Source organism: Heteronotia binoei, chromosome 1, assembly GCF_032191835.1.
Source record: "Heteronotia binoei isolate CCM8104 ecotype False Entrance Well chromosome 1, APGP_CSIRO_Hbin_v1, whole genome shotgun sequence".
NCBI classification, from domain to species: Eukaryota; Metazoa; Chordata; class Lepidosauria; order Squamata; family Gekkonidae; genus Heteronotia; species Heteronotia binoei.
In genome coordinates this window covers 277,429,754-277,497,664 of record NC_083223.1, presented here as the reverse complement: position 1 = coordinate 277,497,664, position 67,911 = coordinate 277,429,754, and the positions used below count along the sequence as shown (strand labels likewise).

Below are 67,911 nucleotides of genomic sequence, written 5' to 3'. Positions count from 1 at the left end.
GAGGGCGGGATATAAATCCATTATCTTCATCTACCTCACAGGGTGTCTGTTGTGGGAGAGGAAGGGAAAGGAGATTGTGAGCCGCTCTGAGACTCTTCGAAGTGGAGGGCGGGATATAAATCCAATATCTTCTTCTTCTATCATATATATCAGGGGTGGCCAACAGTAGCTCTCCAGATGTTTTTTTGCCTACAACTCCCATCAGCTCCAGCCATTGGCCATGCTGGCTGGGGCTGATGGGATTTGTAGGCAAAACACATCTGGAGAGCTACCGTTGCCCACCCCTGATATCTATTATAAGGTGCTACTATAGTCCACTGTCACAAGACTCCTCAATTTTGAGAGACGTAGATAGTACCGCAATGAAAGTCACTAACCCAGAGACAGTGGACTATAGTACCACCTTATAATATACATGAAAAATGATTGCATTTTGATTGGGAAAGCATTTTGGTTTGAATGAAAATACGTATGTGTCACCGAATCCAAAGGAAATTTGTTCAGCAAATGTTTCCCGCCTGGGGATTGGCAACCCTCATGGAAGCCACCTCTGAAAACTCGACTTTATGGCCCTTTAAACACACCGAATCACAGTTGGATCTTTCTTGGCAAAAGCCACCGGGCTGAGAAAACAAGGCATTCCGGACTAATCTTTGCCCCACTGAACTCGGAAGCTGAGATCTGTGGTTGAACATTGTGTAATGGAAAATGCGGGTTCTGGCAGCTACCTGCAGGTTTTGGGCGCGGCTGCAAGCTCAGAGACAGCGTAGGTGGGAAGCTGGGGTTGCCAACCTCCCTGTGGGGGCTGGAGATCTCTTGGGGATCATGCAACTGACCTCCATAAGAACATAAGAGAAGCCATGTTGGATCAGGCCAATGACCCATCTAGTCCAACACTTTGTGTCACACAGTGGCCAAAAAATTTATATCTATCTATCTATCTATCTATCTATCTATCTATCTATCTATCTATCTATCTATCTATCTATCTATCTATCTATCTATCTATCTATCTATCTATCTATCTATCTATCTATCTATCTATCTATCTATACACACACACACACACACACCCCTTTGGCTCCACCCCCAAAGTCCCCAGATATTTCTTGAATTGGACTTGGCAACCCTATGTGCGATAAAGTTTGGCGTAGTAGTTAAGTACGCCGACTCTTATCTGGGAGAACCAGGTTTGATTCCTCTGGAGGGTGATTGGCCCTCCCTTTCCCTCCAGTCTCACCCCAGTCCAATCGCAGGGCTCAGAGGGTGCCTGGGAAATGCAGGCCTCTCACAAACTTTACACCAGGCCTCAGAGGCCTTCTGGAGAGCTGTAGGCCTCACTGAGGATTTCACCTCTAGGGTGGCCCCAATCCCCAGTTGGGGGCAGGGGATCCCCTGGTTTGGAGGCCCTGCCCCCCTTTCAGGGTTAGCAGAAAGCTTTGGGGGGAGACTTCATTATACCCTATGGAGACTTGTCCCCATAGTGTATAAAAGAATAAATCCATGTGTACGTAGGCTTGCCAATCCCCAGGTCTGCTGAGCACTTCATTATTCCCTATGTGGAGCTCGATTCTCATAGGGTATAATGGGGAATTGATCGGGAAGTTTCGAGGGCTGTGGGGGAGCTGTTTTTTGAGTTAGAGGCACCGCTGTTTCAGCATAATATCTAGTGCCTCTCCTCAAAGTACCCCCCAAGTTTCAAAACGATTGGACCAGGGGGTCCAATTCTATGAGCCCCAAAAGAAGGTGCCCCTATCCATTATTTCCTATGGAAGGAAGACATTTAAAAAAGGTGTGCCGTCCCTTTACATGTGATGGCCAGAACTCCCCTTGGAATTCAACTATGCTTGTCACACCCTTGTTCCTGGCTCCGCCCCCAATGTCTCCTGGCTCCACCTCCAAAGTCTCCTGGCTCCACCCCCAAAGTCCCCAGATATTTTTTGAATTGGACTTGGCAACCCTATGTGGATGTGAGGTTCTGAGCGGGGGGGGGGGGGGGGGGGGGAGGAGCTGCAGTCCCTTTATTTCTTTTATTGAAATGTGATGACCAGAACTCTGAAGGTCAATCATGCTAGTCACAATTTTGCTCGTAGCTCCACCCCCAAAGTCCCCCAATATTTCCTGAGTCGGACCTGGAAGCTCTATGAGAAAGCCAGTTTGGGGTAGTGGTTAAGTGTGCAGACTCTTATCTGGGTTTGATTCTCCCACTCCTCCGCTTGCAGATGCTGGAATGGCCTTGGGTGAGCCACGGCTCTCGTAGGAGTTGTCCTTGAAAGGGCAGCTGCTGGGAGAGCTCTCTCAGCCCCACCCACCTCACAGGGTATCTGCTGTCGGGGGAGGAAGATAAAGGAGATGGTGAGCCGCTCTGAAACTCTGATTCAGAGAGAAGGGCGGGGTATAAATCTGCAGTCTTCTTCTTCTTCATCATCAACTGTTATTGAAATGAGGTGGCCAGATAAGGGGTGGGGTGTCCGTAACCATCCCCTGCCCCAGGACATCTTGTTTAGAACGAAAGGAGATTATGAAACTCCTTTGAGCGCTGACCTTCACGGTTGGCCTCAAACTCCTCAAAGAATGCGTCGTATTACTGAAAAGCAAACTCACCCTTTCACTGAAAAGCAAACTTGCCCTTTTGGTGCTTAAGGAAAAAAAAAAAAACAGGTCCCCATGATCTACTGTGCGCTACCTGTTGGAAAACGGCGACCTTTGGAGACTCCTGGGAAAAGGCACTCTGTGTGCCGTTGTTTTGCTTCCCTTTGGCAAAGGACTGTACATCTGGATCCTGCCCCCTCCTTTCCCCTTTGCTGTGTACTGTTGGATCTTTCTTGGCCAAAACCACCAGGCTGAAAAAACAAAGCATTCCAGACAAACCTTTGCCCCATCGAACTTGGAAGATGAGATTTGTGGTTGAACGTTGTGCAATGGAAAGCGAGGGTGCCAGCAGCTACCTGTAGGTTCTGGGCATGGCTGTAAGCTCAGAGGACAGCGTGGGTGAAAAGTTAGGGTTGCCAAATGTTGGGTCTGGTTAAAAGGCAAATCAAAAAGGTAAAAGGTAGTCCCCTGTGCAAGCACCATTCGTTTTCGACTCTGGGGTGACGTTGCTTTCACGTTTTCACGGCAGACTTTTGACGGGGTGGTTTGCCATTGCCTTCCCTAGTCCTCTACGCTTTCCCCCCAGCAAGCTGGGTCCTCATTTGACTGACCTCGGAAGGATGGAAGGCTGAGTCAACCTGGAGCCGGCTACCTGAACCAGCTTCCGCCGGGATCGAACTCAGGTTGTGAGCAGAGGGCTCCGACTGCAGTACTGCAGCTTTACCATCCTGCGCCGCGAGGCTGTTAAAAAGTAAGTTAGTTGGATGGAAAAACTTTTGAGAAAATAATGCCCTCCCTTTGGCCAAGGCTTATAACAATAGAGTGATTAACAGACATTCTCACGAGTTACTGTTTTATTGGTTTCTCACGCTCATGCTACCCGGATCAAAGGTTTGCTCAGTTTGTTGATTTTACGAATCTGTCGTTGGATTTTAAATTTGTACCACTTTGCATTCTAAACCACTCAAACTGGAGAGCCAGTTTGGTGTAGCGGTTAAGTGTGTGGAATCTAATCTGGGAGAACCGGGTTTGGTTCCCCAATCCTCCACTTGCAGCTGCTGGAATGGCCTTGGGTCAGCCATAGCTCTGACAGAGGTTGTCCTTGAAAGGGCAGCTGCTGTGAGAGCCCTCTCCAGCCCCACCCACCTGACAGGATGTCTGTTGTGGGGGAGGAAGGTAAAGGAGATTGTGAGCCGCTCTGAGACTCTTCGGAGTGGAGGGCAGGATATAAATCCAATATCTTCATCTACCTCACAGGGTGTCTGTTGTGGGGGAGGAAGGGAAAGGAGATTGTGAGCCGCTCTGAGACTCTTCAGAGTGGAGGGTGGGATATAAATCCAATATCTTCATCTACCTCACAGGGTATCTGTTGTGGGGGAGGAAGGGAAAGGAGATTGTGAGCCACTTTGAGACTCTTCAGAGTGGAGGGCGGGATATAAATCCAATATCTTCATCTACCTCACAGGGTGTCTGTTGTGGGGGAGGAAGGGAAAGGAGATGGTGAGCCGCTCTGAGACTCTTCGGAGTGGAGGGCAGGATATAAATCCAATATCTTCATCTACCTCACAGAGTGTCTGTTGTGGGGGAGGAAGGGAAAGGAGATTGTGAGCCGCTCTGAGACTCTTCGGAGTGGAGGGTGGGATAAAAATCCAATATTTTCATCTACCTCACAGGGTGCCTATTGTGGGGGAGGAAGGTGAAGGAGATTGTGAGCCACTTTGAGACTCTTCGGAGTGGAGGACGGGATATAAATCCAATATCTTCATCTACCTCACAGGGTGTCTGTTGTGGGGGAGGAAGGGAAAGGAGATTGTGAGCCGCTCTGAGACTCTTCGGAGTGGAGGGCGGGATATAAATCCAATATCTTCATCTACCTCACAGGGTGTCTGTTTTGGGGGAGGAAGGGAAAGGAGATTGTGAGCCACTTTGAGACTCTTTGGAGTGGAGGGCGGGATATAAATCCAATATCTTTATCTACCTCACAGGGTGTCTGTTGTGGGAGAGGAAGGGAAAGGAGATTGTGAGCTGCTCTGAGACTCTTCAGAGTGGAGGGCAGGATATAAATCCAATATCTTCATCTACCTCACAGGGTGTCTGTTGTGGGGGAGGAAGGGAAAGGAGATTGTGAGCCACTTTGAGACTCTTTGGAGTGGAGGGCGGGATATCAATCCAATATCTTCATCTACCTCACAGGTTGTCTGTTGTGGGGGAGGAAGGGAAAGGAGATTGTGAGCCGCTCTGAGACTCTTCGGAGTGGAGGGCGGGATATCAATCCAATATCTTCATCTACCTCACAGGGTGTCTGTTGTGGGGGAGGAAGAGAAAGGAGATTGTGAGCCACTCTGAGACTCTTCAGAGTGGAGGGCAGGATATAAATCCAATATCTTCATCTACCTCACAGGGTGTCTGTTGTGGGGGAGGAAGGGAAAGGAGATTGTGAGCCACTTTGAGACTCTTTGGAGTGGAGGGCGGGATATCAATCCAATATCTTCATCTACCTCACAGGGTGTCTGTTGTGGGGGAGGAAGGGAAAGGATATTGTGAGCCGCTCTGAGACTCTTCGGAGTGGAGGGCGGGATATCAATCCAATATCTTCATCTACCTCACAGGGTGTCTGTTGTGGGGGAGGAAGAGAAAGGAGATTGTGAGCCGCTCTGAGACTCTTCGGAGTGGAGGGCGGGATATCAATCCAATATCTTCATCTACCTCACAGGGTGTCTGTTGTGGGGGAGGAAGAGAAAGGAGATTGTGAGCCACTCTGAGACTCTTCAGAGTGGAGGGCAGGATATAAATCCAATATCTTCATCTACCTCACAGGGTGTCTGTTGTGGGGGAGGAAGGGAAAGGAGATTGTGAGCCACTTTGAGACTCTTTGGAGTGGAGGGCGGGATATCAATCCAATATCTTCATCTACCTCACAGGGTGTCTGTTGTGGGGGAGGAAGGGAAAGGATATTGTGAGCCGCTCTGAGACTCTTCGGAGTGGAGGGCGGGATATCAATCCAATATCTTCATCTACCTCACAGGGTGTCTGTTGTGGGGGAGGAAGAGAAAGGAGATTGTGAGCCGCTCTGAGACTCTTCGGAGTGGAGGGCGGGATATAAATCCAATATCTTCATCTACCTCACAGGGTGTCTGTTGTGGGGGAGGAAGGGAAAGGAGATTGAGAGCCGCTCTGAGACTCTTCGGAGTGGAGAGCGGGATATAAATCCAATATCTTCATCTACCTCACAGGGTGTCTGTTGTGGGAGAGGAAGGGAAAGGAGATTGTGAGCCACTCTGAGACTCTTTGGAGTGGAGGGCGGGATATAAATCCAATATCTTCTTCTTCTTTTTTCCTGTGAGCATTTATGTCTGTGGGCTTTTTTTCCTTTGTGCTTTTTTCCAGTTACCCATATTTTAAGGTGGTTTTTTAAAAACTTTAATTGTGTTTGCCTGGGTCCTTTATAAAGTTTATACCTCTGCTACCTAAAATTAAAAAGGTATACACGTGGCACTGCCCGACATGGTCTCATTTATGTCAGATCCGGCCCTCATAACAAATGAGTTTGGTACCCCTGCTGCTCTCCAGGGTCTCAGGCAGAGGTCTTTCCCATCACCTCCTGCCTGGTCCCTTTAACTGGAGATGTTTAGGATTGAACCTGGGACCTTCTGCATGCCAAGGAGAGGCTCTGCCTCTGAGCTATGGCCCCTCCCCAAGAGCAGGAGTCCGCTAACATTACCCTCTGAAGCCTCCCTTGGAGGTAGAACTGAAACCACCACAGCACCCAGCCTCCCAGTTCCAACCAATACGCCCTCTAATAATGCCCCTGTATAAATCGATGGTGTGGTCTCATTTGGAATATTGTGTACAATTCTGGTCACCGCACCTCAAAAAGGATATTATAGCATTGGAAAAAGTCCAGAAAAGGGCAACTAGAATGATTAAAGGGTTAGAACACTTTCCCTATGAAGAAAGGTTCAAACGCTTGGGGCTCTTTAGCTTGGAGAAACGTCGACTGCGGCGTGACATGATAGAGGTTTACAAGATAATGCATGGGATGGAGAAAGTAGAGAAAGAAGTCCTTTCCCCCGTTTCTCACAATACAAGAACTCGTCGGTATTCGATGAAATTACTGAGCAGTCAAGTTAAAACGGATAAAAGGAAGTACTTCTTCACCAAAGGGTGATTAACACGTGGAATTCACTGCCACAAGAGGTGGTGGTGGCTACATATTTTTGGCCACTGTGTGACACAGAGTGTTGGACTGGATGGGCTATTGGCCTGATCCAACATGGCTTCTCTGTTATGTTCTTATGTTCTTAAGCTGTGGGGTCCTGTGAGCAAAAATTCTACTTCAAATGACTCGGCTTCTGCAGAAATCCGTTTGCTCTGGGGCCACCCTTCCTGAGCTGAGGCAAAAATGTGTGAGCCGGAGGCTAAAAAAACCTGTCAGCTAGCTCACACTAACTCAGTTTAGAGGGAACACCGGCCTCAGCCTCAAAACGCAGTCCAAAATGATACCATCAGGGGTGGAATTCTAGTAGGAGATCCTTTGCATATTAGGCCGCACACCCCTGATGTAGCCAATCCTCCAAGAGCTTACAAAAAAGAGCCTTGTAAGCTCTTGGAGGATTGGCTACATCAGGGGGTGTGGCCTAACATGCAAAGGACCTCCTGCTCGAATTCCACCCCTGGATACCATGATCGATGATTTCAGAAGCCACCAAGAGGTCCATGAAAATTAACAGGGTTACGCACCCCTTCGCCCTCTCCTGGCAAGAGTCATCAACTCGGGCACCCAAAACTGTTTCCATCCCTTAGCCATGCATGAAACTTGTCTGGAAAGAAATCCAAATAACTCAGCAGTTGTTGAAAACATTCTCCAAAGTAGCCCTGAGCCAAGAGGTCTTTGTGGGAGACATGAGAGAAGAGAGACACCTGGTGGATACCTGGGAGATTTAACATTTGGAATCCCACTCTTTTTGAGGGAAATGGGCCCCACGGCGCAAAGTGGTCCAGCGGCGGTCCTACAGTCCAAGCTCTGCTCACGACCCGAGTTCGATCTCGACGGAAGCTGGGTTCAGGTAGCCGGCTCAAGGTTGACTCAGCCTTCCATCCTTCCGAGGCCAGTAAAATGAATCCCCAGCTTGCTGGGGGTGGGGGGGAGGAAGTGTAGATGACTGGGGAAGGCAAGGGCAAACCGGCCCCCTAAAAAGTCTGCCAAGAAAATGTCATGACTCAGTGGTTGCACAGGTGTGTGAAGCCAGGGCAGGCTGCCTCAAACCCTCCCAAATTCTCCCAGAGAATGCCATCTTGCCTCAAACCCTCCCAAATTCCCCCCAGAGAAAAACACAGACTTGCCAACTTTAGTCAAACCAACTGGTAGAAATTCTCTTTGGTGCAGAATGCTGCAGCTCGGTTATTAATGGGAGTTAGATGAAACAGGGGTGTTACTCCCGTTCGGCAAACACTCCACTGGCTGCTCATCGGATAGTGGACTACATTTAAGGGCTTTGCTATCACGCACAAAACCCTTCTAGGCCTTGGACCCTCGTATCTAAGAGACCGTCCCCCCTGCGCTCAACCACTACAGCTTCCCGCACATGGGCCTTCTCTGTGGTGGCTCCCACCTGGTGGAACACTTAAACACTGTTCGCCAAACCTGGTAGCTTTTCCCATCCAGTACTTACAGGGTTATGAAATGCATTTATGCCCATAGTTCACCTTAGGTAAACCCATCAAGTTTTTCTCTAAATCATCATTGCCCATCACTGAGAAAACCCATTGAGTTGTTCTTGCGAGGGCTAATACGTCAGCTTGTGAGAGCCAGTTTGGTGTAGTGGTTAAGTGTGCAGACTCTTATCTGGGAGAACCGGGTTTGATTCCCCACTCCTTCCTTTGCAGCTGCTGGGATGGCCTTGGGTCAGCCAGAGCTCTCTTATCTGGAAGAACCGGGTTTGATTCCCCACTCCTCCACTTGCAGCTGCTGGAATGGCCTTGGGTCAACCAGAGCTCTCTTATCTGGGAGAACCGGGTTTGATTCCCCACTCCTTCCTTTGCAGCTGCTGGGATGGCCTTGGGTCAGCCATAGCTCTGGCAGAGGTTGTCCTTGAAAGGGCAGCTGCTGTAAGAACTCTCTTCTTCTTCTTGTTTCAAGGAACATTTTGCCTTACGTCCAGAATATCTAGCCGCCTGTGTGTGTGCGTGTGTCCTTGGCGCCATTTTGTCTTATATCCAGAATCTCTAGCTGCCTCTGTGTGTGTGTGTGTATCCTTGGCGCCTTAACTCACACATCCAAATCTGTTTGGGTCCTCTCTTCTTCACTGGTAATTTCACTGCTGCCTGCGCAGCTCACTCTTAGAGATTTGTAACTATAGCCTTCCCTGAAATTGCCTTCTCCCGTCTTCCCCCTGATTTTCTCTTAGCTAGGTATGTGTGTTTGTATGTGTGTGTTTTGCCCTTTTTATTCCTATTTCAATGAAACCCTTAAGAACATAAGAGAAGTCACGTTGGATCAGGCCAATGGCCCCTCCAGTCCAACACTCTGTGTCACATAAGAACAGAAGAGAAGCCCTGTTGGCTCAGGCCAGTGGCCCATCCAGTCCAACACTCTGTGTCACATAAGAACATAAGAGAAGCCATGTTGGATCAGGCCAATGGCCCATCCAGTCCAACACTCTGTGTCACACAAGAACATAAGAGAAGTCACGTTGGATCAGGCCAATGGCCCATCCAGTCCAACATCCTGTGTAACATAAGAACATAAGAGAAGCCATGTTGGATCAGAAGAAGAAGAAGAACAAGATATTGGATTTATATCCCGCCCTCCACTCCGAAGAGTCTCAGAGCGGCTCACAATCTCCTTTACCTTCCTCCCCCACAACAGACACCCTGTGAGGTGGGTGGGGCTGGAGAGGGCTCTTACAGCAGCTGCCCTTTCAAGGACAACTTCTGCCAGAGCTATGGCTGACCCAAGGCCATGCTAGCAGGTGCAAGTGGAGGAGTGGGGAGTCAAACCCGGTTCTCCCGGATAAGAGTCCACACACTTAACCACTACACCAAACTGGCTCTCCAGCCCATCCAGTCCAACACTCTGTGTCACATAAGAACATAAGAGAAGCCATGTTGGATCAGGCCAAAGGCCCATCCAGTCCAACACTCTGTGTCACATAAGAACATAAGGGAAGCCATGTTGGATCAGGCCAATGGCCCCTCCAGTCCAACACTCTGTGTCACATAAGAACATAAGGGAAGCCATACTGGATCAGGCCAATGGTCCATCCATTCCAACACCCTGTGTCACATAAGAACATAAGAGAAGTCATGTTGGATCAGGCCAATGGTCCATCCATTCCAACACCCTGTGTCACATAAGAACATAAGGGAAGCCATGCTGGATCAGGCCAATGGCCCATCCAGTCCAACACTCTGTTTCACACAGTGGCCAAAAATCCCAAGTGCCATAAAGAGGTCCACCAGTGGTGCTAGAAGCCCTCCCACTGTGCCCCCCACCAAGCACCATGAATACAGAGCGCCAGACAGAGAGTTCCAACAATAAGCTGTGGCTAAGAGCCACTGACGGACCTCTGCTCCAGATGTTTATCCAATCCCCTCTTAAAGCTGGCTATGCTTGTAGCCTCCACCACCTCCTGTAGCAGTGAATTCCACATGTTAACCACCCTTTGAGTGAAGAAGTACTTCCTTTTATCCGTTTTAACCTGACTGCTCAGCAATTTCATTGAATGCCCATGAGTTCTTGTATTGTGAGAAAGGGAGAAAAGGACTTCTCTCTCTACTTTCTCCATCCCATGCATAATCTTGTAACCTTTCTGGTTAAATATCCCACTGGTTTATTTCAAGACTTCTCTAAGGGGAAAAAAAATCCATAGGTGGAGAGTCCCATTTGCCTCCCCTCTCACTTTATTGCCTTAAATGTTAATTTTCCCCAATTAAATAGGAGACTGTCTGTTTGGGTAACAGAGGCAGAGGTGGGATTCAGCCGGTTCGCACCGGTTCTGCAGAACCGGTACCTAATTTGCTTTTGGTTCTGCAGAACCGGTTGTTGGCCGGGTGCCTGCTTCCCTTCGCTTCCTCCTCTCAGTCGCTGCCAGACGTTGCCGGGGTGGCTCCTTCCCCCTTTTTCTTCGCCTCCTTGCAGGTGCTCACATTTTTCTCGCTGTCGCAGCTGCCTTCTTTGCTTCCTTCCCCTTCCACTCCACCAGTGCGGCGGCAGCAGCAGCTCCTCCGCTCCGGCAGCCATTTAACCCCCGCAGGTGCTCACACTGATTTTTCTCGCCGCTGCCTTCTTCACTTCCTCCCTTTCCCTCCCACTCCACCAGCGCGGCGCAGCCCCTCCGCTCCAGCAGCCATGACCCCAGCTGTGCCCGTTGCGGCACGATCGTTTACCCCACAGAGAAGGTGAAGGTTTACCCCACAGAGAAGGCATCGCGGAGTGGCTGCCGGGGAGATTTCCCCCCCTCCAGGCTCCAGAGGAGAGAGCAGGCAATCTAGCGCGCTTTTGGTGCGCTTGCAGGGGGTGGGGCTTCTGTGTGCCTTCTAAAAGCAGCGTGCCGTGTGCGTGCATCGCCTTCGCCGTCCTCAGAGTCTGCAGCTGATTTCCAGGGAGACCGAGGCTTCGCTGCCGCGGCTTGGAGAACTTCTCAAAAGTGGACGAAGCTCTTTCCCTTCAGAAGGTTCCTTTTGTTTTTTTTTTTAGCTTGTTATATTTTCTTTAAAATGTTAGTTGATATTAATTATTTTCTATATCACCCTGGGAAGTGCCAGTATATCATTGAAGGGCTCCATGCAAGGCTTGTAGATTCATGTTCATAATATACTGGCACTTCCCAGGGTGATATAGAAAATAGTATTTTGGCTTCCCTAGCTCTCTCCTCACCCCCCAATCCTGACAATTTGTTAGCTGTTGTTGGTGCTGTCGAGAAAAGATGACGCCCTCTCAATTCGCAGTCATGGCCCCAAACTGAATTGCAATTTCCTCCTATGGCTCAGAAATAGGGTTGCCAATCCCCAGGTGGGGGCAGGGATCCCCTGGTTTGGAGGCCCTCCCCCCACTTCAGGGTCGTCAGAAAGCGGGGGGGGGGGGAATGTCTGCTGGGAACTCTGTTATTCCCTAGGGAGATTTATTCCCATAGAAAATCATGGAGAATTGATCTGCGGGTATCTGGGGCTCTGGGGGGGGGCTGTTTTTTGAGGTAGAGGCCCCAAATTTTCAGTATAGCATCTAGTGCCTCTCCCCAAAGTACTCCCCAAGTTTCAAAAAGATTGGACCAGGGGGTCCAATTCTATGAGCCCCAAAAGAAGGTGCCCTTATCCTTCATTATTTCCTATAAAAGTAAGGCATTGAAAAGGTGTGCTGCCCCTTTAAATGTGATGGCCAGAACTCCCTTTGGAGTTCAATTATGCTTATCACAGCCTTGATCTTGGCTCTACCCCAATGACTCCTGGCTCCACCCCCAAAGTCTCCTGGCTCCACCCCCAAAGTCCCCAGATATTTCTTAAATTGGACTTGGCAACCCTACTCAGAAAGTTTTAAGTTGTCTTTTCTTTCAGTTTGATTAATTTTATGGCAGGTTAGGTTATAATGCAAAACATAGGGCTGGGTGACCTAGATAGATCATGCCCCCCCCTCAACCCTGAGTCTTTGTGTGTGTGTGTGTGTGTGTGTGTGTGTGCGTGTGTGTGTGTATCTCTGGAGGATATTCAGAGAGGTGGCTGAATCCAGCTTGTCTTCCCACCTGCTGGTATTCCAAGGGAATCTCCCATCCAGGTACTAACTGCAGTTGATCCTGCTTATCTTTTGATATCTGATGAGATCAGGCTTGCCTGAGCTGCCCATGTCAGGGTGTAATGTATGATATTTCTTGATACAGAGTCAGAACTTTGGCCCATCTAATGCAGTACATCTGTGACTACTGAGAGGGTGCCAGCTAGAAAGACGTCTTTCCCAGCTGTCCTTTGAACTGGAGAGAGCAGGGACTGAACCTGGGGCCTTCTGCATGTGAAGCGGATGCTCTAACACTGAGCCAGGATCTCAGGTCAATGTCCTTCTCAACCCATTTCATTGGAAATGCCAGGGATTGAACCTGGGACCTTCTGCAAGCCAATCTGAGGCTCTACCGCTGAGCCACAGTCCTCCTCTGGCAACAGGTTCCACACTTTTGTGTTTGCCCCATGCCCTGTTTGATTCCATGCTCTTCCGTTTGTTCTACAACACTTCTGTTTTGTTTGCATCCCCGAGTCATTCTTGAACTCACATATGGGGAAAGAGTGTAATTATCAAAGATTTCAGGTTTTCATGGCTGGCATCATCATTAGGGTTTGTAGCATCTTTCGGGCTCAAGTGCCGTGTTCTACTGGAGAAAGTTTTTTGGGAAGAAATACTTTCTCCAGTAGAACACGGCACTTGAGCCCGAAAGATTCTACAAACCCTAGTGTAATTATCGTTGGATTAGCACAGTAAACTCCATAATTTAATGCGTGAATTATTAAACTACCTTTCGGTATATCTTTTGGTATAGTTAAAATGGTCATTACGACATAGAACCTGTTGTTAATTTATTTGAATCCCACCACTGAACAGAGGCACCACTGGACTCAAACTTTCTTCTGCCTCCTGGGAGAGAAAGCGTGTCTCTGAAGCAGCTAGGAGAGATGGAAGTCAAATAAAGATAGATTGTGGTGCAGACAGAAGTTCTCGGAGGAAGACAGTGAGAGCCCACCTGGTCCAGAGGAGGGCGACGAAGATGGTGAGGGGTCTGGAGACCAAGTCCTATGAGGAAAGGTTGAAGGAGTTGGGCATGTTTAGCCTGGAGAGGAGGCGGCTGATATATGGTCACCATCTTCAAGTACTTGAAGGGCTGTCCTATAGAGGATGGTATGGAATTGTTTTCTGTGGCCCCAGAAGGTAGGACCAGAACCAATGGGTTGAAATTAAATCAAAAGAGTTTCTGGCTTAACATGAGGAAGAACTTCCTGACCGTTAGAGCAATTCCTCAGTGGAACAGGCTTCCTCGGGAGGTTGTGGGTTCTCCTTCCTTGGAGGTTTTGAAACAGAGGCTAGATGGCCATCTGACAGTAATGAATATCCTGTGAATTTAGGGGGAGATGTTTGTGAGTTTCCTGCATTGTGCTGGGAGTTGGACTAGATGGCCCTGCAGGTCCCTTCCAACTCTATGATTCTATGATTCTTGAAACGTGTTCTTCACAACCAAGAACTTGGACCCCCACTCTGTCGGTCAAATTCCAGCACTGCTCAAAACTAACGTTTGGTCAATATGAAGTCCGCACTGACCAGGATTCCAGGGGTCTTATCGGGACGGGGCTGAAGCGCTATCGCAGCAACTGGTCCCGGGATAGGGGAAGAGTGAGCAGTTCCATAGTGGAAGAAAGTAGGAGTCCAGCAGCACCGGACTCCTTCTTTGTTCTATTGCTTCAGACTAACACAGCTGCCCCCCTGGATCGAGTTCCATAGTGGGAATTTGATCAACTTCAAGAGGACCAACGGCAGACATCTGGAAGGTGACCATTTATGGAAATGACTTCTTTGAATCCCTTAAGATGAGCAGAGCTGAAAAGAAGAAGAAAAAAGTGCAATTTTTGTTAGGCACACTACAGCAGGCCAAGTAAAGTAGAGGGCTGAGACATTAGAACAGCCCTGTGGCAGGCCAAGCAAATGAACATAAGAACATAAGAGAAGCCATGTTGGATCAGGCCAGTGGCCCCTCCAGTCCAACACTCTGTGTCACATAAGAACATAAGAGAAGCCATGTTGGATCAGGTCATTGGCCCCTCCAGTCCAACACTCTGTGTCACATAAGAACATAAGAGAAGCCATGTTGGATCAGGCCAATGGCCCCTCCAGTCCAACACTCTGTGTCACATAAGAACACAAGAGAAGCCATGTTGGATCAGGCCAATGGCCCCTCCAGTCCAACACTCTGTGTCACATAAGAACATAAGAGAAGCCCTGTTGGATCAGGCCAATGGCCCCTCCAGTCCAACACTCTGTGTCACATAAGAACATAAGAGAAGCCATGTTGGATCAGGCCAATGGCCCCTCCAGTCCAACACTCTGTGTCACATAAGAACATAAGAGAAGCCATGTTGGATCAGGCCAATGGCCCCTCCAGTCCAACACTCTGTGTCACATAAGAACATAAGAGAAGCCCTGTTGGATCAGGCCAATGGCCCCTCCAGTCCAACACTCTGTGTCACATAAGAACATAAGAGAAGCCATGTTGGATCAGGCCAATGGCCCCTCCAGTCCAACACTCTGTGTCACATAAGAACATAAGAGAAGCCATGTTGGATCAGACCAATGGCTCCTCCAGTCCAACACTCTGTGTCACATAAGAACATAAGAGAAGCCCTGTTGGATCAGGCCAATGGCCCATCCAGTCCAACACTCTGTGTCACAGAAGAACATAAGAGAAGCCCTGTTGGATCAGGCCAATGGCCCATCCAGTCCAACACTCTGTGTCACATAAGAACATAAGAGAAGCCATGTTGGATCGGCCAATGGCCCCTGCAGTCCAACACTCTGTGTCACATAAGAACATGAGAAGCCATGTTGGATCAGGCCAGTGGCCCCTCCAGTCCAACACTCTGTGTCACATAAGAACATAAGAGAAGCCCTGTTGGATCAGGCCAATGGCCCCTCCAGTCCAACACTCTGTGTCACATAAGAACATAAGAGAAGCCCTGTTGGATCAGGCCAGTGGCCCATCCAGTCCAACACTCTGTGTCACACAGTGGCCAAAACCCCTAGGAGCCATCAGGAGGTCCAACAGTGGGGCCAGGACTTCAGAAGCCCTCCCACTGTTGCCGCCCCCAAGCACCAAGAATACAGAGCATCACTGCCCCATACAGAGAGTTCCAACAATAAGCTGTGGCTAATAGCCACTGATGGACCTCTGCCCCATATGCTTATCCAATCCCCTCTTAAAGCTGGCTATGCTTGTAGCCGCCACCACCTCCTATGGCAGTGAATTCCATGTATTCATCACCCTTTGGGTGATGTTCTATCCCAACTGCTCAGCAATTTCATGGAGTGCCCATGAGTTCTTGTATTGTGAGAAAGGGAGAAAAGTACTTCTTTCTCTACCTTCTGTATCCCATGCATAATCTTGTAAACCTCCATCATGTCACCCCTCAGTCGGCGTTTCTCCAAGCTAAAGAGCCCCAAGCGTTTTAACCTTTCTTTATTTTATTTTTATTTTTATTAATTTCATTTATATCCCGCCCTCCCCCACCTTGGCAGGCTCAGGGCGGCTAACAACATTCTATAAAACATACAATAGTAGATAAAACCTTTAGATTTACAATATAAAACATTAAAACATTAAACTTAAAATTAAAACCAGTCCAATAAATGCAGTTATACAGCGGTATAGATCTTTAAACCGCATTGGCGGATCTTTAATTACTGACCTTCTTAGCAGTCCGAGTGTGCGAGTTTAAAAAGGGTGGTCTTGCAGGCCCTGAGGAACTGATCGAGGTTCCGCAGGGCCCGCACCTCCTCGGGGAGTCGGTTCCACAGGGTAGGGGCCGCGATCGAAAAGGCCTGTGCTCTAGTGTTCTGATATTTAATCTCCTTCGGCCCGGGGATAGTCATTAGGTTTTTCCCAGTTGACCTCAGTGCTCTCTGGGGTTCATATGGGGAAAGACGGTCCCTCAGGTAGGCAGGTCCTCGGCCATATAAGGCTTTAAAGGTAATGACCAACACTTTGTACTGGACCCGGTATATAATCGGCAGCCAGTGCAGTTCACGTAGCCCCGGCCGTATATGTTCCCGTTTCGGGAGTCCCAACAACAGCCTGGCCGCCGCGTTCTGCACTAGCTGCAGTCTCCGGGTCCGGCACAGAGGTAGCCCCAAGTAGAGGGCATTACAGTAGTCTAGTCTTGAGGTGACCGTTGCATGGATCACTGTTGCGAGGTCCCGGCGCTCAAGGAAAGGGGCCAACTGCCTTGCCCGCTTCAGATGGAAGAATGCTGACTTGGCAGTGGCTGCTATCTGGGCCTCCATATATATATGTGTGTGTGTGTGTGTGTGTGTGTAAACACACACATACATTGGACACTGTGTGACACGGAGTGTTGGACTGGATGGGCCACTGGCCTGATCCAACATGGCTTCTCTTATGTTCTTATGTCTGGGGCAGAGATGCTTTGTCTTCTTGGTGCTTGGGGGGCCACAGTGGAAGGGCATCTGGAGTTCTGGCCCCACTGGTGGTTCTCCTGATGACCCCTGGATTTGGGCTACTGTGTGACACAGAGTGTTGGACTGGATGGGCCATTAGCCTGATCCAACATGGCTTCTCTTATGTTCTAATATTCTTAAGGCAGAACTGCAGCAGTAGAACTGGGCAGAATGGGAAGTCTTACAGAGGTCATTCTCCCCTGACAAACCGTGTCTTACCTGTGGCATCTGCGTGAAGGGTCTGTCCATCTTTGCTCCTCACCTGGCCAGACAGGAACATCTTCCTTCCCTCCATCTTGTCCATTCTGGTGTCCACCACAACCATGGAACCCAGCCAGATGGGGCTGCGAGAAGAAATCATTGGGCTTTCAATACAGCCGGCTCCCTGTCCCATAACCAAGGGTGGAATCCTAGCAGGAGTTCCTTTGCATATTAGGCCACACACCCCGATGTAGCCAATCCTCCAAGAGCTTTCAAGGCTCTTTTTTGTAAGCTCCAAGAGGATTGGCTACATCAGGGGTGTGTGGCCTAATATGCAGAGGAGCTCCTGCTAGAATTCCACCCCTGCCCATAACCCTTCTCCCTTCCCCATGTGGGGCTGTGGGAAACGTGTTGTGGAGCAAGAACAGCACCAAATTTTTAAATCCGGGATGTGGCTGGATCAAGAAGCCGTTTGTAGAAGGGGTCACTCCATCAGGGGTCTAGGCAAGGAATAATCAGGGGTGGGAATATTCTTCTTCTTGAGAGCCAGTTTGGTGTAGTGGTGAAGTGTGCAGACTCTTATCTGGGAGAACTGGGTTTGATTCCCTGCTGGAATGGCCTTAGGTCAGCCGTAGCTCTGGCAGAGGCTGTCCTTGAAAGGGCAGCTGCTGTGAGAGCCCTCTCAGCCCCACCCACCTCACAGGGTGTCTGTTGTGTGGGGAGAAGATATGGAAGATTGTAAGCCGCTCAGAGTCTCTGATTCAGAGAGAAGGGCGGGGTATAAATCTGCAATTCTTCTTCTTTCAAGAACTGTGGCTGGCTCTCTGACGTCTGACACCCATGCCTTCTGGCTCTCAAAGATCTGGCGTTTGTTCCCCGTGGCTCTTACGTTAAGCAAGTTTGGCCACCCCTGATTTCGACCCCTGATTGCGAGTCCTCTCCTCTGCCGCCAATAGGAATTGGCATCCCAGCCATTGCGGTTTCCTGGATCTGATTCTGGTGTTTCCAGGCCACCGTGACCGCTCCAGATGTGCTCACCTCTTGTAGTTGACGTTGAGATTCACCACGAAGCCTCTGCCAACGAGGGAGATGACGCATGCTGTGAAGCTGTTGTCGAGAATGGTTGCGATGCAACCGCCGTGCACCAAACTGGAGAGAGGGGGAGAAAATCCGACAATTATGCACAGGCGGGGAAGATGTTGCAAACCAAAATACGGCTCCGGCTCCGGGTTCCATGTAAAACAGCTGGCTTAAGAACATAAGAGAAGCCATGTTGGATCAGGCCAACGGCCCATCCAGTCCAACACTCTGTGTCACACAGTGGCAAAAAATTTTTATATATACACACACACTGTGGCTAATAGCCACTGATGGACCTCTGCTCCATATTTTTATCTAAACCCCTCTTGAAGGTGGCTATACTTGTGGCCGCCACCACCTCCTGTGGCAGTGAATTCCACATGTTAATCACCCTTTGTGTGAAGAAGTACTTCCTTTTATCCGTTTTAACCTGGCTGCTCAGCAATTTCATCGAATGCCCACGACTTCTTGTATTGTGAGAAAGGGAGAAAAGTACTTCTTTCTCTACTTTCTCCATCCCATGCATTATCTTGTAAACCTCTATCATGTCAGTCGACGTTTCTCCAAACTAGAGAGTCCCAAGCGTTTCAACCTTTCTTCATAGGGAAAGTGCTCCAGCCCTTTAATCATTCTAGTTGCCCTTTTCTGGACTTTCTCCAATGCTATAACATCCTTTTTGAGATGCGGCAACCAGAACTGCACACAGTACTCCAAATGAGACCGCATCATCGATTTATACAGGGGCATTATGATACTGGCTGATTTGTTTTCAGTTCCCTTCCTAATAATTCCCAGCATGGCGTTGGCCTTTTTTATTGCAAACGCACACTGTCTTGACATTTTCAGTGAGTTCTCTACCACGACCCCAAGATCTCTCTCTTGGTCAGTCTCTGCCAGTTCACACCCCATCAACTTGTATTTGTAGCTGGGATTCTTGGCCCCAATGTGCATTACTTTGCACTTGGCCACATTGAACCGCATCTGCCACGTTGACGCCCACTCACCCAGCCTCAACAGATCCCTTTGGAGTTCCTCACAATCCTCTCGGGTTCTCATCACCCTGAACAATTTAGTGTCATCCGCAAACTTGGCCACTTCACTGCTCACTCCCAATTCTAAATTATTAATGAACAAGTTAAAGAGCATGGGACCCAGTACCGAGCCCTGCAGCACCCCACTGCTTACCGTCCTCCACTGCAAAGACTGCCCATTTATACTCACTCTCTGCTTCCTATTACTCAGCCAGTTTTTGATCCACAAGAGGACCTGTCCTTTTACTCCATGACTCTCAAGCTTTCTAAGGAGCCTTTGATGAGGAACTTTATCAAAAGCTTTCTGGAAGTCAAGGTAAACAACATCTATCTGGTCTTCTTTGTCACGTGTTTGTTCACCCCCTCAAAGAAATGTAACAGGTTAGTGAGGCAAGATCTTCCCTTACATATGTTCATAGTGTCCTGGCCCCACTGTGATGGCCAGAACTTCCTTTGGAGTTCAATTCTGCTTGTCACACCCTTGCTCCTGGTCCCACCCCCAACATCTCCTGGCTCACCCCCCAAAGTCCCCGGATATTTCTTGAATTGGACTTGGCATCCCGACTACAAACAATGCATTCTGGGATTTTTCACGTCTCACCCTGCATAACTCTCCAGGTAGGCCCCTGGCTGGAAAAGGCATACCACCCTTTTCTCAGATGGGTTGAAGAACATCACATATTCAAACCCCAGGCCTTCGCCGTCGATGTTTCGGCAAAAGAACCGGGTCTCTTGTTTCTTTTCTCCCTCCTCCTCCTCCTGGAGCGCCTTCCCTGTCCATTCTGTGAAAGGCAGTGAGAGGAACAACAGTCATACAGCAGCCAGGAACAAAGATAAGTTGGACTCGTTTCTCCCCTGAATTCTCTGAACTGCTCCAACAGGTCATTTAGAGTTGCCAACCCCCAGATGGGGGGCTGGAGATCTCCTGGGATTACAAGTGGTCTCTAGGAGACAGAACATAACAACATAAGAGAAGCCATGTTGGATCAGGCCAATGGACTATCCAGGCCAACACTCTGTGTCACACAGTAGCCAAAAAAAACAGGTGCCCTCAGGGGGTCCAACAGTGGGGCCAGGACACTATGAACATATGAAGATATGAAGCTGCCTTATACTGAATCAGACCCTTGGTCCATCAAAGTCAGTATTGTCTTCTCAGACTGGCAGTGGCTCTCCAGGGTCTCAAGCTGAGGATTTTCACACCTATTTGCCTGGACCCTTTTTTGGAGATGCCAGGGATTGAACCTGGGACCTTCGGCTTTCCAAGCAGATGCTCTACCACTGAGCCACCGTCCCTCCCAAAGCCCTTCCATTGTTGCCCCCCCCTCCAAGCACCAGGAACACAGAGCATCACTGCCCCAGACATAACAACATATGAGAAGCCATGTTGAATCAGGCCAATGGCCCATCCAGGCCAACACTGTGTCACATAGGGTTACCAAATCCAATTCAAGAAATATCTGGGGACTTTGGGGGTGGAGCCAGGAGACTTTGGGGGTGGAGCCAAGATCAAGGCTGTGACAAGCATCATTGAACTCCAAAGGGAGTTCTGGCCATCACATTTCAAGGGACGGCACACCTTTTCAATACCTTCCTTTCATAGGAAATCATGAAGGATAGGGGCACCTTCTTTTGGTGCTCATAGAATTGCACCCCCTGGTCCAATCTTTTTGAAACTTGGGGGGTATTTTGGGGAGAGGCACTAGATGCTATGCTGAAAATTTGGTGCCTCTACCCCAAAAAACAGCCCCCCCAGAACCCCAAATACCCGCAGATCAATTCTCCATGATTTTCTATGGGAATAAATCTTTATAGGGAATAATAGAGTTCCCAGCAGACATTTCCCTCCCCTCCCCTTCCCTCACTTTCTGACGACCCTGAAGCGGGAGGAGGGTCTCCAAACCGGGGGATCCCCTGCCCCCACCTGGGGATTGGCAACCCTAGTGTCACACAGTGGCCAAAAAAACCCCAGGTGCCATCAGGAGGTCCATCAGTGGGGCCAGGACACTAGAAGCCCTCCCACTGTGCTCCCCCAAGCACCAAGAAGACATAACATCTCTGCCCCAGACATAAGAACATAAGAGAAGCCATGTTGGGTCAGGCCAATGGCCCCTCCAGTCCAACACTCTGTGTCACGTAAGAACATAAGAGAAGCCATGTTGGATCAGGCCAGTGGCCCATCCAGTCCAACACTCTGTGTCTCATAAGAACATAAGAGAAGCCATGTTGGGTCAGGCCAATGGCCCATCCAGGCCAACACTGTGTCACACAGTGGCCAAATCCCAGGTGCCATCAGGAGGTCCAACAGTGGGGCTAGAATCCCTCCCACTGTTGCCTCCCCACAAGCACCAAGAATACAGAGCATCACTGCCCCAGACGGAGAGTTCCAACAATATGCTGTGGCTAATAGATCGCCTCCCCTGGAGCAAATGGCTTCTTTGAAAGTTGGGCTCTGGCATCATACCCCCTTGATGTCTCTCCTCTCCCCAAACCATGCCCTCTTCAGGCTCCACCTCCACTGATTCTCCAGGTATTTCCCAGCCATGAGCAGGCAAACCTGTTTCTATTAGCTATGGCTGACAAGCTCATGCCACGGGCAGGGGATCCCTCACCCTGGAGGGCTCCACCCCACCGGCAGGGAGCAGGCTGCTGGGAGGATCTCTGCCCGGAAAGAGCCCCATCAGTGGGTGCCATCCCAAGAGCAATGACATCACCCGGAAGTGACATCGTCGTGCCCGGGACGGGGCACCAGGGACGCTCTAGGACTCGCACTAAAAACTCTATGGTACCATAGAATTTTACTGTGAATCCTAGAGCGTTTCCAGTGTGATGCGCTAGGAATCACGTTAAAACAAACAGAGGCTCTACCACTGAGCCCCAGCCTCTCTCCCAGGGCTTTGAACCTCCTCGGCAACAAAAAAATTGACACACTTCGGAAGCCAGGTCTTCTAGGCTCACGAAGAGGCCATCTCCTCAAGAGTCTTGCAGCTGGATAGAAACAAAGTGGAGTAGGCCTCCTCATTCCCAAAGCTTTTGTTCTCGGTTTTGTGGAAATCTGGGTATCGAAGGGAGAGATGGAAGGCAAATATTTCAAAAGATTAGAAATCGAGAGACCCTTGCCTGAAATATTCTTTTCCAAGTACCTATGAGAAGGGATCCGTCTCCACGTCTCGTCTTCACACATCTCCATGAACTTCTCAAACTCGTCCATCATGTCTTTGCTCCAGCTGGAGTTGGGGAGGGAGTAGTCCTTTAGGAGACTGGATTGACTAGACGTAGCCTGAAGATCAAGGCAGAGAACACGCACGTGAGCACATGTATGGAAGAAATGAAATTCCCGGCATCTTCATTGCTGGAGGAAAGGGCTGTCTAGACACAGCTGACTTAGAGCAACAACGGTTGCCCATCTCCAGGTGGAAAGCAGGAAAAAAAACGTGATAGAATAACAAAAATAATTCAACCCAGATTCAAATTAAATTGCAAAAAGACCTTTTCAATAATGTGATTATTGCATACTTCATTCCTTATCGTTCAACGTGGGTGAGTAAAGTCAATGACATTCCATAACAAATTTGCACCTGAGCACACATACAATATTGATACAGAATTTGATTCTACAAACAAAATGTTTCGTGCAGAAAAGGTGCTTATATAATAAGATGCCATAATAAGCCCATTCATCCACTTCTTGAAGACTCCATAAAATCCACCTCTGATGGAGCCTGAAGCCAGCTTGTAGGTTGCTGCACCATTTCCAATCTCTTTATCAAAGAGGGATGTCCGAAGCGCGAAGGAGCTCCTGCTAGAATTCCACCCCTGGTAAACAGAAAATAATCTTCCAAATTTCATTACCTTACTAGTAAAGGAGCACTACTGGCAGAACTGTGAAGACAAAATAGGCACCAAACTAAAAGCAGTTAAGCTCACGAGCAATAGCGAAATTAACACCGGATAACAGAAGAGCGTTTATCCAGAAACTTACAGATCAAGACTGGAAAATGCTTTTAGCTGATACTAAGCGGACATGCTCACCGATTCATCTGGGGGAAAAGAAAGGAAAGGTCCCCTGTGCAAGCACCAGTCGTTTCCGACTCTGGGGTGACGTTGCTTTCGCGACGTTTTCACGGCAGACTTTTTTACGGGGTGGTTTGCCATTGCCTTCCCCAGTCATCTACGCTTTCCCCCCAGCAAGCTGGGGACTCATTTGACTGACCTCATAAGGATGGAAGGCTGAGTCAACCTTGGGCCGGCTACCTGAACCGGCTTTCGCCGGAATCGAACTCAGGTCGTGAGCAGAGAGTTCAGACCACAGTACTGCGGTACTGCTGCTTTACCACTCTGCGCCACGGGGACTGACCGCTAAAGACTGTAGACTCTTTTGCACACATCTTTTTTCATTGCCCCAAACTTAAAACAGGAAGAGAAAAATTTCTGACGAAACAGTTAATGAAATTTTCACCCTTATCCAAACCCACAAGACTGAGGCCGATTCTACACTGGGCAAAATACCCAGTAATACTACCCTTTCAGATGTCACAATCTACACTTAAAACTGGCCTCACCACTGTCTTGCTCCGGTGTTTTTGCTACCATCTACACTTGAAATCCTGGAACAGCAGTGAAGCCGTCTTCGGCTCAGTCTTGTGCCTTATTTTCCAAGACCACTATTTAAGCGGCGTTTTCCCCATCCTACGGCATCCTTGCGTCTTTTTGTTGCTTTTCTTCACTACCACCAGCAGGTGGCGTTTTTCGCAGCAATCCTCATTGGTCGGTCCTATGTGACGTCCTATGTTATCTGATCGGACTAGGTAACAATGGGCCGAGGGGGAGGCTCCAGGATAACCATTAATAGAAAGGAGAGGAAAACTCCTGCTGTGAGAGCTGTTAAACCTGTCAATGGATGGCCAAATTGACACCTAGGCGACAGGTCTACACAAAAAAGCTACTTGGCTTTCAGGTGAAGATGCCTTTTTTCCTTCTGGCACCATCCGAGGGACAAAGGTTTAGGCAGTCTGTGCGCTTGAAGTGAAATTGAGAAGGCAATCCGTTTCTCAGTTCTGCTCCCCAATAATCACGAAGGAAGAATGGTCTCTGAGCCTGTGCAGAGTTCCACACTCATGGCACAAGGCATTCCTTTTAGCAAGTACTAGCTCAAGCACTCCCACATGAGGAAGCCCCAGTCCTTTCCCCCAGAAATGTTCTGTCCTTAGCTCATCCCATTTGGGGAACTTGAAAGCCATAATTCTGGGGAACTTCACAGAATGGCATTCCCACATGAGCAGGCTTTGTCTGTGAGCCTCCCCTCCCCACAAGGGAAATCTAACTTTAAAACCTGAATGTCTCCTAGAATAGAGAAACCTTGTTTTGTAAGGTTGACAGGTAACAGAGGCATCTTTTCCCTCAAGTAAATACAGAAAAAGAGAAATAACATTAGACAAGGGCAGTTCTCCAGCCAAGAGCTGGAGATCCCCTGGAATCCCAGCAAGGTTTCCAGCCTTTAGTTTTCTCTGCAGGGTGAAGGGAGTTTGATGTCATATCTTTATTTTAACCCTTTAAAATGGCAGAATCAAGAACCTGAGAAAAAGAGGTTGAAAAAGGTTTTGTTAATTCAAACCATTCAGGGCAAATGGTTAGGAAATGACCATTTCAACTTTCAAATTGGCTGAACGTAAATCTTTGAAACTCCCAAGCTCATCTTTCTCTGCCACTTATAAAATCAGAAAATATTCATTGCCTCAGCTCTATGAATTTTACAGTGGTATAGCCTCTGAGCTTGTATGGAGTGCCTAAAGACTAGCCCAAATAGAGCTGGTTAAAGTATTGCAAATGCTCAGCACTCCATCAGGAAGGTCTACTATAAGCTCCAGGAAGACTGGCTACATCGGGGCGTGTGGCCTAATCTGCAATTTAAAAAATGCTTGACTTCCCCTAACCTTCGTAGAGCCTTCATGCTCGCTTTAATGTCCTTCCTTCTTCTGCACTGTAGGGAGGCTTAAGAAAATCCCACATTCCAACAGGTTTTGAGGTTGTGGTTCAAAGGATATAGAAAGTACTGAACATGTTCTCCTGCACTGTACATTTTAGTGTGATATTCATGCCGTTGACTTCGATCCTCTTCTTCGAAATCACGAGGGGCAATCTGATGGCAGTAAGACACTTCCTATTGTCCTCTCATAACTCTGAGATTATCGAGACTGGGAGTGAATATCTGTGCTGAGCTTCTAAGAGGATTGGAATGTTTCAAACGTTGGGGTAATATATTTTTTTCTCCCTTGCCGATCGTGCACGTCTGTGCTTTTACACCGATAAAGGTGGTGGTTGTTTTTAAAATGCAAATAAGTTCCTGCTGCAAAAATTATCCTGGTTGCTGGCACCCAAGGTCAAGTTAATTCATGCTATTAATCGTCCCCATTGCGAATGGGTGTGAACGCTGGACAATGGAGAAAGCCAAAAGGAAGGAAGCAGACTCCTTTGGAATGTGGGGTTGGGAGAGAGTTTTACAGATACTGTGGATCCCCCTAAAAGAAAAATCCATGGGCTCTCGATCAAATTTGGGGAAGTGGTTTAGTGCGTGGACTCTTGTCTGGGAGAACCGGGTTTGATTCCCCACTCCTCCACTTGCACCTGCTGGGATGGCCTTGGGTCAGCCATAGCTCTCACAGAGCTGTCCTTGAAAGGGCAGTTTCTGTCAGAGCTCTCTAAGCCCCACCCACCTCACAGGGTGTCTGTTGTGGGGGAGGAAGGGAAAGGAGATTGTGAGCCGCTCTGAGACTCTTCGGAGTGGACGGCGGGATATAAATCCAATATCTTCATCTACTTCACAGGGTGTCTTTTGTGGGGGAGGAAGGGAAAGCAGATTGTTAGCTGCTCTGAGCTCCCCTCCCCCCGCTTTCTGATGACCCTGAAGTGCGGGAAGGGCCTCCAAACCGGGAGATCCCCTGCCCCCACCTGGGGATTGGCAACCCTAGGGTCACCTGATGTAGGAACTGCATTCTGTTGTGGGGGGAAGCACGAAGGGCAGACTGGATTACTTGCAGATTCAGAATCACCCACCCGATCCTTTCCAATGCCGCCTGGAGCTTTTCAGCTGGAGATGCCGGGGACAGAACCCGGGGCCTTCCGCATGCAAGGCACAGCCTCTGTTCCTGAGCCACAGGGAAGTACCGGATAAGTTGGATTGACATCCACGCCCTGCGTCTGTCCTCATTGGATTGTTATGAAATTCTTGGGGCTCATTTATGGATGGTTGCCCCGGTCTTCATCAGCACAAATGGAGCCGATGTGGCCTGTTCTTCTTATGTCAACAGCACAGCCCTGGGCGGATCGATGCATCAAAGTCGTAAGCAGAGACGATCACAATTAGCAACGAGTGCAGGTGTAAGGGCGTGTAATGAAGACGCAGACGACATAGGAATATTCAGGTGACTTTGGCTACTTGTGAAGACCAGGGCCTTTTCTGTACCGGGGACTCCTTTGCATATTATTCTGCACCCCCCCCCCCCATGTAGCCAATCCTTACAGCTAGGGTTGCCAAATCCAGTTCAAGAAATATATGGGGACTTTGGGGATGGAGCCAGGAGACATTGGGGTGGAGCTAGGAGCAAGGGTTATGTTCTTATAGAAAGGTTGAAACGCTTGGGACTCTTTAGCTTGGAGAAACGTCGACTGCGGGGTGACATGATAGAGGTTTACAAGATAATGCATGGGATGGAGAAAGTAGAGAAATTGCTGAGCAGCCAGGTTAAAACGGATAAAAGGAAGTACTTCTTCACCCAAAGGGTGATTAACATGTGGAATTCACTGCAACAGGAGGTGGTGGCGGCCACAAGCATAGCCACCTCTGGAAGAACTCAATGAAGATATCAACTTGTCAAAGTATTAAAGAGAACTGTTTTAAGATGATGTATAGGTGGTATATGACTCCGAAAAAACTGGCTAAGATAAGTAAGAAAATGTCGGATAGATGTTGGAAATGTAAAAAACATGAAGGTTCTTTCTTCCATATGTGGTGGACATGTGAAAAAGCGAAAGAATTCTGGAAGATGATACAACAAGAAATCTCCAAAATTTTGGGCTATGACTTTAAGAAAACTGCAGAGACGTTTTTACTTGGATTACAATTAGAAAAATTTCCAAAAGAAGACAGGACTCTAATTTGGTACCTGCTATCAGCTGCTAGGACATTATACGCGCAGCCTTGGAAGCAAGAAAAAGTACCGGAGAAATGGGACTGGACCATGAAAGTTTTATCGTGGTGTGAAATGGATAAACTAACTAGAACACTAAGAGACTATGATTTAGAGATATTCAAAAGGGAGTGGAGAAAATTTAAAGGATATATGGAGAAAACTTGGAAAGTAAAGAAACATTGGACAATTTTTTAGTAGTAAGAATATATACATTGAACTTTGAGCAGTTAGAAGTGCCTTTAATATTGATTTTGAATTTATAACCTCGGGGAAGTCAACATTGGAGGGAGGGGGGATGGAAATGTCATATGGGTTAATGCGGGAAAAAAAAATTAAGAAATAGTTAAGTTTTGTAACCATATGCTACCAATAAATTGTTTAAACAAAAAAACCCCATGTGGAATTCACTGCCACAGGAGGTGGTGGCGGCCACAAGCATAGCCACCTTCAAGAGGGGTTTAGATAAAAATATGGAGCAGAGGTCCATCAGTGGCTATTAGCCACAGTGTGTGTGTATATATAAAATTTTTTGCCACTGTGTGACACAGAGTGTTGGACTGGATGGGCCATTGGCCTGATCCAACATGGCTTCTCTTATGTTCTTACAAGCATAATTGAACCCCACAGGGAGTTCTGGCCATCACATTGCAAAGGGTAGGGTTGCCAAGTCCAATTTAAGAAATATCTGGGGACTTTGGGGGTGGAGCCAGGAGACTTTGGGGGGTGGAGCCAGGAGACATTGGGGTGGAGCCAAGATCAAGGCTGTGACAAGCACAATTGAACTCCAAAGGGAGTTCTGGCCATCACATTTAAAGGGACAGCAGACCTTTTTAAATATCTTCCTTCCATAGGAAATAATGAAGGATAGGGGCACCTTCTTTTGGGGCTCATAGAATTGGACCCCCTGGTCCAATCTTTTCAAAACTTGGAGGGTAGTTTGGGGAGAGGAACTGGATGCTATACTGAAAATCTGATGCCTCTACCTCGAAACACAGCCCCTCCAGTGCCCCAGATACTCGCAGATCAATGATCCATTATTTTCTATGGGAATCGGTCTCCATAGAGAATAACAGAGTTGCCAGCAGACATTCCCCTCCCTTCCCCCCGCTTTCTGATGACCCAGAAGCGGGCAGAGGGCCTCCAAACTGGGGGATCCCCTGCCCCCACCTGGGGATTGGCAACCCTGCTTACTGTAGGCCCTGTACTAAGAGTCCTGTAAGCTCTCGGAGGATTGGTACGTCAGGGGGCATGGTCTAAGGCTCTGCTCCATATTTTTATCCAATCCCCTCTTGAAGCTGGCTATGCTTGTAGCCGCCACCACCTCCTGCTACAGGGAGTTTAAAATGTTAATCACCCTTTGGGTGAAGAAGGACTTCTGGAGCTCCGCTCCTGTGAGCTCCTGTCCAAAACGAGACCTGTCGGTCGCCGTGTTAGGCCCTCTGCAGGAGTAGAAAAGAGCAAGTATCCTGTAGCGCCTCCAAGACTTAACACACTTTGTGGGAGGGAAGGAGCTTTGGTGCGTCACCGCTCGTTTCCTTCCTTCTGTGGCGTGAACTTTAGAGAGCCAGTTTGGTGTAATGGTTAAGTCTGCGGACTCTCACCTGGGAGAACCAGGTTTTATTCCCCACTCCTCCACTTGCACCTGCTGGAATGGCCTTGGGTCAGCCATCGCTCTTGAAAGGACAGCTGCTGTGAGAGCCCTCTCCGCCCCACCCACCTCTCAGGGTGTCTGTTGTGGGGGAGGAAGGGAAAGGAGATTGTGAGCCGCTCTGAGACTCTTTGGAGTGGAGGTTGGATATAAATCCAACATTTACCTCACAGGGTGTCTATTGTGGGGGAGGAAGGGAAAGGAGATTGTGAGCCGCTCTGAGACTCTTCAGAGTGGAGGGCGGGATATAAATCCAACATTTACCTCACAGGGTGTCTGTTGTGGGGGAGGAAGGGAAAGGAGATTGTGAGCCGCTCTGAGACTCTTCGGAGTAGAGGGCGGGATATAAATCCAATATCTTCATCTACCTCACAGGGTGTCTGTTGTGGGGGAGGAAGGGAAAGGAGATTGTGAGCCGCTCTGAGACTCTTCGGAGTAGAGGGCGGGATATAAATCCAATATCTTCATTTACCTCACAGGGTGTCTGTTGTGGGGGAGGAAGGGAAAGGAAATTGTGAACCGCTCTGAGACTCTTAGTGGAAGGCTGGATATAAATCCAATATCTTCATCTACCTCACAGGGTGTCTGTTGTGGGGGAGGAAGGGAAAGGAGATTGTGAGCTGCTCTGTGACTCTTAGGAGTGGAGATCAGGATATAAATCCAATATCTTCATCTACCTCACAGGGTGTCTGTTGTGGGGGAGGAAGGGAAAGGAGATTGTGAGCCGCTCTGAGACTCTTCGGAGTGGAGGGCAGGATATAAATCCAATATCTTTATCTACTTCACAGGGTGTCTGTTGTGGGGGAGGGAGGGAAAGGAGATTGTGAGCCGCTCTGAGACTCTTCGGAGTGGAGGGTGGGATATAAATCCAATATCTTCATCTACCTCACAGGGTGTCTGTTGTGGGGGAGGAAGGGAAAGGAGATTGTGAGGCGCTCTGAGACTCTTCGGAGTGGAGGGCGGGATATAAATCCAATATCTACATCTACCACACAGGGTGTCTGTTGTGGGGGAGGAAGGGAAAGGAGATTGTGAGCCGCTCTGAGACTCTTCGAAGTGGAGGGCGGGATATAAATCCAGTATCTTCTTCATCTTCTTCTTAACCGTTCAAGATAGGACTGGACTTGGGAGGGGGTTGTTCCGGGTGCATGCGTATAAGCGGGGCCCCGGCCCCGGGATGTTATCTTATTCTGTGGATGTTAATAAAGTACGATTGCCGTTGAACGTCTCTGAACCCAGTACTTTACGGCAAGCTTTTCAGAGGTCATTTGCACAGTAAAGGGTAAAGGTCAGCCTTTGGTTTCCCTGTGTGATGGGGAGTTTAGCAACTCGTGAGTAGATTGCCCCAGTGAGACCACACGAGTGTGGGATTGCAAACGGTTTTATTTTTGCTTTTGTGTGTGTGTGTGAGAGAGAGAGATGAGATGATTTGCAGGTACTTGGGAGAGGAAATGAAGATTGTATTCAGGGGAACTGCACAGCTGTGTTTTTATTTATTTGTTTAAGGGGAAGTCTCCTGGGCTCCACCCCCAAAGTCCCCAGATGGCATCTGTGTAGACTTGGCAACCCTAGAACAGTGACTCACAAAAGCTTATCCTCTGCCACAAATATTGTTCATCTTTAAGCTGCTACTGGACGGTTGCTCTTTTCGATGGTGCGGTCTCATTTGGAATACTGTGTGCAATTCTAGTCACTGCCCCTCAAAAATGATATTTAAGCATTGGGAAAAGTGCAGAAAAGGGCAACTAGAATGATTAAAGGGCTGGAGCACTTTCCCTATGAAGAAAGGTTGAAACGCTCGGGGCTCTTTAGCTTGGAGAAACGTCGACTGCGGGGTGACAGGATAGAGGTTTACAAGATAATGCATGGGATGGAGAAAGGAGAGAAAGAAGTCCTTTTCTCCCTTTCTCACGATACAAGAACTCGTGGGCGTTCGATGAAATTGCTGAGCAGTCAGGTTAGAATGGAAAAAAGGAAGTCCTTCTTCAGCCAAAGGGTGATTAACATGTGGAATTCACTGCCACAGGAGGTGGCGGCGGCTACAAGCATAGCCAGCTTCAAGAGGAAGTTAGATAAAAATATGAAGCAGAGGTCCATCAGTGGCTATTAGCCACAGTGTGTGTGTGTATATATATATATATATATATATATATATATATATATATATATATATATATATGTATAAATATATATAATTTTTTTGGCCGCTGTGTGACACAGAGTGTTGGACTGGATGGGCCATTGGCCTGATCCAACATGGCTTCTCTTATGTTCCCTCTAAGCTGAGCTAGCGTGAGCTAGCTCACAGTTTTTAGCCTCCAGTGCACACATTTTGGTCTTATCTCAGGAAGAACATAAGCCATGTTGGATCAGGCCGATGGGCCATCCAGTCCAACACTCTGTGTCACACAGAGGCCAAAAAACCCAGGTGCCATCAGGAGGTCCATCAGTGGGGCCAGGACACTAGAAGCCCTCCCACTGTTCCCTCCCCCATAAAGAACCAAGAATACAGAGCATCACTGCCCCAGACATTAGAACAGAAGAGAAGCCATATTGGCCACTGGCCCATCCAGTCCAACACTCTGTGACACACAGTGGCCAAAAAACCCCCAGGTGCCATCAGGACGTTGACCAGTAGGGCGAGGACACTAGAAGTCCTCACACTGTTGCCCCCACCCCAAGCACCAAGAATACAGAGCATCACTGCCCTAGACATGAGAACATAAGAGAAGCCCTATTGGATCAGGCCAATGGCCCATCCAGTCCAACATTCTGTGTCACATAAGAACATAAGAGAAGACATGTTGGATCAGGCCAATGGCCCATCCAGTCCAACACTCTGTGTCACACAGTGGCCAAAAACCCCAACTGCCATCAAGAGGTCCACTGGTGGGGCTAGAAGTCCTTCCAGATGACCCCATAGCACACTAATTTATGCAGTGGCTCCCAACTTTAAGGCCAGTAGCTCACAAAGTAGAATTTTTCTCTCACAAGGCTCTGCAGCTTAAAAGGAACATCGGCAGTGACTTCCGAAAGCCTGCCCCCTGCAACAAATCATGTTTGTCTTTAAGGTGTTTCTGGATTCCAGCTCTTTTCTACTGAGGGAGAAAAAAGGAGGTCTTTCTCAGGATCAAGGAAGCTGATGTCAAGTTTCATAGAAGACGATGATAACAGCAGATTTATACCCCGCCCTTCTTTCTGAATCAGAGACTCAGAGCGGTTTACAATCTCCTATATCTTTTCCCCCAACAACAGACACCCTGTGAGGTGGGTGGGGCTGAGAGGGCTCTCACAAGCTCTTATATCTTCTCCCCTACAACAGACACCCTGTGAGGTGGGTGGAGCTGAGAGGGCTCTCGCGATCTCCTATATCTTCTCCCCCAACAACAGACACCCTGTGAGGTGGGTGGGGCTGAGAGGGCTCTCACAAGCTCTTATATCTTCTCCCCCTACAACAGACACCCTGTGAGGTGGGTGGAGCAGAGAGGGCTCTCGCGATCTCCTATATCTTCTCCCCCAACAACAGACACCCTGTGAGGTGGGTGGGGCTGAGAGGGCTCTCACAATCTCATATATCTTCTCCCCTACAACAGACACCCTGAGAGGTGGGTGGAGCTGAGAGGGCTCTCGCGATCTCCTATATCTTCTCCCCCAACAACAGACACCCTGTGAGGTGGGTGGGGCTGAGAGGGCTCTCACAATCTCATATATCTTCTCCCCCTACAACAGACACCCTGTGAGGTGGGTGGGGCTGAGAGGGCTCTCACAATCTCCTATATCTTCTCCCCCCACAACAGACACCCTGAGAGGTGGGTGGGGCTGAGAGGGCTCTCACAATCTCATATATCTTCTCCCCCTACAACAGACACCCTGAGAGGTGGGTGGGGCTGAGAGGGCTCTCACAATCTCCTATATCTTCTCCCCCCACAACAGACACCCTGTGAGGCGGGTTGGGCTGAGAGGGCTCTCACAATCTCCTATATCTTCTCTCCCCCATAACAGACACCCTGTGAGGTGGGTGGGGCTGAGAGGGCTCTCACAATCTCCTATATCTTCTCTCCCCCATAACAGACACCCTGTGAGGTGGGTGGGGCTGAGAGGGCTCTCACAATCTCCTATATCTTCTCTCCCCCATAACAGACACCCTGAGAGGTGGGTGGGGCTGAGAGGGCTCTCACAATTTCCTATATCTTCTCCCCCCCCACAACAGACACCCTGTGAGGTGGGTGGGGCTGAGAGGGCTCTCACAATCTCCTATATCTTCTCCCCCTACAACAGACACCCTGTGAGGTGGGTGGGGCTGAGAGGGCTCTCACAATCTCCTATATCTTCTCCCCCCACAACAGACACCCTGAGAGGTGGGTGGGGCTGAGAGGGCTCTCACAATCTCATATATCTTCTCCCCCTACAACAGACACCCTGAGAGGTGGGTGGGGCTGAGAGGGCTCTCACAATCTCCTATATCTTCTCCCCCCACAACAGACACCCTGTGAGGCGGGTTGGGCTGAGAGGGCTCTCACAATCTCCTATATCTTCTCTCCCCCATAACAGACACCCTGTGAGGTGGGTGGGGCTGAGAGGGCTCTCACAATCTCCTATATCTTCTCTCCCCCATAACAGACACCCTGTGAGGTGGGTGGGGCTGAGAGGGCTCTCACAATCTCCTATATCTTCTCTCCCCCATAACAGACACCCTGAGAGGTGGGTGGGGCTGAGAGGGCTCTCACAATTTCTTATATCTTCTCCCCCCCACAACAGACACCCTGTGAGGCGGGTTGGGCTGAGAGGGCTCTCACAATCTCCTATATCTTCTCTCCCCCATAACAGACACCCTGTGAGGTGGGTGGGGCTGAGAGAGCTCTCACAGCAGCTGCCCTTTCAAGGACAACTCTGTGAGAGTTATGGCTGACCCAAGGCCATTCCAGCAGCTGCAAGTGGAGGAGTGGGGAATCAAACCCACTAAACCACAACAGCAAGCTAACAATCGCATCTCACCGTTGCATGTATGTCCCTTCCGATACTCGCTGTGTCATTCGCGAACGGTCTGTGGGACAGACGCTGCGTGGCCCCTCTGGAGGCTGCCGGCTGTGGGACGCATCTGGAGACCATCCAGCGGCCCAGCCCCTTCACGAGAGGACCAGAGCTCCTCACCAAGACATGCATCTCAGAGAGTTCCGTGGCGATGTCTCACGAAGCAGGCACCTCCCGCTTTCCTTGGGCACCCCGTTGCAAATAAAAGGGGAGGCGGTTCTAGTAGGAGATGCCCGGCAGGAAGAAAGAGCCCAAGCAGATTTTTGCCAGCCAAGTCAAGTTTGACAGGCGGCTCCTTCCAGAGGTAAACAACCCTGTCTCCACATCACGCACCTACCGCATGCCTCAGCAAAACCATTTCCTGTTGCCAAGAAAGGCCCGGGCGAGAACAATGTTCCCTCTAAGCTGCAGAGTCTTGGGAGCTACTGGCATGAAAGTTGGGAGCGACTGCGGGGTGACATGATGGAGGTTTACAAGATAATGCATGGGATGGAGAAAGTAGAGAAAGAAGTACTTTTCTCCCTTTCTCACAATACAAGAACTCGTGGGCATTCGATGAAATCGCTGAGCAGACAGGTTAAAACGGATAAAAGGAAGTACTTCTTCACCCAAAGGGTGATTAACATGTGGAACTCACTGCCACAGGAGGTGGTGACGGCCACAAGCATAGCCACCTTCAAGAGGGGTTTAGATAAAAATATGGAGCACAGGTCCATCAGTGGCTATTAGCCACAGTGTGTGTATAAATTTTTTGGCCACTGTGTGACACAGAGTGTTGGACTGGATGGGCCGTTGGCCTGATCCAACATGGCTTCTCTTATGTGACACAGAGTGTTGGACTGGATGGGCCGTTGGCCTGATCCAACATGGCTTCTCTTATGTTCTTATCAATTAGTTTGCTCTGGGGCCATTTTCCCTGAGCTAAGACCGAAATGTGTGAGCCGGAAGCTAAAAATCTGTGAGCTAGCTCACGCTAACTCAGCTTAGAGGGAACACTGGACCAGAAGACCGAAGGTCTTGTGATTCAGTTGGCGATCCGTCTATGCTTACGGCCCAAAAGAGGGGCGGCGGCTCAGGGACAGAGCATCTGCTTGGCGTACAGAAGGTCCCAGGTTCAGTCCCCGGCATCTCCAGTTGGAAAGAACTGGTAATCGAGAGTACTACATCAGGAGTCTGCAAAACAGGTGAATTCCCCCGGGTGATCTCTAGGTGAGCTATCTTCCCCTTTCCTGAGCTCTGCGTTCAAGTCAGCCTTTCCCTCTTTTTCTAATGCATCCTGGATCTGATTTCTCCAAGGCGATGGGATGGGGGTTTTCAAGGGTGCCTAGGGTTGCCTAGGGTTGCTCAGTCCTCCACAGCTTCTGGTGGGCAACCGCTTTCATGCACACAGTGCGCGTGGCGTGATGACATCACTCAGAAGTGACGTCATCGCACCGGCGACGTCTCGTGCCAGCTGCTCTAGGAGCTTCCAGGAAAACTCTATGGTTTTCATGGACACTCTAGCCATTTGGGAGGGGAACCTCTATGGTACAATAGATTTTTTTCCCCCCTCCCAAATTGCTAGAGCGTCCAGGGAAACCATAGAGTTTTCGCGGAAGCTCCTAGAATGACCAGTACAAGACGTCGCCGGTGCGATGACATCACGGCGACTGACATCATCGTGCCAGCGACGTTGGGGGAGGATCTCCCGTGCCAGCCCAGTGGAGGCCAGCGGGCTTAGAACTTCCCAGGCACCTTAGTCTGGCTCCACGTCAGTTCTGCTCCCACCAACTGGGTGGTAGAAATTTGGGAAACCTAGCAACAATGATAGTCGACACCTCATTTACCACAAAGGTATCATTGGACGGTTGCCTTGGTAACATGATGCCCCAGCAATAAAAGTATAAGGTGGGATATAAATCCAATATCTTCTCCCTCCCTTCCTTCCTCCCTCTCTTCCTTCCTCCCTCCCTCTTTTCCTTCCTTCCTTCCTCCCTCTCTTCCTTCCTCCCTCTCTTCCTCCCTCCCTCCCTTCCTCCCTCCCTCCCTCCCTCCCTCCCTCCCTCCCTCCCTCTCTTCCTCCCTCCCTCCCTCCCTCCCTCCCTCCCTTCCTTCCTTCCTTCCTTCCTTCCTTCCTTCCTTCCTTCCTTCCTTCCTTCCTTCCTTTTAACTGGAGATGCCGGGGATTGAACCTGGAACCTTCTGCATGCCAAGCAGATGGTGTACCTCTGAGCTATGGCCCTTCTCTCCCAGCTAAGCAGGGTCTCAGGCTGAGATCTTTCCCATCACCTCCTGCCTGGTCCTTTCAACTGGAGATGCCAGGGATTGAACCTGGGACCTTCTGCATGCCAAGCAGAGGCTCTGCTACTGAGCCACACCCCTTACTCACTTTTGGTCCGTCAAGGTCAGTCTCGTCTACAGCTAGTGCAGAACGCTGCGGCACGGCTGCTAATGGGGCTGCCGCGACGGGAGCACATTCAGCCAATGCTGAGAGAGCTGCACTGGTTGCCTGTTGTATTCCGAGTTCGCTTCAAGGTGTTGGTATTAACCTTTAAAGCCCTCTATGGTCAGGGACCTGCCTATCTACTGGACCGCCTTTCCCCATATATTCCCCAGAGAGCACTGCGATCAGGGACAAAAAAATCTGTTGTCCGCCCCTGGGCCAAAAGAAGCCAGGCTATGTGTAACGAGATCCAGGGCTTTTTCGGTGGCAGCACCAGAACTTTGGAACACCCTCCCAGAAGCTATAAGGGCCCTGCGGGATTTATCTGCGTTCCGCAGGGCCTGTAAGACCGAACTGTTTAAACAGGCTTTTGTGGTCTAACTGAAAAAGGGCTGCCACCGGACACCGGTGGGTCTGATCATAGTTAAGAAGTCAATACCACCTATACTGGATTGAAATAGCGCTATAGAATGGTTTTGAAGTTGATATGTAAATTATGGTTTTATATGTTTTATTGGATTAATTGTTTTATAATGTTGTAAGCCGCCCTGAGTCCGCTTGCGGAGAGGGCGGGATATAAATGAAAAGTAATAATAAATAAATAATAAATAGTCTACTCCACCTAGGAGCCGCTCTCTAGGGTCTCAAGCCCCACTGACCAGCTTGGAGGTGGTATTTCTCTCTTTAAATCACTTCTCAAAGCCTAGCCAACCGGCAACATAGGGAATACATGGAAAGTTAAAGTTGCTTTCTTCCCCCTCCCATCTATTTTCCTTCCTTCCTCAGAATCATAGAGTTGTAAGGGATCTCTAGGGCCATCTAGTCCAGCCCCCTGCACAATGCAGGAAACTCACAAACACCTCCCCCTAAATTCACAGGATCTTCATCGCTGTCAGGTGGCCATCTAACCTCTGTTGAAAACCCTCCAAGGAAGGAGAGCCCACCACTTCTAAAGGAGGAAGCCTGTTCCACTGAGGAACCGCTCTAACGGTCAGGAAGTTCTTCCTAATGTTGAGCCAGAAACTCTTCTGATTTCATTTCAACCCGTCGGTTCTAGTCCTACCTTCTGGGGCCACAGAAAACAATTCTGCACCATCCCCTATAGGGCAGCTCTTCAAGGACTTGAAGAAAATGATTATATATTACCTCTCAGCCATCTCTTCTCCAGGCTAAATATGCTCAGCTCCTTCAACCTTTCTTCATAGGACTTGGTCCCAAGACCCCTCACCATCTTCGTCGCCCTCCTCTGGACCCCTTCCAGCTTGTCTCTATCCTTCTTAAAATGTGGTGCCCCAAACTGAACACAAGACTCCAGGTGAGGTCTTACCAGAGCAGAGTAAAGCGATACCGTCACTTCTCATGATCTGAATACTACGCTTCTGTTGATACAGCCCAAAATCGCATTTGCCTTTTTAGCCACCGCATCACACTGCTGACTCATGTTCAGCGTATGGTCCACTAAGACCCCTAAATCCTTTTCGCACAGACTACTGATAAGACAAGTCTCTCCCATCCTATAACCATGCATTGGATCCTTCCTTCCTTCCTTCCTTCCTTCCTTCCTTCCTTCCTTCCTTCCTTCCTTCCTTCCTTCCTTCCTTCCTTCCTTCCTTCCTTCCTTCCTTCCTTCCTTCCTTCCTTCCTTCCTTCCTTCCCTCCCTCCCTCCCTCCACGTCTTGTGGGGCTCAAACAAATGGCATTTATTCTACGTGGCTCTTACGTTAAGCACGTTTGGCCACCCCTGGCATAGGGGTAGAGAACATGCCTGGAATGTGGAAGGTCACAGGTTCAAGCCCCGGCTTCCCCAATTATAAGATCTCAGGTAGCGGGGGCTGGGAGAGACCTTTGGGGCACAGGAAGCTGCCTTCTCCTGAATCGGACCCTCAGTATATCAAAGTCAGGACTGTGCTCAGACTGGCAGCCGCTCTCCGGGGCCTCAGCCAGAGAAAGGCCTTTCACCTCACTTCCTGCCTAGTCCTTCCTGCCTAGCTGAGAGCCAGTTTGGCGTAGTGGTTAAGAGCGGCGGACTCTGATCTGGAGAACTAAGTTTGATTCCCCACTCCTTCGCGTGTAGCCAGCGGGGTGACCTCGGGCCAATCCCCGTTCTCTCAGAGCTCTCTCAGCCCCACCTGCCTCACAAAGTGTCTGTTGTGGAGAAAGGAAGGGAAGGAGATTGTAAGCCGCTGTGAGACTCCGAGTGAAGGGTGGGGTATAAATCCAATTTCCTCCTCCTCCTCCTCTTCTTCTTTTTCAGAGCCAGTTTGATGTAGTGGTTAATTGCATGGACTCTTATCTGTGTGGACTCTAATCTGGGAGAACCGGGTTTGATTCCCCACTCCTCCGCTTGCAGCTGCTGGAATGGCCTTGGGTCAGCCATAGCTCTGGCAGAGGTTGTCCTTGAAAGGGCAGCTTCTGTCAGAGCTCTCTCAGCCCCACCCACCTCACAGGGTGTCCTCACTGGAACAGGCTTCCTCAGGAGGTGATGGGCTCTCCTGAAAGCCAGTTTGGTGTAGTGGTGAAGTGCACGGACTCTTATCTGGGAGAACCGGGTTTGATTCCCCACTCCTCCGCTTGCAGCTGCTGGAATGGCCTTGGGTCAGCCATAGCTCTGGCAGAGGTTGTCCTTGAAAGGGCAGCTTCTGGGAGAGCCAGTTTGGTGTAGTGGTGAAGTGCGCGGACTCTTATCTCGGAGAACCGGTTTTGATTCCCCACTCCTCCACTTGCACCTGCTGGAATGGCCTTGGGTCAGCCATAGCTCTGGCAGAGGTTGTCCTTGAAAGGGCAGCTTCTGGGAGAGCCAGTTTGGTGTAGTGGTTAAGTGTGCGGACTCTTATCTGGGAGAACCGAGTTTGATTCCCCACTCCTCCGCTTGCAGGTGCTGGAATGACCTTGGGTCAGCCATAGCTCTTGCAAAGCTGCCCTTGAAAGGGTAGCTTCTGGGAGAGCTCTCTCAGTCCCACCTACCTCACAGGGTGTCTGCTGTGGTGTGGGGGGGGGGGAGGTAAAGGAGATTGTGACCGCTCTGAGATACAGAGTATAGGGTGGGATATAAACCCAGTATCGCAGGGGTGGCCAACGGTAGCTCTCCAGATGTTTTTTTTTGCCTACAACTCCCATCAAGCCCCAGCTAGCATGGCCAATGGCTGGGGCTGATGGGAGTTGTAGGCCAAAGACATCTGGAGAGCTACCGTTGGCCACCCCTGCGATATCATCATGCTCATCTCTTTCTTCTTCCTCCTCCACAGATGGACATTTGACTCCTCGCAGTTCCGGTTTTGCCCTGATCTGAGAATGTTTTCTCTGGAGCGTGCCCTGGTGTCACCCGGAGCAATCTTGAGGCCCCTGGGCGGAGCCTGCTGGCACCTGAAGGTCCTAGAGGGAAGCCGAATAGGCCTCGTTTCGCGTGACAAACCCCTCCTCCCCTTGCCTTCCTTCCGCCACCCTCTGTCACAAAAGCAGCAGCCCTTTCAGGGGTGGGAGCGACGCCCACGATGCTGAGGAGCTGCGGCCACCTGACGAAGTGTCTCCACCTCCGGGTGAGCACCAGAGGCGCCCCCTGGGTTGTCGCGTCCAAAGGGGTCTCGCCGCTTTCCAGTAACGCAGTAAGTACAGGCAGAGGGCAGAAAGAGAACGGTGCGCTCGCAAATTTATTTCTCCTGTATGCATACGGCTGTCTGATTTTGAAAAGATAGAAGATTGATGTCCTTGGGGAGGGATGGCAGCTCAGTGGTAGAGCATCTGCTTGGGAAGCAGAAGGTCCCAGGTTCAATCTCCAATCCCGGCATCTCCAACTAAAAAAGGGTCCAGGCAAATAGGTGTGAGAAACCTCAGCTTGAGAACCTGGAGAGCCACTGCTGGTCAGGGGAGGGATGGTGGCTCAGTGGTAGAGCATCTGCTTGGGAAGCAGAAGGTCCCAGGTTCAGTCTCCAATCCCGGCATCTCCAACTAAAAAAGGGTCCAGGCAAGTAGGTGTGAAAAACTTCCGCTTGAGAACCTGGAGAGCCGCTGCCAGTTAGGGGAGGGACGGTGGCTCAGTGGTAGAGCATCTGCTTGGTAAGCAGGAGGTTCCAGGTTCAATCCCCGGCATCTCCAACTAAAAGGGTCCAGGCAAATAGGTGTGAAAAACCTCAGCTTGAGAACCTGGAGAGCCACTGCTGGTCAGGGGAGGGATGGTGGCTCAGTGGTAGAGCATCTGCTTGGGAAGCAGAAGGTCCCAGGTTCAGTCTCCAATCCCGGCATCTCCAACTAAAAAAGGGTCCAGGCAAGTAGGTGTGAAAAACTTCTGCTTGAGAACCTGGAGAGCCGCTGCCAGTTAGGGGAGGGACGGTGGCTCAGTGGTAGAGCATCTGCTTGGTAAGCAGGAGGTTCCAGGTTCAATCCCCGGCATCTCCAACTAAAAGGGTCCAGGCAAATAGGTGTGAAAAACCTCAGCTTGAGAACCTGGAGAGCCACTGCTGGTCAGGGGAGGGATGGTGGCTCAGTGGTAGAGTATCTGCTTGGGAAGCAGAAGGTCCCAGGTTCAATCTCCAATCCCGGCATCTCCAACTAAAAAAGGGTCCAGGCAAGTAGGTGTGAAAAACCTCCGCTTGAGAACCTGGAGAGCCGCTGCCAGTTAGGGGAGGGACGGTGGCTCAGTGGTAGAGCATCTGCTTGGTAAGCAGGAGGTCCCAGGTTCAATCCCCGGCATCTCCAACTAAAAGGGTCCAGGCAAATAGGTGTGAAAAACCTCAGCTTGAGACCCTGGAGAGCCACTGCTGGTCAGGGGAGGGATGGCGGCTCAGTGGTAGAGCATCTGCTTGGTAAGCAGAAGGTCCCAGGTTCAATCCCCAGCATCTCCAACTCGAAAAGGTCCAGGCAAATAGGTGTGAAAAACCTCAGCTTGAGACCCTGGAGAGCAGGGGAGGGGCTGTGCCTCAGTGGTAGAGCATCTGATTGGGAAGCAGAAGGTCCCAGGTTCAATCCCCGGCATCTCCAACTAAGAAGAGTCCAGGCAAGTAGGCGTGAAAAACCTCAGCTTGAGACTCTGGAGAGCCGCTGCCAGTTAAGGGAGGGACGGTAGCTCAGGGGTAGAGCATCTGCTTGGAAAGCAGAAGGTCCCAGGTTCAATCCCAGGCAGGTCCAGGCTAGTAGGCATGAGAAACCTCAGCTTGAGACCCTGGAGAGCTGCTGCCAGTCTGAGTAGACAAGACTGACTTTGATGGACCCAGGGTCTGATTCAGTATAAGGCAGCTTCATATGTTCATATATGTTCATATTATATTTTGATGTGACCACCATTAAAGGGTCAGTTAAGAGAGCTGATAACATGCTGGCAAGCCCGACAATTCCTTTCCTACATCATTACCAAAATGCTTGGCATACGGATTTAGCTGGTTTCTTTCTCTGAAGTTCGACGGAGCCGTATTTGGGATACCGCAGTGTACACATCGCCTGCTTTTAACGTTAGGCTTCAAAGGTATAAGGTGATTTCGAGATGGTACCTAACTCCTGCCCAACTTCCGCATTCGATTCCTGATGTGTCCCCTCGCTGTTGGGAATGTTGTGGTTCTAAGGCTACCTTTTACCATGCTTGGTGGTCTCGACCGGCGATTGTCACCTTCTGGAAACAGGTGGTTAAGGAAATTTTCAGAATTACAGGGGTGAAGACCCCACTCTCTCCGAGTTTGATTCTTTTGAATCTTTGGGAATCTGGATTTGCTTTCATGCTCTAAGAGCCCCGTGGCGCAGAGTGGTAAAGCTGCAGTCCTGCAGTCCGAAGCTCTGCTCACGACCTGAGTTCGATCCCAGCGGAAGCACCCAGGAGACATTTCCCTCCCCCCCCCCCAGTTTTCCGATGACCCTGAAGCAGGGGGAGGGCCTCTAAACTGGGGGATCCCCTGCCCCCACCTGGGGATTGGCAACCCTACTCCTACCTTGTCCATTGAATAGGAGGTGCAGCTGTATAACAATCCCTGCATTAGGAGAGCGGGCAGCCAGCCAGCCACCAGGGGCTTTGACACACCCCCAGCAGCCCTTATTAACTCCTGGAGAAGCCCACGCCACCCTTTCTCCACTTCTTTTGTGAGGGGTGGCTTGCTGGCCTTTTGACTGGGGGGGGGAACTCAGGAGAGCCCCAGGCGAGCGACCCCTGCTTGGGTTGGCTGGTTTGATTCCCCGCTCGTCCACTTGCAGCTGCTGGAAAGGCCTTGGTTCAGCCATAGCTCTCCTAGGAGCTGTCCTTGAAAGGGCAGCTTCTGTCAGAGCTCTCTCAGCCCCACCCGCCTCACAGGGTGTCTGTTGTGGGGGGAGAAGATAAAAGAGATTGTGGGCTGCTCTGAGACTCTGAAATTCAGAGTATAGGGCGGGATATAAACCCAATATCTTCTTCTTCTGTCCTTTCTTGCATCAGGTTGCATTTGGCTGGGGCTGGTGGTGGCATATGTTAATGAGCTCCACTACCTATTTTTCTACAAAACGACCCCTGGTTAGGGGTGACACGATAGAGATTGACAAGATTATGCCTGGGATAGAGAAGGCAGAAAAAGAAGGACTTTTCTCCCTTTCTCACAATACAAGAACTCGTGGGCATTCGATGAAATCGCTGAGCAATCGGGTTGAAGTAATGAACTCCACTACCTACTTTTCTACAAAACGACCCCTGGTGAGGGGTGACATGATAGAGATTGACAAGATTATGCCCTGCATAGAGAAGGTAGAGAAAGAAGGACTCTTCTCCCTTTCTCACAGTACAAGAACTCGTGGGCATTCCATGAAATTGCTGAGCTGTCGGGTTAAAATGTGGCCAAAACCCCCCCCAGGAACTCCACCAGTGGGGCCAGGACACTAGAAGCCCTCCCACTGTTGCCCACCACCCTCCCCCCAAAGGTCCAAGAAGACAGAGCATCCCTTGCCCCAGTCAGAGAGTTCCATCAATACGCTGTGGCTAACAGCCACTGATGGACCTCTGCTCCAGATGTTCATCCGATCCCCTCTTGAAGCTGGCTGTGCTTGTAGCTGCCACCAATGTTGCCTCCTCCTTGATTTTAACAGAGCCATGGGGTGGGAGTCGTAGCTCAGCGGCAGAGCATCTTTCTCGCATGCACAAGGTCTTGTCCCTGGCACCTCCAGCTAAAAGGATCAAGTCGTGTTCTCACAAGTTTTATTGCCTAATCTCACCATTTAAAAAAATAAAATTGAAGATAAAAAACTGTAAATTAAAATATAAATAGTTTCAAGTGTCTTCATTTCTCCTACAATTCTCTTGGTTTTTTTTTAAATTTGGGGGGCGAGCACTAGTGGGCAGCTCGCCTAGGGCACCCCATAGCCTAGCAAAACCCCAAAACCCTGAAGGCGTGCGGCCCCTTTCAATGTGATGGCCAGAACTCCCTTTGAACTTCAATGATGCTTGTCATAACCTTGCTCCTGGCCCCACCCCCAAAGCCTCCTGGCTCCACCCCCAAAGCCCCCAGATATTTGTGATGGTCGATCCTTTTGAAAATTGGAGGATGTTTTGAGGAGAGGCATGGGAGGCTATGCTGAAAATTTGGTGCCTCTACCTCAAAAAACAACCCCCCCAGGGCCCCAGATGTGATGGCCAGAACTCCCTTTGGAGTTCAATGATGCTTGCCACACCCTTGCTCCTGGCTCCACCCCCAAACTCTTCTGGCTCCACCCCCAAAGTCCCCAGATATTTCTTGAATTGGACCTGGCAACCCTAAAGTCAGCACATGGGATGACAGAGACACTGACGGACGTGTGATGGGCCAATTGTTTGTTCTGGAAATATTAGCCAATGGCCATCCTCGATTTGACCATGGCGATAAGAGAATGATTACTATAGATGCATTGGGTGGAGATGTGTTTTTTCTTCCCTAACAGCAAAGATGCGGGACAGAAGACTCAATGGGTGGGTATTAGAATAGAAATCCGGTTTTTCTAAACTGTGGGCAAAACACTCCGAAATAGCAGGTCATGACTTCAACACTTGAAAGCAAACCCGCCCATAAAATTGCCTCCTGTAGGCCGTAAATACGTAACCTTTGTCGGGAGGTTATCATATGATCAATCCACTTCTATACTGCTACAGGGAAAATAGCCCCATTCGGTTTAATGGACCCCAGGTGAACCTTTCAGTAAGGGATACAAGAAAGTCCATTTCTGTGTCAAGAGACCCAAAGAGCTAATGAGTGGTGCTAATGAACTCCACCACGTCTTCTTCTACAAAACGAGCCCCGCTTGGCAGCGAAGGAATGAAACATTGGTCTGATCCACACCTATTAATGCCAACGCCCCAGCCTGCTCTCTGCCTCTGTTTTCAGGTCAGGCCTCTTCCAGCATCAGAGCTGAAGGATTACGCCCTCCCCAACTCCAGCTGGAGCAGGGACATGACGGGTCAGTTCAACAAGTTTGCTGCGATGACTGAAGACGGGACGTGGCGGAGGATTCCTTCGCACAGACGCGTGGAGGACAGCGCTCCAGGCAAGGACCTCGGGTGGTTTCCCTTAAGGCAGATCAAAAACGCTCTTCATAAAGGCCCATGGGATCCTTCCTTCCTTCCTGGCTCCACTCCCAAAGTCTCCTGGCCTCAAGTAAAGTTCCTTCCTTCCTTCCCTCCCTCCTTCCTGGCTCCACCCCCCAAGTCTCCTGGCCCCAAGTAAAGGTCCTTCCTTCCTTCCTGGCTCCACCCCCCAAGTCTCCTGGCCCTAAGTAAAGTTCCTTCCTTCCTTCCCTCTCTCCTTCCTTCCTGACTCCACACCCCAAGTCTCCTGGCCCCAAGTAAAGTTCCTTCTTACCTTCCTTCCCTCCCTCCCTGCTTCCTGGCTCCAGCCCCCAAGTCTCCTGGACCCAAGTAAAGTTCCTTCCTTCCTGGCTCCACTCCCCAAGTCTCCTGGCCCCAAGGAAAGGTCCTTCCTTCCTTCCTTCCTTCCTTCCTTCCTTCCTTTGACATTCATGTCCTGTGGCTCTCAAACATCTGACATTTATTCTATGTGGCTTTTTCACTAAGCAGGATTGACCACCCCTCGCATATACACATACTAACTGGCTGCCACATCCTGCATCACTTCATTGCAAGAGTCAGCTCCACACTACTGATACATTTTGCCAGGCTGGCAGCAGCTCATTGCACAGGAAAGAAATTCTACTTGGCATGCACCTTGACCAGATAAATCCAGTTGGGGCTCTGAGAACCTCCTTCTTCTATTGTTGCTTAGAAACACAGTAGAAATGCAGTATGGCATAGTGCGTCTTTCTGTTATAGATAAGACTGGAATGTGGGTGACTTTTTCCTATTCAGTCAAGCCTAGCTGTGTGTTAACCCTTAAGGGTAGATCTAAGCGGGCAGCCGTGTTGGTCTGAAGCAGTTGAACAAAGCAGGAGTCAAGTTGCACTTTTAAGACCAACCAAGTTTTATTCAGAACGTAAGCTTTTGTGTGCTCTCTAAGCACACTTCATCAGACGAGGGCATCAGGTATTGTGGGCTGAAATATAAGCAGTTTGTTGATTAAGAGTGCAGACTGACCACTTGGTAAACCAGTGTGGCTTGGCCATTTGGTCTGGATAGCCATAAAGTGTAATAAAGTCTGCTGCCAACTGGTGGGCAGAGCTGGTAGGCAGTGGTTTCGAATGCAAAATGGTACAAATTTAAGATCCAAAGGCAGAATAGTAAAATTAACAAACTGAGCAAACCTTTGATCTGGATGAGCATGAGTATGAGAAAGCAATAAAACAGTAATATGTCAAAATGTGAGAATCATGTTAAGTTTGGTACCAGGTGATGATATTTATTTATTTTTATTTATTTATTCTTCGTACTTATATCCCGCCCTCCCCGCCGAAGCAGGCTCAGGGCGGCTAACAACAATTAATATCAGACAGTAAAAAACAATAAGCTAACAAATTAGTAATCCATTATCAATTAAACAATTAAAACAATTTAAAACAGTTTAAAAGTAATAAAAACAATTTTTGGTGCTAAAGTTAGTGCAGTACGTTCAGCAATGTTGGGCATCTACATAGTTGGGCTGAAGGCCAGTCGAAATAAAGTTGTTTTGCAGGCCTTGCGGAACGGGGCAAGGTCCCGCAAGGCCTGCAAACCTCTTCTGGGAGTTGGTTCCACCAGTGGGGGGCCACAATTGTGAAGGCTCTTTCTCTGGTAGCCTTTAGTCTTGCCTCCCTCGGCCCGGGGATTGACAGCAAGTTCTGTGATCCAGATCTAAGTATCCTCTGGGGAACATGTGGGGAGAGACGGCCCCTAAGGTAGACAGGTCCTCGGCCATATAGGGCTTTAAAGGTAATAACCAGCACCTTGTAGTGAATCCAGAATACTATTGGCAGCCAGTGCAGTTTCCACAGTCATGGCTGTATGTGTTCCCATATAGAGATACCCAGTAAAAGCCTCAGAAAACTCTTTTATCAAGCTCCATGTAAGTAAAGATTAATGAAATCATTTCTGTTTTTTCTTTAAAGAACCACATCCGTAACTGTTGCCCCCAGAGGTTGTTGGCTCCAGGAAGTCCCTGGTCTATACTCAGGAAATTTTTAGCTTCCTTGGCATACTTTTAAAATTGATGCCTGTATTTAGTCTCTGCCACCAACTGCTTGCTTCTCATACTCTCCCCCGCCCCCTCCAGAATATATAAAACAAAAATTGGAGGAGCAACAGAAGAAAAGAGACACTCGGTACTTCTGCAGAAGCATCGACCAGGAAGGTCTCGGTTTTGAATATGTGATGTTTTTCAACTCGTCGCAGAAAAGGATGATGGGCATTTTCCAGCTGGGTCCCTACCTGGAAGGGCCTCCAGGGTGAGACTTTCCGAATTGTGGCATTGTGGGATGAAGGGCAAATGGCGTATGCTGGACATAAACTGATGTAATATCGAATCGGCCACTAGAGGGAGCAACACATGCAGAACTGGAAACACCCCCCCCCCCCCAAAAAGGACAGTTATGGTGGTGAACAGACTGAGATGGAGGTCCAACGACTGACAGGACTGGCTTCTCTTTTATTTATTTATTTATTTATTTATTTATTTATTTATTTATTTATTTATTTATCTATCTATTTATTTATTCTATGACTTATATCCCGCCCTTCCCATAAAATGGCTCAGGGCGGCTCACAACAAACGATAAAACAATAAACAAAGTGCAAAATTATTACAATTAAAAAGTCAAAGCATTTAAAAACCTTAAAATCTTAACATTAAAACTATACCATATATTTCACTAAAGTCTGATAAGCTACCTTAATCTAGTCAGGCGTAGGCTAGCCGGAAGAGGCTTGTCTTACAGGCCCTGCGGAACTGAGTAAGATCCCGCAGGGCCCTCACCTCTTCCGGCAGCTGGTTCCACCATGTGGGGGCCATTGTAGAAAAGGCCCTGTCTCTGGTTGTCTTGAGACGGACTTCTTTGGGCCCGGGGATGGTGAGAAGGTTTTGCGTCCCAGACCTCAGTACTCTCTGGGGAACGTGTGGGGAGAGACGGTCCTTCAGGTAGGCAGGTCCCAGGCCATATAGGGCTTTAAAGGTTCTTATGTTCTTAACTTGACTCCTGCTTTGTTCAACACAATATGCTGGGGTTTTAAGAATTAAGGAATAGCCTACAATTCATTCAATTAGGCAAAAAAGGAACTATTCCCAAAGAATTCCAAAACCGGGACCCAAAGCCAATCATAATCTATAGCCAAATCGGTATCATTTTTGAAGAAAGGGTTATCTGTTGTCTTACGCATTACATTTGCTGCTGTTGATACTGACGAACCGTGAAGCTGTATGAATTGTGGTTCGTGGACGATTTGATTTGAAGGGAAACGGGGTAGAGCTTCCCATTGCTTGATGATTTGCCGAAGCAGGAGCTACAAGTCGACTCCCCGCACTTTGGGGCTCTACAGTCTTCCACGAAGGCCCTCTTTGAGAGTTGTCTCTGTGCCTCTGTGCATTTGTGTATTCTCCCCAGTATCGCATTGTTGCTCTGCTATATAGCCTTAGCAATTGTTGGTCACTATAACCATTTGCGGTTGTGTGTTTATTCCTTTCCCCAGCTGGGGATTGGCAACCCGCCGCTTTTGCATCCAGCTGGGAGAATCCATCTCTTACTATTCGGATTCCTGCACCGTCTGCCGGCTCTGCCTCTATTGTCTTCATCTCTGCTTAATCGTCTGGCGTTTTGCCTTCCAGGTTTGTGCATGGCGGGTCGATTGCCACCATCCTCGATGCCACCTTGTCGCTGTGCGCCCTCTTTGCTACCGGTGCCATTCTGACGGCGAACCTCAGCATAAACTATAAGAGGTAAGCGGGGTTAGGGAAGGGCTGCGGCGCAGTGGCAGAGGATCTGCTTGGCGTGCAGAAGGTCCCAGGTTCGATCCCAGGTATCTCCGTAGGGTTGCCAAGTCCAATTCAAGAAGTATATGGGGGCTTTGGGGGTGGAGCCAGGAGACTTTGGGGGTGGAGCCAGGAGACACTGGGGGGCGGAGCCAGGAGCCAGGGTGTGGCAAGCACAAGCATCTGCTTGGCATGCAGAAGGTCCCAGGTTCGATCCCTGGTATCTCCGTAGGGTTGCCAAGTCCAATTCAAGAAGCATATCGGGGCTTTGGGGGTGGAGCCAGGAGACTTTGGGGGTGGAGCCAGGAGACACTAGGGGTGGAGCCAGGAGCAAGGGTGTGGCAAGCACAAGCGGACTCCAAAGGGAGTTCGGTCCATCACATTGAAAGGGACGGCACACCTTTTAAATGCATTCCCTCCATAGGAAATCATGAAGGATAGGAGGCACCTTCTTTTGTGGCTCATAGAATTGGACCCCCTGGTCCAATCTTTTTGAAACTTGGTGTTTTGAGGAGAGGCACTGGATGCTACACTGCCAATGTGGTGCCCCTCCCTTAAAAAACGGGCCCTGTTGAGCCTCAGGTACCCACAGATTAACTCCCCATTTGGTCTCCATAGGGAATAATGGAATGCCCAGCAGACATTTCCCTCCCCCCACCCCCGCTTTCTGATGACCCTGAAGCGGGGGGAGGGCCTCCAAATCTGGGCCCCCTGCCCCCAACCTGGGAATTCAGTAATTTTTTTTAAAGGCAAAAGCCTATTAACTACTGGAAAATAAGTGAGTTAATAAAGAGTGCTTCGCTACAAGTATTCAAAGTGTACAAAAATAGAAACACGCACAAAGCGTAAAAGTACAAGCGTATAGAAGAAGTAGAGAAAGAGAAGACTGCAGATTTATCCCCTGCCCTTCTCTCTGAATCAGAGACTCAGTTTACAATCTCCTTTATCTTCTCCCCCCCGCGACAGACACCCTGTGAGGTGGGTGGGGCTGAGATGACGGACGTTTTATAGCAGGGTACTGTAGATGTTGTAGCTCCAAAGCGGTGTATACACACACCAGCAGAGGTTGGTTCTATTTACAATTTTATTTACAATATATATCCATAGTCCTTATAGTCCGTCATAGTTCTTACTGATAAACTGCTTCGCCAGACACCTGATGCCACAGTGGCATACACTGGCAAGTATAGCACAGACTTATATACAGAGTTATGTGTCCTTTTGCCCAATCAGTACAGACGTGCTGAGTCACTGAAGCCCCACCCGCAGGCTGATGCAATACGTCCAGTCATGTGATCTTTACCTGTCAGATAGGTCACCATGATTTGTCTATAAGTTGCTCTCTTGTTAAGGCTTTTCGACTTCATATGCCGACATGAGAGGACTTTCATGGCAGCTGCCCGTTGAAGGACAACTCCTGCGATGACTATGGCTGACCCAAGGCCATTCCAGCAGGTGCAAGGGGAGGAGTGGGGAACCAAACCCAGTTCTACCAGATAAGAGTCCATACACTTAACCACTACACCAAACTGCTAGAGCCTATAGCATATTCCAAAAAGAGTCGTGTTCAAAACCGCAAGCAGGCGGACATGAAAGTTCTCAATACACATCGAACACCACCGCGATTTCCCACAAATTCATACAAAGACCCGGTCTAACCCTAACCCTAACCCAAACCCTAACGTAAACCCTAACCCAAATCCTAACCCAAACCCTAACGTAAACCCTAACCCTAACCCTAACCCAAACCCTAAACCAAACCCTCACCCAAACCCTAACCTAAACCCTAACCCTAACTGAAACCCTAACCCTAAACCAAATCCAAACCCTAACCCAAACCCTAACCCTAAACCAAACCCAAACCCTAATGTAAACCCTAACCCAAACCCAAACCCTAACGTAAACCCTAACCCAAACCCTAACCTAACCCTAACCTAACCCTAACCCTAATGTAAAACCTAACTCAAACCCAAACCCTAACATAAACCCTAACCCAAACCCTAACCTAAACCCTAACCCTAAGCCTGGTGGGTAGGAAAGTGGCAAAAGAATCTCACACGTTCCAATGACGGGGCCGTTTCACTGGTCTGCTTCGCCAGATGCTCAGATTGGGGTCGCTCTATTTCAATAAGTTCAGAAACATTTCCTCCCCGAGGCCAGGTATGCTGGCTCCTTCTGGATGCCCACCTGGGGACCGGCAACCCTGTATCTCCAGTTATTATACCCAGCTGGCTCTCAAACTGGTAGGGCAAGCAGGGCAGCCTCTTAGTGGCAAGGAGGCAAAGCCAGGTCGTACTGATGCTGCCATGTCTTCCGTTTGCAGCCCCGTCCGACTGGGCTCCGTGGTCCTCGTGGACGGCAAAGTGGACAAGGTCGAAGGGAGGAAGGCATTCCTCTCTGGCCCTGTGCAAAGTGCGGATGGGCAGACCCTCCACGCGGAGGGCAGAGGTAAGCACTCGGTTCCCCTTTGGTAGCCAGTTTGGTGTAGTGGCTAAGTGCGTAGACTCTTATCTGGGAAAACCAGGTTTGATCCCCCACTCCTCCACTTGCAGCTGCTGGAATGGCCTTGGGTCAGCCAGAGCTCTGGCAGAGGTTGTCCTTGAAAGGGCAGCTGCTGGGAGAGCCCTCTCCAGCCCCACCCACCTCACAGAGTGTCTGTTGTGGGGGAGGAAGGGAAAGGAGATTGTGAGCCGCTCTGAGACTCTTCGGAGTGGAGGGCGGGATATAAATCCAATATCTTCATTTACCTCACAGGGTGTCTGTTCTGGGGGAGGAAGGGGAAGGAGATTGTGAGCCGCTCTGAGACTCTTCGAAGCGGAGGGCGGGATATAAATCCAATATCTTCATTTACCTCACAGGGTGTCTATTGTGGGGGGGGGGGCGGTAAAGGAGATTGTGAGCCGCTCTGAGACTCTTCGGAGTGGAGGGCGAGATATAAATCTAATATCTTCATCTACCTCACAGGGTGTCTGTTCTGGGGGAGGAAGGGGAAGGAGATTGTGAGCCGCTCTGAGACTCTTCGGAGTGGAGGGCGGGATATAAATCCAATATCTTCATCAACCTCACAGGGTGTCTGTTCTGGGGGAGGAAGGGGAAGGAGATTGTGAGCCGCTCTGAGACTCTTCGAAGCGGAGGGCGGGATATAAATCCAATATCTTCATTTACCTCACAGGGTGTCTATTGTGGGGGGGGGGGCGGTAAAGGAGATTGTGAGCCGCTCTGAGACTCTTCGGAGTGGAGGGCGAGATATAAATCTAATATCTTCATCTACCTCACAGGGTGTCTGTTGTGCGGGAGGAAGGGGAAGGAGACTGTGAGCCGCTCTGAGACTCTTCGGAGTGGAGGGCGGGATATAAATCCAATATCTTCATCTACCTCACAGGGTGTCTGTTGTGGGGGAGAAAGATAAAGGAGATCGTGACCGCTCTGAGACTCTGAGATTCAGAGTGGAGGGCAGGATATAAATCCAATATCTTCTTATTTAGGGAGGGACGGTGGCTCAGTGGTAGAGCATCTGCTTGGTAAGCAGAAGGTCCCAGGTTCAATCCCCGACATCTCCATCTAAAAAGGGTCCAGGTAAATAGGTGTGAAAAACCTCAGCTTGAGACCCTGGAGAGCTGCTGCCAGTCCGAATAGACTTCTGACTTTGATGGACTGAGAGTCTGATTCAGTATGGAATGGTGGCTCAGTGGCAGAGCATCTGCTTGGTAAGCAGGAGGTCCCAGGTTCAATCCCCGGCATCTCCAACTAAAAAGGGTCCAGGCAAATAGGTGTGAAAAATCTCAGCTTGAGACCCTGGAGAGCTGCTGCCAGTTAGGGGAGGGATGGTGGCTCAGTGGTAGAGCATCTGCTTGGTAAGGAGAAGGTCCCAGGTTCAATCCCTGGCATCTCCAAAAAAGGGTCCAGGCAAATAGGACCCTGGAGAGCCGCTGCCAGTCTGAGAAGACAAGACTGACTTTGATGGACAAGAGGTCTGATTTAGTACTAAGCAGCCTCATATGTTTATATAAGTGTGCAGACTCTTCTCCGGGACAACCGGGTTTGATTCCCCACTTGAAGTTGTTGCAATGGCCTTGGGTCAGCCATAGCTTTTGTAGGAGTTGTCCTTGAAAAGGCACCTTCTGTCAGAACTCTCTCAGGCCCACCTACCTCATAGAGTGTCTGTTGTGTGTGTGTGTGTGGGGGGGGAAGGTAAAGGAGACAGTGAGCCATTCTGAGGCTCTGAGATTCAGTGTGGAGGGCAGGATACAAATCCAATAACTTTTATCTTCTTCTGGAAACCTAGGAGACCTCTGTGGAACACGTAGCCTTAAGCCTGGAGCTTGTCCCTGCATTAAAACGGAAGGGTTTTTAAAAAAATTTTCAAATAACTTTATTAAGAAAAAAGTGGTACCAAAAAATTCACATTAACTCTAACAGAAACATGGGGTGAATTATTACCTTGTAGCCACATTTGAGGAAGTTTACAAAACCATGTTAAAATGGTCATATTAAACAATTGTACACAAATGATGAAATTACTGATAGATACCTATTGATCTGATAATGGACCATACGCGGAACATGAGCCAACAGTGTGATGCAGTGGCTAAAAAGGCAAATGCAATATTGGGTTGTATCAACAGAAGTCGAGTGTCCAAATCACGTGATGCGATGGTATCTCTTTGCTCTGGTAAGACCTCACCTGGAGTCTTGTGTTCAGTTTGGGGCACCACATTTTAAGCTCCTTCAACCTTTCCTCTTAGGACTTGGTCTTCAGACCCCTCACCATCTTCTTTGCCCTCCCCTGGACCTGTTCCAGCTTGTCTATATCCTTCTTAAAAAAGGCAAATGCAATATTCGGCTGTATCAACAGAAGTCTAGTGTCCAGATCATGTGATGTGATGGTATCGCTTGACTCTGCTCTGGTAAGACCTCCCCTGGAGTCTTGTGTTCAGTTTGGGGCACCACATTTTAAGAAGTATCTAGACAAGCTGGAATGGGTCCAGAGGAGGGCAACGAAAATGGTGAGGGGTCTGGAGACCAAGTCTTATGAAGAAAGGTTGAAGGAGCTGGGCATGTTTTGCCTGGAGAGGCGGTGGCTGAGAGGTGATAGGATCACCATCTTCAAATACTTGAAGGGCTGTCATCTACAGGATGGTGTGGAGTTGTTTTCTGTGGCCCCAGAAGGTAGGACCAGAACCAATGGGTTGAAATTAAATCAGAAGAGTTTCCAGCTCAACATTAGAAGAAGAAGAAGAAGAATTGCAGATTTATACCCCGCCCTTCTCCCTGAATCAGAGACTCAGAGCGGCTTACAATCTCCTATGTCTTCTCCCCTCACAACAGACACCCTGTGAGGTGGGTGGGGCTGGAGAGGGCTCTCACAGCAGCTGCCCTTTCAAGGACAACCCCTGCCAGAGCTATGGCTGACCCAAGGCCATGCCAGCAGGTGCAAGTGGAGGAGTGGGGAATCAAACCCGGTTCGCCCAGATAAGAGTCCGCACACTTAACCACTACACCAAACTGGCTCTCCTAGAACTTCCTGACTGTTCGAGCGGTTCCTCAGTGGAACAGGCTTCCTCGGGAGGTGGTGGGGTCTCCTTCCTTGGAGGATTCTAAACAGAGGCTGGATGGCCATCTGACAGCAATGCGGATCCTGTGAATTTTGGAGGGGGGAAGTATCTATGAGTTTCCTGCATTGTGCAGGGGTTGGACAAGATGACTCTGGAGGTCCCTTCCAACTCTACGATTCTATGATGCTATGAACAATTACACTTAATAAGAGCTATGATGTAGATTTGAATTCACAGTCTCTAATAAAAATTGCAAGAGGTAAAAAAAAAATTAAATGAGCATAGATCAGACGACATCAGACAACCAAGGTACATTAGGTAAGCCTAAAATGTAGTTAATAAAAGGAAACCAAGGAGCTTCAAAATGTGTTTCATGGGCACCTTAAACCGAAGATGTGATAGATAAGAGCAGAGCACGAACTGGCCGCTTTGTTGTTCAGGCGCACAGTCCGACTCTTCGCGACCCCCTGGACCAACTCACGCCAGGCCCTCCTGTCTTCCACCATCCTCCGAAGTCTGCTCCAATTCGTGTTTGTTACATCAGGAACGCTGTCCAGCCATCTCATTTTCTGCCGTCCCCTTCTGTCTTTCCCAGCATCAGGGTCTTCTCCAGTGAATGCTCCATTCTCATTTGGTGGCCGAAGTATCTTAGCTTCAGCTTCAGCATCTGGCCTTCCAGGGAACAGTCTGGGTGGATTTCCCTTAGGACTGACTGATTGGATCTTCTAGCGGTCTAAGAGACTCTCAAGAGTCTTCTCCAGGGAGTGCTCCCTTCTCATTTGGTGGCCAAAGGACTGGAACTTCACCTTCAGCATCTGACCTTCCAGGGAACAGTCTGGGTTGATTTCCCTTAGGACTGACTGATTTGATCTTCTTGCAGTCCAAGGGACTCTCAAGAGTCTTCTCCAGGGAGTTCTCCCTTCCCATTTGGTGGCCAAAGTATTAGAGCTTCAGCATCTGACCTTCCAGGGAACAGTCTGGGTAGATTTCCCTTAGGACTGACTGATTTGATCTTCTTGCAGTCCAAGGGACTCTCAAGAGTCTTCTCCAGGGAGTTCTCCATTCCCATTTGGTGGCCAAAGTATTAGAGCTTCAGCATCTGACCTTCCAGGGAACAGTCTGGGTTGATTTCCCTTAGGACTGACTGATTGGATCTTCTTGCAGTCCAAGGGACTCTCAAGAGTCTTCTCCAGGGAGTGCTCCCTTCCCATTTGGTGGCCAAAGTATTAGAGCTTCAGCATCTGACCTTCCAGGGAACAGTCTGGGTTGATTTCCCTTAGGACTGACTGATTTGATCTTCTTGCAGTCCAAGGGACTCTCAAGAGTCTTCTCCAGGGAGTTCTCCCTTCCCATTTGGTGGCCAAAGTATTAGAGCTTCAGCATCTGACCTTCCAGGGAACAGTCTGGGTTGATTTCCCTTAGGACTGACTGATTGGATCTTCTTTCAGTCCAAGGGACTCTCAAGAGTCTTCTCCAGCACCACAGCTCAAAAGCATCTATTCTTCTGTGCTCGGCCTTCCTTATGGTCCAGCTCTCACAGCCATACGCTACTACTGGGAATGCCATCGCTTTGACTATACGGACTTTTGTTGGCAGGGTGATGTCTTTGCTTCTTATTATACTGCCCAGGTTCGCCACAGCTGTCCTCCCAAGGAGCAAACGTCTTTTGATTTCATGGCTACAGTCACCATCTGCAGTGATCTCGGATCCCAGAAACGTGAAGTCTCTCACTACTTCCATGTCTTCCCCTTCTATTTGCCATGGTGTCTATTTGTCATGGTTGCCATGATCTTAGTTTTTTTGATGTTGAGTTTCAAGCCTACTTTTGTGCTCTCCGCTTTCACCCTCAACAAGAGGTTCTTTAGGTCCTCCTCACTTTCTGCCATTAGAGGTGGTGTCATCTGCATATCTGAGGTCCACTAGAACTGTCCACTAGAGGGCAGCAAAGATGCACCAAAGGTTCCCAGGCAAGCAAAGATGGGAGTCGGCGCCATCTTCAGTTAGCAGGGTAACATTGCATTTCCAAACCAAAGGACCAAGGCCTGCAGTAACTGGCCCTTGATTGCCAAAGATGCTCTCTCTCTCTCTCTCTCTCGGCTTGGCTTCGCGAACGAAGATTTAAGAAGGGTGCAATAGTCCACGCCTGCTGCAGGCTCGCTGGTGGCTGACAAGATGCACTGCTTCAGTATATGCAGGCTCTACTGGCTTTCTTGCACCGGTCTCATCTTTTCAAGCAATCTCCGGAAGCGGTTGTTGTTATGCATTGCATCTCACTGGGTTCTTGTTGCCTGAGCTTAAGTCAGGCACTCCTCGCAAACCAGGATCCTGAAGCCTGGAAGAACTGGCCAATCAGGATGCCAGGCATGTAACAAAGAGATGCAAATGAAGGATTCTGGAGTGAGCCAATGGGAGTAACTGCAGACGTCTAAAGGGGGGGCGTGTTTAACTCAGTCACAGTGTATATATTGAGTGAGTGGCCTGGGTGGTTTGGGATGGTTTCTTCCAGCAATGAAGCATTCTTGGTTATTCAGAGCTGGCCGAGCTCACTTTGTTTCACGGGCAACGAGGATGGGATATGCGTGGGTGTGCAGCCCTAAGAACCCGGTGAGGTGCAGCACATAACAGTTGTCTCCTTAACCAGAAGGGAGTGTGAGAACAGATACTAATACAGTATGTGCAGGTTTACATCAAAAGGGGCTGCATCCCACCTTTAACCATGCCATGTTGGAATAGGGTTGCCAACTTACAGGTGGGGCCTGGAGATCTCTTGGAATGACAACCAAACTCCAGATGACAGAATCAAAGAGTTGGAAGGGACCTCCAGGATCATCTAGTCCAACCCCCTGAACAATGCAGGAAACTCACAAGTACCTCCCCCTAAATTCACAGGATCTCCGTTGCTGTCAGGTGGCCATCTAGCCTCTGTTTAAAAACCTCCAAGGAAGGAGAGCCCACCACCTCCCGAGGAAGCCTGTTCCACTGAGGAACCGCTCTAATGGTCAGGAAGTTCTTCCTAATGTTGAACTGGGAACTCTTTTGATTTAATTTCAACCCGTTGGTTCTGGTTCTACCTTCTGGGGCCACAGAAAACAATTCCACCCCATCCTCTATATGACAGCCCTTCAGGTACGTGAAAATGGTGATCCTATCACCTCTCAGCTGCCTCCTCTCCAGGCGAAACATGCCCAGCTCCTTCAACCTTTCCTCACAGGACTTGGTCTCCAGACCCCTCACGATCTTTGTTGCCCACCTCTGCACCTGTTCCAGCTTGTCTAGATCCTGCCTAAAATGTGGTGCTCCAAACTGAACACAAGACTCCAGGTGAGGTCTTACCAGAGCAGAGTCAAGCGATACCACCCCATCGTGTGATCTGGACACTAGACTTCTGTTGATACAGCCCAAAATTGCATTGGTCTTTTTAGCCACCGCATCACACTGTTGACTCATGTTCAACGTATGGTCCACTAAGGCCCCTAGATCCTTTTTGCACAGACTACTGCTAAGACAAGTCTCCCCCATCCTATAACCGTGCAATGGATTTTTCCTACCTAAATGCAGAGATAGTTCCCCTGGAGAAAATCGCTGCTTTGGAGTGCGGACTCTGTGGCATTATGCTCCATCGAGGTCCTCTCTGCAAACCTCACCATTCCCAGATTACACCCCTTAAATCTCTAGGATTTGGCAGCCCTGTATTGGGACAAATATATAGGCAGAATCCCACTGTGTGTGAGACAGCAGGCTGAACTGGATGATGATGATATTTTTTGACGATATTGGATTTGTATCCCGCCCTCCACTCCAAAGAGTCTCAGGGCGGCTCACAATCTCCTTTCGCTTCCTCCCCCACAACAGACACCCTGTGAGGTAGATGAAGATATTGGATTTAAATCCCGCCCTCCACTCCGAAGAGTCTCAGAGCGGCTCACAATCTCCTTTCGCTTCCTCCCCCACAACAGACACCCTGTGAGGTAGATGAAGATATTGGATTTATATCCTGCCCTCCACTCCGAAGAGTCTCAGAGCGGCTCACAATCTCCTTTCCCTTCCTCCCCCACAACAGACACCCTGTGAGGTAGATGAAGATATTGGATTTATATCCCGCCCTCCACTCCGAAGAGTCTCAGAGCGGCTCACAATCTCCTTTCCCTTCCTCCCCCACAACAGACACCCTGTGAGGTAGATGAAGATACTGGATTTATATCCCGCCCTCCACTCCAAAGAGTCTCAGAGCGGCTCACAATCTCCTTTCCCTTCCTCCCCCACAACAGACACCCTGTGAGGTAGATGAAGATATTGGATTTATATCCGGCCCTCCACTCCGAAGAGTCTCAGAGCGGCTCACAATCTCCTTTCCCTTCCTCCCCCACAACAGACACCCTGTGAGGTAGATGAAGATATTGGATTTATATCCCGCCCTCCACTCCGAAGAGTCTCAGAGCGGCTCACAATCTCCTTTCCCTTCCTCCCCCACAACAGACACCCTGTGAGGTAGATGAAGATACTGGATTTATATCCCGCCCTCCACTCCAAAGAGTCTCAGAGCGGCTCACAATCTCCTTTCCCTTCCTCCCCCACAACAGACACCCTGTGAGGTAGATGAAGATATTGGATTTATATCCGGCCCTCCACTCCGAAGAGTCTCAGAGCGGCTCACAATCTCCTTTCCCTTCCTCCCCCACAACAGACACCCTGTGAGGTAGATGAAGATACTGGATTTATATCCCGCCCTCCACTCCAAAGAGTCTCAGAGCGGCTTACAATCTCCTTTCCCTTCCTCCCCCACAACAGACACCCTGTGAGGTAGATGAAGATATTGGATTTATATCCTGCCCTCCACTCCGAAGAGTCTCAGAGCGGCTCACAATCTCCTTTCCCTTCCTCCCCCACAACAGACACCCTGTGAGGTAGATGAAGATATTGGATTTATATCCTGCCCTCCACTCCGAAGAGTCTCAGAGCGGCTCACAATCTCCTTTCCCTTCCTCCCCCCCACAACAGACACCCTGTGAGGTAGATGAAGATATTGGATTTATATCCCGCCCTCCACTCCGAAGAGTCTCAGAGCGGCTCACAATCTCCTTTCCCTTCCTCCCCCACAACAGACACCCTGTGAGGTAGATGAAGATACTGGATTTATATCCCGCCCTCCACTCCAAAGAGTCTCAGAGCGGCTTACAATCTCCTTTCCCTTCCTCCCCCACAACAGACACCCTGTGAGGTAGATGAAGATATTGGATTTATATCCTGCCCTCCACTCCGAAGAGTCTCAGAGCGGCTCACAATCTCCTTTCCTTTCCTCCCCCACAACAGACACCCTGTGAGGTGGGTGGGGCTGGAGAGGGCTCTCACAGCAGCTGCCCTTTCAAGGACAACCTCTGCCAGAGCTATGGCTGACCCAAGGCCATTCCGGCAGGTGCAAGTGGAGGAGTGGGGAATCAAACCCGGTTCTCCCAGATAAGAGTCCGCACACTTAACCACTACACCAAACTGGCTCTCCTGGTCTGCTCCAGCAGGCTCTTTTGATGTTCTTCTCGGGAAGGCTTCGGCCTCTCTGCCCTGTTGTTGGCCCTCTAGAATAACTGGTTGCACTCTGTGTGAGACAGGAGGCTGGACTAGATGGACCCTCACTGGTCTGATCCAGCAGGGCTCTTCTGATTTTCTTCTCAGGGGAAGGCCTCGGCCTCTCTGCCCTGTTGTTGGCCCTCCAGAGGAACTGGCTGGCCACTGTGTGAGACAGGAGGCTGGACTAGATGAACCCTCAGTGGTCTGACCCAGCAGGGCTCTTCTGATGTTCTTCTCAGGGGAAGGCCTCGGCCTCTCTGCCCTGTTGTTGGCCCTCCAGAGGAACTGGTTGGCCACTGTGTGAGACAGGAGGCTGGACTAGATGGACCCTCCCTGGTCTGACCCAGCAGGGCTCTTCTGATGTTCTTCTCAGGGGAAGGCCTCGGCCTCTCTGCCCTGTTGTTGGTCCTCCAGAGGAAGTGGTTGGCCACCGTGTGAGACAGGAGGCTGGACTAGATGGACCCTCCCTGGTCTGATCCAGCAGGGCTCTTCTGAGGTTCTTCTCAGGAGAAGGCCTCGGCCTCTCTGCCCTGTTGTTGGCCCTCCAGAGGAACCGATTGGCCCCTGTGTGAGCCAAGAAGCTGGACTAGATGGACCCTCTGTGGTCTGATCCAGCAGGGCTCTTCTGATGTTCTCATGACAAGTATCTTGGCTGATCTGTCCCACTTTCTCTTGTCTTCCTTCTTCTTGGTTTTAGCTCTGATATTCCAGCTGGATTCCCACAAGCCTCTCTATGAACAGCAGCTTTCTTCTCAGATGTGCTTCCGAGCCCACCGGACAAACCCCAGACCTTTGCTTAGTCTTGGTCATCTTGAGCAAAGTCCGTCAGGTCGCACCGCTCACTTCCCCCAGTTCTGGGATCAGCTACTTTACAAGTGACTCTCCCCTTCTTGGGTCTTAACAACAACCACTTGAATCTAAGGTTGCCAAGTCTGACTCACGAAAAATCTGAGGCCTTTGGGGGTGGAGCCAGGAGTAGGCTTGCCAATTCCCAGATCCCAGCGGGGGTTCTTCCGCTTTCCCAGGCTCCTTCCCACCCCCAGTCAGCTGTGGGAGAAGCCCCGCCCCCAGAGGACCATGTGCCTTTGGAGGCTTCAGTCTCCGATTGAAAGGCTTCCTCTTGGGATGGGGTGTCTGTGTGACTTTGAAGAAGTTGGCAGCAACTCGTGAGTAGAGCGGCCAATCCCCCTTCAGAGCTGCCAGAAATTGGGGATGGGGGAGGGAAACATCTGCTGAGCACGTCATTATTCCCTATGTGGAGATCGATTCTCATAGGGTATAATGGGGAATTGATCTGGAGGTTTGGGGGGCTCTCACTTTGTTTTTTTTTCTGGGGGAGCTGTTTTTTTGTGGTAGAGGCACCATATTTTCAGTATAGTATCTAGTGCCTCTCCCCAAAGTACCCCTCACGTTTCAAAACGATTGGACCAGGGGGTCCAATTCTATGAGCCCCAAAAGAAGGTGCCCCTATCCTTCATTATTTCCTATGGAAGAACGGCATTTAAAAAGGTGTGCTGTCCCTTTAAATGTGATGGCCAGAACTCCCTTTGGAGTTCAATGATGCTTGTCACACCCTCACACCTGACTCCGCCCCCAAAATCTCCTGGATCCGCCCCCAATGTCTCCTGGCTCCACCCCCAAAGTCCCCAGATATCTCTTGAATTGGACTTGGCAACCGTAGCCAGCAGTTAGAACTCCAAAGGGAGTTCTGGCCATCTGGCAAGCCATTCCTGAACACCTTCTCTGAATTTTGCTGACAAAAATGCTCTCTGCTTAGAGAGCTACCTGCCCAGATGCAAAAGCAAGATGCTCTCTGCCTGGGAAGCTTTTGCATCTGGTTGGAGAAGAGGTTCAGGAATGGTTTGTTCCTAACATGAATAGAAACGCTTAAGTGGAATTGAGAGGACGAGACGTTTTGAAGAAAACAAGGAGGTTGCAGAGAGCATTTTGCCAGCCGAATTCGGAAGGCTTTTGCATCTGGTTAGAGAAGAGGTTAAAGCCTGGCTTGTTCCCAGTATCTTGTAAGAAGAGGCTGATAAGTTTTGAAGAAAACAGGAACACGACTGAGGAAGACTGAGTCAGCAGTGTGATGCGGTAGCTAGAAAGGCAAATGCAATTTTGGGCTCTGTCAACAGAAGTATAGCGTCCTAGATCAAGTGAAGCGATGGTATCGCTTTGCTCTGCTCTGGTTAGACCTTACCTAGAGTTTTGTGTTCAGGTTGAGGCACCACTATTTAAGAAGGACTTAGACAAATTGGAATGGGTCCGGAGGAGAGTGATGAAGATGGTGAGGGGTCTGGAGACCAAGTCCTGTGAAGAAAGGTTGAAGGAGCTGGGGATGTTTAGCCTGGAGAGGTGGCGGCTGAGAGGTGACATGATCACCATCCTCAAGTACTTGAATGGCTGTCATACAGAGAAGGGTGTGGAATTGTTTTCTGTGGCCCCAGAAGGTAGGACCAGAACCAATGGGTTGAAATTGAATCAAAAGAGTTTCCGGCTCAACATTAGGAAGAACTTCCTGACTGTTAGAGCGGTTCCTCAGTGGAACAGGCTTCCTTGGGAGGTGGTGGGCTCTCCTTCCTTGGAGGTTTTTCAACAGAGGCTAGATGGCCATCTGACAGCGATGAAGATCCTGTGAATTTAGGGGGAGGTGTTTGTGAGTTTCCTGCCTTGTGCAGGGGGTTGGACTAGATGACTCTGGAGGTCCCTTCCAACTCTATGATTCTAAGTTTCCACAGGCTTCCTCGGGAGGTGGTGGGCTCTCCTTCCTTGGAGGTTTTTCAACAGAGGCTAGATGGCCATCTGACAGCAATGAGGATCCTGTGAATTTAGGGGGAGGTCTTTGTGAGTTTCCTGCCTTGTGCAGGGGGTTGGACTAGTTGACCCTGGTAGGTCCCTCTCTTCTTTAGCCTTCGACCCTTCCCATTCAGTGTTATTTAGATACCTTTATTGTTGTTATATGTTTTCAATTTTTGCTTGTGTTTTATTGTATGTTTTAAGGAATTTTGTAAATAAAATTTTGAAATGAAAAAAAACCCCTTAAGAGAAGCCATGTTAGATCAGGCCAATGGCCCATCCAGTTCAACATTCTGTGTCACATAAGAACATAAGAGAAGCCATGTTGGGTCAGGCCAATGGCCACTCCAGTCCAACACTCTGTGTCACATAAGAACATAAGAGAAGCCATATTGGGTCAGGCCAATGGCCCCTCCAGTCCAACACTCTGTGTCACATAAGAACATCAGAGAAGCCATATTGGATCAGTTCAGTGGCCCATCCAGTTCAACATTCTGTGTCACATAAGAACATAAGAGAAGCCATGTTAGATCAGGCCAATGGCCTATCCAGTCCAACACTCTGTGTCACATAAGAACATAAGAGAAGCCATATTGGGTCAGGCCAATGGCCCCTCCAGTCCAACACTCTGTGTCACATAAGAACATAAGAGAAGCCATATTGGATCAGTTCAGTGGCCCATCCAGTTCAACATTCTGTGTCACATAAGAACATAAGAGAAGCCATGTTAGATCAGGCCAATGGCCCATCCAGTTCAACATTCTGTGTCACATAAGAACATGAGAAGCCATGTTGGGTCAGGCCAATGGCCGCTCCAGTCCAACACTCTGTGTCACATAAGAACATAAGAGAAGCTATATTGGGTCAGGCCAATGGCCCCTCCAGTCCAACACTCTGTGTCACATAAGAACATAAGAGAAGCCATATTGGATCAGTTCAGTGGCCCATCCAGTTCAACATTCTGTGTCACATAAGAACATAAGAGAAGCCATGTTGGATCAGGCCAGTGGCCCATCCGGTCCAACATTCTGTGTCAACCAGTGGCCAAGAAACCCCCAGGTGTCATCAGGAGGTCCATCAGTGGGGCCAGAACACCAGAAGCCCTCCCACTGTTGCCCTTCCCAAGCACCAAGAATACAGAGCATCATTGCCCCAGACAGAGAGTTCCAACAATACGCTGTGGCTAATAGCCACTGATGGACCTCTGCTCCAGATGTTTATCCATTCCCCTCTTGAAGCTGCCTATGCTTGTAGCCGTCGCCACCTCCTGGGGGAGTGAATTCCAAGTGTTAATCACCCTTTGGGAGAAGAAGGACTTCCTTTTATCCATTCTAACCCAGCTGCTCGGCAATTTCATGGCATGCCCACGAAAGGGAGAAAACATACCTCCCCGCAAAGGGAGGAACAGCCAATGTTTTAGTGATGTCCCTACATGACTTCAATGTGACCCGGAAATGACATAGGCACATTAGAATGTCAGGGTGATGCTCTGTTTTTCAGGGCCAAAACTCTATGGTAGAAGCTAATTCTACCATAGAATTTTCGCCCAAAAACCAGAGCGTCGCCCTGATGTCCCTCTATCACATCCATGTCACATTAGAAGTCACGTGAGCGCATGGCTGAAAGGATAAGGATAGGGTTGCCAATCCCCAGTTGGATTGAAACACACACACACAAAAAGCTGTACACTAGTTTGGTGTAGTGGTTAAATGTGCAGACTCTTATCTGGGAGAACCGGGTTTGATTCCCCACTCCTTCACTTGCAGTTGCTGGAATAATCTTGGGTCAGCCATAGCTCTCGCAGGAGTTGTCCTTGAAAGGGTAGCTTCTCTCAGCACTCTCTCAGCCTCACCTACCTCACAGGATGTCTGTTGTGGGAGGAGAAGGCCGTTTAGAACCTTTTTGAGCAATTGCCGTAAGTGAAGGTTTTGTGGAGACGATGGTCCCTATTAGTGTTATGCAAGAATCTTATATTTGGGATTAAAATTTGTGGCATATCCCCTGTTGAAAAAATTGGAACCAGGTGGGGCAGAAGTCGATGATCCGTCCAGGGATTTTCAAGCAACATTTAGAAATTCATATTTCATTGATGGAAATTTCACTGAAGAAATCACTATGTGAAGACGACATTATCATGTTGAACTTTTTCCATATGTATCTGCTCTAAGGACGTTATTAGGGACATATGTTTCTTTGTGTTTATGGTCAATAATAAAATTGTTAGTTAATTGTCACTATAACCTTAAGAACATAGGAGAAGCCATGTTGGATCAGGCCAATGGCCCATCCAGTCCAACACTCTGTGTCACATAAGAACAGAAGAGAAGCCATGTTGGATCAGGCCAATGGCCCATCCAGTCCAACACTCTGTGTCACATAAGAACAGAAGAGAAACCATGCTGGATCAGGCCAATGGCCCATCCAGTCCAACACTCTGTGTCACATAAGAACAGAAGAGAAGCCATGTTGGATCAGGCCAATGGCCCACCCAGTCCAACACTCTGTGTCACATAAGAACAGAAGAGAAGCCATGTAGGATCAGGCCAATGGCCCCTCCAGTCCAACACTCTGTGTCACATAAGAACATAAGAGGAGCCATGTTGGATCAGGCCAATGGCCCCTCCAATCCAACACTCTGTGTCACATAAGAACATAAGAGAAGCCATGTTGGATCAGGCCAATGGCCCATCCAGTCCAACACTCTGTGTCACATAAGAACATAAGAGAAGCCATGTTGGATCAGGCCAATGGCCCATCCAGTCCAACACTCTGTGTCACATAACAACATAAGAGGAGCCATGTTGGATCAGGCCTATGGCCCATCCAGTCCAACACTCTGTGTCACATAAGAGAAGCCATGTTGGATCAGGCCAATGGCCTATCCAGTCCAACACTCTGTGTCACACAGTGACCAATACACACACTGGCTAATAGCCACTGATGGACCTCTGCTCCATATTTTTATCCAATCCCCTCTTAAAGCTGGCTATACTTGTAGCCGCCGCCACCTCTTGTGGCAGTGAATTCTACGTGTTAATCACCCTTTGGGTGAAGAAGGACTTCCTTTTACCACACACCTTTTAAATGCCTTCACTCCTTAGGAAATAATGAAGGATCGGGGCACCTTCTTTTCGGACTCATAGAATTGCACCCCCTGGTCCAATCTTTATGAAACTTGGGGGGTGTTTTGAAGAGACGGATCGGATGCTGTGCTGCAAATTTGGTGCCTCTACCTCAAAAGACAGCCCCCCCCCAGAGCCTCAAATACTCATGGATCAATTTTCCATTATACCCTATGGGAATCAGTCTTTACAGAGAATGATGGAGTGCCCAGCAGACATTTCCGCCCCCCCCCCCCCTTGTAGTTGTGTTTTTGATTATCTCCACAGTGACTTCTCTCTTAATCCAGTCAGGGGATCCCCGAGTTTGGAGGCCCTCCCCCCACTTCAGGGACATCAGAAAGCGGGGGCGGTGGGCGGGCAGAAATGTCTGCTGGGCACTCCATCATTCTCTATAAAGACTGATTCCCATAGGGTATAATGGGAAATTGATCCGCGAGTATTTGAGGCTCTGTGGGGCCTGTCTTTTAAAGTACAGGAACCAGACTTGCAGCATAGCACCCAATCCGTCTCTTCAAAACACCCCCCAAGTTTCAAAAAGATTGGACCAGGGGGTGCAATTCTATGAGTCCCGAAAGGTGCCCCGATCCTTCATTATCTCCTAAAGAGGAAAGGCATTTAAAAGGTGCGCAGTCCCTTTAAATGGGATGGCCAGAACTCCCTTCGGAGTTCAATTACGCTTGTCACACCTTTGCTTCTGGCTCCACCCCCAATGTCTCCTGGCTCCACCCCCAAAGTCCCCAGATATTTTTTGAGATGACCCTGGCAACCATCAGAGGTGTGCATCCACGACAGAGAACACAGCCCTATTATTTCCCTATCCTAATATATTCATGGAAACTTGTTTGAGCAGCTTGTGGGAAAGGCAGTTAACAAACATCGTGGGATGAAGCTAATCGACGAACGAGCAACTGATGAAGAAGAAGAAGATATTGGATTTATATCCCGCCCTCCACTCCGAAGAGTCTCAGAGCGGCTCACAATCTCCTTTCCCTTCCTCCCCCACAAAAGACACCCTGTGAGGTAGATGAAGATATTGGATTTATATCCCGCCCTCCACTCCAAAGAGTCTCAGAGCGGCTCACAATCTCCTTTCCCTTCCTCCCCCACAAGACACCCTGTGAGATGGGTGGGGCTAAGAGAGCTCTTACAGCAGCTGCCCTTTCAAGGACAACCTCTGCCAGGGCTATAGCTGACCCAAGGCCATTCCATCAGGTGCAAGTGGAGGAGTGGGGAATCAAACCCGGTTCTCCCAGATAAGAGTCCCCACACCTAACCACTACACCAAACTGGCTCTCACCAGACTGATTGTGTCTGGGATTCACGTACCGCACACACGAATGCAGCAAAAACAGACGGACGGCTCTTTTGCTGTCTTGCAAGTCTGGATTTGCGCAAACCAGGCGATGGTTTTCTCTTTTGCACGTGGAAGCCGAAAGCAGGGCAAATCTCTGGGAGGAACCACGTGCTCTACCGGCGTTCCTTGGCTGAGGCCTGATTGGCCCAGTTTCTCTGGCCACACATCACCTTACCTGTTAGCATTCCATTGCTTTGCATCGAGTCAAGTTAGGACATCAAAATGGAGCCCGGAGGCGTATGACTTTACCCTCCATGACGCAGGCCAGGCCAAGAAGCTGCGGTTTTCTGGTGAGGCTTGACGCCTAGGCAGCCCCGAGATGCGTTCTACAGGTGGGAACACGTTGAGGGAATCACGCTATATCCTTCCCAGCTGCCTTTCTCGATAACACACAGTGCCGAGAGGTGTTTCGGGGCTTCCAGCGTGGAGAGCTGGGTTCAAATTACTACTTGGGGAAGAAGTTAGTCGGAGACTGTCTCGGGAGGACGGCCTCTGAGCTTCCTCCCGGGGAGACGAGAGCCGAAAAATACATACAGAGGTCTCGTTTCCTTGAAAGTCTGGTTATGCGACACTCTGAGAATGGTTTCTAGGGATGCACGTGACGGCGTAATGTGGGGAAATCTTTCACCTCTGGGAGGAACCAGCTGCCCAGTGGCGGTTCCTAGGCAGAAGCCGGATTGCAGACAAAGCCTATCCCACAAGGCACACGGCTGAAGCCTCTACCATCAACAACAGGTCAAAAAGCTGTGGTCACCTGGTGATGGCGCTTGCCCGCTGGAGGACTCTGAGATATGGTCCATGGGCCGCAGCTTGCAAAGGGGTCGTGTTA

At 49.4% G+C, this 67,911-nt stretch overlaps 2 protein-coding genes across 2 annotated transcripts; one reads left to right on the top strand and one right to left on the bottom strand.

Moving 5' to 3' along the window:
- Positions 1-14,120: 14,120 nt before the first annotated feature.
- Positions 14,121-26,288, bottom strand: LOC132585442 (acyl-coenzyme A thioesterase THEM4-like). Its single transcript, XM_060257375.1, has 6 exons — positions 26,136-26,288; positions 22,225-22,384; positions 19,706-19,886; positions 18,032-18,142; positions 17,012-17,136; positions 14,121-14,161 (listed from the first exon to the last, which is right to left on the bottom strand). Exons 1-6 carry the CDS (start codon positions 26,286-26,288, stop codon positions 14,121-14,123), a joined length of 771 nt encoding a protein of 256 aa, XP_060113358.1.
- A 13,597-nt stretch (positions 26,289-39,885) lies between these two features.
- Positions 39,886-60,689, top strand: LOC132585356 (acyl-coenzyme A thioesterase THEM4-like). The gene is made up of 6 exons (XM_060257252.1): positions 39,886-39,996; positions 44,692-44,851; positions 47,005-47,176; positions 48,550-48,660; positions 51,017-51,141; positions 60,508-60,689. Exons 1-6 carry the CDS (start codon positions 39,886-39,888, stop codon positions 60,687-60,689), a joined length of 861 nt encoding a protein of 286 aa, XP_060113235.1.
- Positions 60,690-67,911: the final 7,222 nt, after the last annotated feature.

Bases quoted from the DNA above. Each gene is read 5' to 3' on its own strand.
- LOC132585442 (XM_060257375.1), bottom strand. From the start codon at position 26,288: ATGTCAATCCAACTTATCCGGTACTTCCCTGTGGCTCAGGAACAGAGG. The intron at 19,887-22,224 runs GCAAGGGTCTCT...TGCCTTTCACAG, and splicing joins CTTGGAAAAGAATATTTCAG to AATGGACAGGGAAGGCGCTC. The intron at 17,137-18,031 runs GTGAGCACATCT...TTCTTCTCGCAG, and splicing joins CTCAACGTCAACTACAAGAG to CCCCATCTGGCTGGGTTCCA.
- LOC132585356 (XM_060257252.1), top strand. From the start codon at position 39,886: ATGCTGAGGAGCTGCGGCCACCTGACGAAGTGTCTCCACCTCCGGGTG. The intron at 47,177-48,549 runs GTGAGACTTTCC...TTTGCCTTCCAG, and splicing joins TACCTGGAAGGGCCTCCAGG to GTTTGTGCATGGCGGGTCGA. The intron at 48,661-51,016 runs GTAAGCGGGGTT...TTCCGTTTGCAG, and splicing joins CTCAGCATAAACTATAAGAG to CCCCGTCCGACTGGGCTCCG.